Source organism: Dipteris shenzhenensis, chromosome 19, assembly GCF_047967505.1.
Source record: "Dipteris shenzhenensis isolate YYH24624 ecotype China chromosome 19, Dip_SZ_1.0, whole genome shotgun sequence".
Lineage (NCBI taxonomy): Eukaryota > Viridiplantae > Streptophyta > Polypodiopsida > Gleicheniales > Dipteridaceae > Dipteris > Dipteris shenzhenensis.
The window spans coordinates 11,965,110-12,037,198 of NC_141614.1; the positions used below are offsets into that span (position 1 = coordinate 11,965,110).

Below are 72,089 nucleotides of genomic sequence, written 5' to 3' on the forward strand. Positions count from 1 at the left end.
GCTCAAAGGGGTCAGGCATGTTCCTGAGGTGAAGAATAACTTGATTTCCATAGGGTTGTTGGATGACGATGGTTATCATACCACCTTTGGTAATCAGAAGTGGAAAATCAGCAAAGGGGCAATGGCTATAGCCAGAGGTCCTAAACTTGATACTTTGTATTCACTTCATGCAGGACATTGTCCGCATTCCGATGTAAATGCTGCCGAGCTGCCAAAGATTTCATTGTGGCAAAGCCGGCTTGGCCATATGAGTGTTAAGGGAATGGAGCAACTGGCTCATTTTGGTTACTTGTCAAGTCTAAAATTTTCAGATTTAAAGAAATGTGAATTTTGTCTCTACGGTCGTCAAGTACAGATTCCTCATAAGAGGGCATCAAATCAGAAATTACAGCTCTTGGAGCTTGTCCATACCGATGTATGTGAGATGCCTACTGTATCTTTAGGAGGAGCAAAGTACATTTTGTCATTTATAGATGATGCCACCTGCAAAGTGTGGGTTTACACTCTTAAAAGAAAGAGTGATACCTTTACTGCTTTCACTAAATTTATTGCACTGGTCGAAAATGAGACAGGCAAGAAACTGAAAGCTTTGAGGTCTGACAATGGTGGAGAGTATTTGTCCAAAGAGTTCCAGGAATTCTGTGAGACAAAGGGAATTCAAAGGGTGTTATCTACACCGTATGATCCTCCACAGAATGGTACCACTGAGAAAATGTTCAGGACCATTCAAGAAAAGGTCAGATCTATGTTGTCACATGCTGCATTGCCCCACATTTTTTGGTCTGAAGCTGTAAAGACAGCTGTGCACCTTATAAATAGGTCACCGAATAAGAGATTATGTGGTGGTGTGCCTGAAGAGGCATGGACGGGTAAGCCTCTGTCTTACAAACACCTACGGGTCTTTGGTTGTGTCGCGTATGTGCATGTACGCAGGGAAGACAGGACTAAATTGGATCCAAAGTCTCTGAAATGCATTTTCCTAGGGTATGGTGACAAAGGTGAGGGGCTACAGACTATGGGATCCCACAAACGGAAAACTTATACGCAGCAATGATGTCGTGTTTTATGAAACCATCATGTTCAAGGAACCTGTTGTACAACAGGGACCTTTAAAAGTAACTATTGATGATGACAGGCATCATGGGCAACACAGACCGGCTGTAAATCAGCCACAACAGCAGCATAATCAGCCATTAAATGATGCTGCAGCAGGTCCAAATGGACAGCCAGATATGGCAGATGATATCCCAATGGATGTACCACAGTTAGATGATCTTCCTGACATGCAAATGCAGCCAAAACTGGGTAATGAACAGGCTGGACAACCACCTCATGATGATGGTCATCAGGTTAGAAGGTCAACCAGACCGACACGGCAGCCAGACAGATTTATTCCTGGCTTTGATTATCTAATGCTCACTGATTGTGGAGAGCCTTCATGCTACAGAGAGGCTAGGTAGAGGGCAGACAAGGTTCAATGGGATCTTGCCATGAAGTCTGAAATGGACAGTCTTCACAAAAATGGCACTTGGGAATTGGTACCCTTGCCTACTGGTAAGAAAGTACTACCATGCAAATGGGTTTATCGACTTAAAGTCACACCTGGTGAAAAGCCAAGGCATAAAGCCAGACTGGTTGACAAGGGGTTCAAGCAGGAATATGGTGTTGACTTTGATGAGATATTCTCTCCTGTCGTTAAGATGACAACTCTCAGAACTGTATTAGCATTGGTTGCACATGCAAATATGAACTTGGTCCAAATGGATGTCAAGACGGCATTTCTTCATGGTGATTTACATGAACAGATTTTTATGCAGCAGCCAGAAGGTTTTACAGTGAAGGGAAAGGAGAAGCTTGTGTGCAGACTGAAGAAAAGTCTTTATGGTCTTAAGCAGGCACCCAGAGAATGGTATCATAAGTTTGATACATTCATGCGAACCCAAGGTTATAGGAGAAGTGACATTGATCACTGCTTGTATACCAAGAAAGCTTCAGATGGCAGTTTACTGATCCTCATTTTGTATGTGGATGACATGTTAATTGCTGGAAAATCTCATAAAGAGATGAATGCCTTAAAAAAGAGATTGCATCAGACCTTTGATATGAAGGATCTTGGTGATGCCAACCATATACTGGGCATGCGGATACTTCGGGATAGGGAAAAGCGGTTGCTATACTTGTCTCAGAAGGAATACATTGGCAAGGTCTTGCAGAGATTTCACATGGAAGGGGGGAAGAGTATTGGTACTCCATTGCCTCCTTATGTGAAAATCAGTGCTTTGGACAGCCCTCAGACAGATGCCGAGAGGGCTGAGATGTCAAAGATTCCGTATGCATCAGCGTGTGGCAGTCTTATGTATGCTATGGTTGCAACCAGGCCTGATATTGCGTTTGCAGTGGGAGTGGTTGGTAGATACATGGCAAACCCCGGCAAGAAGCATTGGAATGCAGTGAAAGGTGTCATGAGATACCTGAAGGGTACACAAGATTTGTGTATATGTTTCGGCAGTCAAGATGCAAAAGTGCAGGGTTATACAGACTCTGATTATGCCGGTCACCCTGATACTCAGAAGTCTACTACCGGATATGTTTTCACTTTCACTGGAGGTGCAGTGTCGTGGGTATCTAGAATGCAGCAGTGCATTGCTCTGTCTACTACAGAAGCTGAATATATTGCAGCCACTGAGGCATGCAAGGAAGCTATATGGCTATCTTGGCTAGTGGCAGATTTGGGCTACTCTAGTGATACTCCATTGTTGCATTGTGACAGTCAGAGTGCCATACAGTTGGCACGAAATCCTGTTTTTCATGCAAAGACGAAGCACATCGACGTGAAGTATCATTTTATCAGGGAGGTGCTTGAGAACAAGCAACTTCAGCTTGTGAAAGTTCACACTGATGACAATCCAGCAGATTTGTTGACCAAAGGATTGGCTGCTGAGCGGTTTGCACATTGCAGACGGCTAATGGGTATAGGTTAAGGCCAGTCTACTGGTCTTGTACATTATGATGTATATGCTGTTCTTTATTTTCTTTCTCTTGAGGGCACATTGCCTTTAAGTGGGAGGTTGTTGGGGTAAAGGCACTGGCCACCCTATGTAACAGTTTTTAGTCTAGTACTGCTAAGTACACTAAGTATGCATTGTACTTAGTGCCTAGTGGTCCTAGCCTTATCCAAAGATATATATACTACTGTGTGTACTTGGGGAGGTACCACTCATTGTTTATCCCCACCTATTGGTGTCTACTGTGGGTGTGTCTCCTCTCCTCACTCCCAAACTCCTACTCTCTCCCTCTTCTACGTCACCAGTGAGAGGCTTATTGTAACTTTTTGTGTTTATTAACACCATTATAAATATTGTGAGAGTTTTCTTAATATTGTGACTTTTGAAGGTGTTTGTTAACACCATTGTAAATGTTACGAGAGTTTACAACTGTTAAATCTTTTCTTTTAGTGTAACTTATCTATGTCACGTTAAATTTTATAATTTTGAATTCATATCCTTTAAAAATCTCTAAAAAATTGCTTGTTTTTAAGTTTTCATCTGTGCTTTAAAAAGTGGGTTTTTTCTTAAATTTTATCCAAAATCTAGTCCAAAAGTATATGTAAAAATGAATTTGTACATTGACAAGTTCAAAATTAATGAAATAAGTGTTTTATGCTAAGTATGTGTTTTATTGCTAAAGTGGCACTATCTTCACCTTATAAGCTCCTATGGATCCATCCAAGTCTCTGTGGGTCTCATCCATGTCTCTATGAATCCAATCCAATGGTGGAGACTTTTGTTTCTTCAACTTTACTCTAGCGTTCTCTATGAGTAGTATGGCTCTTTTTTGCACTATATTCATCAAAGTAATCCTTTTTCCTTATGGAATTGCTTTGAACTCTTCTAGATGTAAGAAATACTTTATTATTTATGAGCTACGGGTGCTCCATATAGTTTATTATTCTAGGGGCATTGTCTTTAGAGGACCTTGCCTTCCATTGCCACCACTTTTTGTCTCAAACTCTTGTGGTTGAAAGCGAAGTCCCATGATATCAGTCTCCATGTACACAACACTCAATTAAATATCTTGTGCTACTAGGTAATGAGCTAGATGATATTCAGAGCAACATTTCTTGAGCATGCCCAATCTCCTTGTAGCAATTTTGGTCCCTCATTACCATTTTTGGGCCCAAAAATAAAAAAGGACCCAAAAATGATAGTGGATGCACCAAAATGGTCATAAACCAATGTTGGGGGGTCTACAACCTTTTTTGGGTCCCAAAAAACCCAAGCCATTTTTGTTGCCTCATTGCCATTTTGGGACCCACAAAAACAAAAAAAATTGGACCTTAAATTTGTGGTGGAGGCCTTAAAATGGTGTTAGATCCTTTGCCTCCTCACACCTCAAGTTTAAATCCTTCATCCTTGTGATAAAGTCTCTTGATTCCTTGTGTTCCTAGTATATACTATACAATTGCATGACCCAAATCCACTTGGTAACACTGAGGAAAATTCAATTGCAAATGCTACCTTCAACACAAAGAGGGATTTTTTTTCCATTGGGCTAAGCGAGTAGAATCATTGGCTTGTATTTCCATCTAGTTGAAACACAAAGGCTTATATCTTGTTTAGGTCATTGGATCCCCAAAGTTTTTGCACACTTGATCAACTTACTCCATCTATTGAATTGGATTACCCTTACTATTAAATGCATTCAATAGTTTAGATATCTAATGTGCCCTTATTCTAGATGGCACTGCCTCTTGTGTTGCAAAATTAAAAATGGTTTGCCACCCCCTTTTTATAGCTTGTGCTATCTTAAGCACATCTTCCATGATAAGAGGTTGTGGATGTTGTAGGGGAGGTGTTGAGGCATAAAAATCCATGTGAAATATTCTTTATGGATTCTTTAAATCCACATACCCTGCACTTATGTGTATTGTTTTGGAATTCGTGGTGAGATGTATGTCCCTTTGGTTTCCTAATTGAAGTTCAATTGAAGCTTGGGCCCTAGGCCTTGTATGATGGGTGGTTTTGGAGCCTTAGGTGAGACAGATGAATGAAGACTTTTTGTGGAATTTTATTGGGGTAATTCACCATTTTTGGCATGGCCATAGAATGGTTGTCACTTTCTTGGGTTTGAGCTATCACCCTACACTATCCACGAGAATATGAAAAGATGCGCTCTTTGGTGGTAGTGTATTGTATTGGCCATATGTATGGCTATCCTAGGTTTGGTAGGGAGTTTCAACTTGGCTCCCTTGGGTGGTTGTACGAAGGAAGTGGCATAGGGTTCCAATGAAATCCCTATCCATTTGTTGTATTAGTTATGTTTTTGTGTACCTACGATAGGTTTCAAATCCAATTTTCTTGGTCATGGAAGGTTGGCCAAAAAAGAGGTTTCACTTGGTTCCAATCCTAATGTGTTTTGGCCAAATGAAAACTCGTGAAGTAAGGCCTCTTGTCCGCTTGATTAGGATTGACTAATGGCTCTAATGGGGGCATTTATCCTAACTAGCTAATGGGTTTACCATGTTACTATGAGTGCAGGCCTACTGGTTCTCAAACTCCATCTGCTATAGGAGGAAATCTAGCTCATAGTATTGTCTCTAACAGTGGAGTTGGTTAAGGATGGTGGCACAAAAATGTTAATTTCCCCATGGGAGTAGTGTTAATAGAGGGAATGCTTCCCTATTATAAATGTAGGGAGAGGTGATGAGAGAGAGAGAGAGAGAGAGAGAGAGACTCATGAAATTGGGGCAACCATCAACTCAAACATGAAGAGTATGAATTTCATAGATACCATTGCTTGTAACCCATACGCCAATTAAAATGGTGTCATTCCTCTTGTCCTTCCATTTTGAGCTCTGCAAATGTAAAGGTTGAGTAATTCATGCATTGAAAACTATGCCCTTTCCCCTTATCTATACTTTTCTCCATCCCTCTAGCAGTTTTGATCTACACTTTCCTCCATTCCTACACCACAACCTTATCTACATCACTGCCATCATCCCCCCCCCCCCTTACTCCCATTATCCCCCCAAACCCCCCCCCCCCCTTATTGCACCTGTGCAAGAGCCACATACAAGTCATCAGCTCTAGAACAAATCTAGGTACTCATAAATACCACTTAGGAATCTGCTATATTTGTGGGCAATAGTGTTTTCTTCATCTGTGATTATGTCGACCTCACCTTTCCTTAGGCCAGTGACACAGCACATAGAGAATAACTTTTTTCTCTAAAAAATGCGATTTGAGGCTCTTTTCCATAAAAAAACCCTGTATCGTGTTTATTAGCAAAATATGCTAGGTGTGTAAGAATTTGATAAAAAATGCGATTTGGAGCAATTTTCCTGAAGAAACATGAATATCACGTTTTTTAGCAAAGGGTACTGACCTTATTAGTATATATCAGCAAAGAGATTGATGGGTGATGGCTTGATGGTTGTTAGCTTGATGTATCTTGAGCTATAGTGGGTCAGTGTGATAGAGTTGGTGAGGTTGTGGATAACAATTTGATGGGTGTCAGCTTGATGGGTTGAGATAGAGTTGTAGTGGGTTTGGGGGAAGGAGCTAGAGCTGTATTGGTTCAAGGTAATAGAGCTATTGAGGTTGTTTGCTCTTTCCCATGGCTTCCAGAGGAAGAGTAGGGTATTCTCAATATGCAAGGTTCCGAGGCTTTTTGTCACCTACAGATATATCGAGGTTGTCATTTGTAGGGTTAAGGGTGGTAAGCAAACATAGTGCATGCATGTGTAAAAGGAATGTGTATCATCATGGTTGAGGTAATAAAGGCTTTCGCCTTCATTGGAGGTTGAAGGGTTTAGGAGGAGTTCAAGGGTTAGAGGGAGGTTCAAGGTTTAGAAGGAGGTATTAGGGTTTAGAAGGAGGTTCCAGAGTTTAGAAGGAGGTTTCAGAGTTTAGAAGAGGTTCAAGGGTTAGAAGAAGGATCCAAGGTTCAAGGTAGAGTACATGGTGGAGAACTCGTCTCCCTCCTAGATCATGGAGGTTAAGGGTTGAGGAACTAAGGGTTTAGGGGGAGCATAGGGGTGGGAGAGGAAGAAGGTGTAAGAGCATGGGGGAAAGAAGAGAGAGGAAGGAGGAGGAGAAGGGAGGAGGAGGAGGGAGGAGAGGGAAAGAAGAGGGAGGAGGAAGGAGGAGAAGGGAGGAGGAGGGAGGAGGAGGAGGAGGAGGTTTGAGAAGGGAGGAGGAGGGAGGAGGAGAGAAAAAGAAGAGAGAGGAGGGAGGAGGAGGAGGAGAGGGAGAGGATGGGTTGCAAGGTTAGAGGAGAGAGGAGGAGGAGTTGCAAGGTTAGGATATGCTTTTGGATGTGGAGTGCAAGGAAGCATGGACACTTGAGACAATTACTTAGAATACCAAAGTAGAACTCAACACAATGCCCCAAAGAGTGTGGGCTTCATTCCATTATGGGGTATTTATACAAGTTGGAGAGCTTCTCTCTCTACATGTAGAACTTGCATATAGAAGTTACATGTAGGAGTTGCAAGTTGCATGTTGCATGTAAGAGTTGCATGTAGAACATGCATGTAGGAGTTGCATGTAGAACTCGCATGTAGAACATGCATGTAGGAGTTGCATGTAGAACATGCATGTAGGAGTTGCATGTAGAACTCACATGTAGGAGTTGCATGTAGGAATCGTATGTAGAACTTGCATGTAGGACATGCAAGTTGGATTTCTAAGAGGGATTATTCCTAGCCTTATGCAAGAACAAGCATTGCATGTTGAATGTAGGAGTTGCATGTAGAACATGCATGTAGGAGTTGCATGTAGAACTCACATGTAGGAGTTGCATGTAAGAGTTGCATATAGAAGTTGCGTGTAGAACTCGCATGTAGGAGTTGTATGTGGGAATTGTATGTAGAACTTGCATGTAAAACATGCAAGTTGGATTTCTAAGAGGGATTATTCCTAGCCTTATATAAGTACAAGCAGAGCTTTACCGCTACTCTACACACACATTCTGTACTACCTAAGTCCATGTTGCACAGAGACAACATACTCCTGGATCCATTTGATTACCTATCCTCGAGTTATGGCTTATTTTGGTTTCGGAGTTGGGATGCCATGTGCATAACCCAGTAGCTGTTGAGCTTGTGGCATGCGAGTCATTCGTGCTATAATGCTTTTGCACCATACAATTTGTGGTCTATAGTCAGGAAGCTTATCTCCTCTTAAGGAGGGGTAAACCGCTGTGAATTTCAAAGAGGATGTAGATTCTTTTGCCAATTCATCTTGAGTTTTGGCATAGCTTCTTGTCTTACTTGTGAATTCATTGCATGCTTTGAGAGTATGGAATGAAAGTGTGTGATGCTATTATTTATGCAATCTATTATGTGCCTATGCAAAATCGTGTGAGTGCAGTGATGTGTCGATTAGGTAGGGACTAACTATATGCTTATTTGTGGGATTTAATAGGGAAACTAAGACTCAATCATCCCTAATAGAAAATTGATTAGGTCTTCCTGAATGTGCAAAAATGTGCATATGCTAGTGAGTGTGTGTGTAACAATCTAGTGCAAACTATATGTGCGAAAATGTGCATATGCTAGTGAGTGCGCACGTAACAATCTAGTGCAAACTATTGAAGACTTGGATTTCCCAAAACTTCATTATTGTCGGGGATGGCTTGCTTGTTGATGTTGTATTGCTTCAATCGGCTCCCGTTTATGGTTGTGTTAAATTGGACTCTATCCAATGTTTCTAGCAGCATAGCTTGAACTTCAAATTCTTTTAGTGGTCTTGGCATTGCTATGGGGACATTGCCACTTGTGTAATTCTTGAAGTACTTCGACACTTCTTGAAGATCAGCCTTGGCAGCAGGGAGAAGAGGCTAAGCACCATGGAGCTAAGAGCAACTAAAAGAATGAGTTTGGAGCCTCAAGGGAGTAGGTGAGCTTGAACAAAGTCTACAAGAAAACAAACAGAGTGCAACCACCATAGTTGATGGTAGAAGACTTCGCAACAATGGCAAGAAGCTACAAACAAAGCAGTTGGGAGAGCTCATAAGGTACAAGTCAAGAGGTGGTCGAGTGTCGTCACAACCAAAAGAAGTTCGTGTAGCTTTCTTGTAGAAATAGATTTGAAGCAAGAAAGAGCTGTAAGTAGAGGCAGCAGTCGTGCAGGCATAGATTGGTGCATGAGCAATAGTGGCGCCTTGAGAGCATCTCGAGGAGTAGGAGTACAGTTGCCTGAATGATGTGAGTGGAGGAGTAAAGTTGGAGGAAAAGAAGTCACAGAAGAAGGAGAAGAAGGGTGGAGCATTAGCTTGAAGGAGAGGTGAAGGAGCTACTGGCCGAGCTTGATAGAGTTAGGGCAGCTGCTAAGAGGTGAAGAGAAAGAGCTTCCAAGAGATGTGGGGAGATGCATATGCTTGGAGGAGCTTCGAGTTGGAGAGCTAAGAGAAGACACGTAGCATGTAGCCACCTGTTCCAATTTCCAAGGGATCCAAAAAAAAAAAGTTTTCGTATGCTAGAGCCCTGCTAACAAATTGAATACAGCTTTTAATTATTAAGGTACCATAAGGAACATTTGGGGGTACCAAAAGGGACTTTTTGGGATACTCTACAATGTACTTTAGTCCTTGGATGGTATGTTGGGTTACTTTGACTCTATAAGATACTTCAAAAGGTACAATCAGGTACATTCAAGGGGTACCAAGAGGTGATTTGTAGGTTGACACATGGGCCTTTCTAGGTACTATAAGAACTTTTGGGGTACCACAAGGGACTTTTGGTTTTGTGCCGCAAAATTCAAAGTGTGTAGATCTATACTCGTAAAAATCTTGAAGATCTTGCTTCACAACCACGATGTTGACAACGTCGTGATGTTGGCTTGGACCGACTGCTGTGCTGGTTCTTGAAGTTATTTTAATGGTGGCTGAAGTTAGTTTTAAACCAAGGAAAACACTTTTTTTTTTCATATATATCACATCATTTATGCTTGACATGACCCCTTTCATGTCGATATGGTCCTTGAGGGGTCCTCTTTAGGGGCAAGAGCCTTATGTGGTCCATGGCATGTCTATATGGCCCTTGCCCCTAAAGGGGACCCCTTAACAGTCATATCAGCAATTGCGTTTCTAAACTCAGGGGGTGTACTACTAAGAAATCCTAGGTATCATGTGCATTCAAGGGGTTACATCTAAGAAACCCCTCAACTAAAAAATTTCCTCCAATAAAACTACCCCTCTTTACTTAATGAACTAACGGGTTTTTTGCTAAAGTTGAATTACAAAACCCCTCCTGTTATTGTAATCCTGTTAAAATTTTCCCAAAAGCGGAATTAAAATACCCCTCATTTTGAATGCACGTGGTACACTAAATTTTTTGGAGGTGAACCCCTCAAGTATTTAAATAACTTAATTTACATTCTTAGCATGCCAAGTTTAAAACCAGCCCGATGGTTGGAGCAACATGTTGTTATAGTGTAATGAGAGTGCAATTAATAGTTTAAAATAAGTAGTTAAAATTTAATCTTAAACCAAGGAAGATGTATTTCCTTGTGCAACCACCATGCTAGTTCTTGGAGCTATTTTAGTACTTGTGCAATGAATACAACCTACAAATGACTGCTACAAGTAATAACTATTGCCATCAAATGACTACGATGATAGTATTATTTATAGCAAAGTTGAAACAAAGAAGATGAGGATAACAACTTAGCCATTGCTCAACCTCATTAAGCAAAATTTGAACAAAAGATATTACATATAAAGATAGTTTATCACAACTTAGTAATTGTTGAGATCCTCATTGAGAAAAAGTTGAATAAAAGAGATTTTATCCAAAGAGAGTTTTTTCCATAATAGTATTATATTAAAGTTGAAACAAAAGCGATTACTGCAAGGATAACTACTTAGTCATTTCTAAGACCCTCATTGAGCAAAAGTTGAACAAAATAGATTACATCCAGAGAGAATATTCTATAACTCAGTCATTGATGAGAGCCTCATTGAGGCTTGTGGAGAGATAACAATACATATTTGTATTCATAGAGGCCATCTTGCTATGTGTGGATTTTTGGGGAGATGATGGAGGAGACGTGGAGTTTTGATGAGCTGAAGGAGAGGCCAAAGACCGTGCATAATTGCAGGCATAAAAATCGAGAGGTGACAAAAATACAAGAAAACTCTACCATTAAAATCCTTAGCCTTTCATCAATGTATGTAGGGTATCCATAGAATACCACCAAAAAAAGGCCAGATATGTGCATGCCATCCAAGGTGATGACATGGGGATGTTTGGGGAGCCGATGGAGAATATGAAGACTATGCACAAGGATAGGGTCAAAGCACAATAGGATGCGACCAATTGTGGAACTATTTTGAAGGTATTTTGGGGCTTTAATGTGATGCATTGGTGGGTGATATTTTGAATTTCGAGCAAACTCGCACTCTCGCTCGAATTTTTCTCGACGTAATGATTGCCTTACTAACGTAATAATGAGATGCAATCTGTCAAAATATGCTATTCTGAATTTGTAGAGCTCGCCAATGTCACTAAATGAGCAATTATGCCCTCCTTAGTGCAGTCTCGATGCTGCATCTTTGTACATTTTGCTATCCATAGCGTGTCCCGTCATCTATCCACAGCTCACCACCTGTCATCTCCGCCTAGCTCTCCTGCACTTATCTAGATGCATGACCACTGCGTTGGTTCTTAGAGTTTCCTATAGCTACTCCTAATTAAACCAAAAAATATATATTTACAGTAATTCATGTGAGACTCATGTTGGAGTCTCATAATTATTCATTTATTTCGGATCGAGTTTACAACAAGTGGCTAAAACCTCTCCTTCTCCTTTCTACATCGCTCTTCCCTCCTAGAAGACTTGTAATGTCTTATGATGGCTATCGCATTAAGAGGACCAATAGCACATTCTATGGACTTTGACACACCGTGTACTACATCGTAGGACTCTAGTGGACTATGGTGGCGCACACCTTCCACAGACTGCAACATTGTGTAGATGCCTCTGCCCTTTGAAACTCTTCAAAGCATGGCCCAGTCATTTGCAAAGCTTTCTAGTATGTGCACCTTCAATGGAGTAACAACTAAGGAGAAGGGAAGAGACAATGAGGAGATCATGGCAAGAGAGCTCAAGAAAGAGAGAACACGATAAGAGAGCGTACGCGCGTGCGAGAGAGAGAGAGAGAGAGAGAGAGAGAGCAAGATAGAATAGCTTGAGAGCTCGAGAGAGCATGATAAGGACTCAATAAGACGGACACAAAGAAGAGGACTGACTTGAAAGAAATACCTAGGAAAGTGGGAGTAGAATTTAAAAAATTTGACAAAACCAGCTGTAAGTTTAACTACCATTAATCAAGTGCCCAATCACCAAAAGTACCTACTTATTACCAACATCCAAGTCCCCAATAAGCATGACTACCTACTCCAGCTGGGTATGTTTGAATTGTATTTTTAGCACGTAGCACCTCATGTCCCAGACATGGTTTTTGGGGTCCACTTAACACTTCATTAACCTTATAGCATGATATGCATGATGCATATCCAAATGGTTTGACAGTCAAAGTATTTATATGGATTGCCTTCCCTCCTTTCAATACAGCTTGCCTACCCCATGCCTTCATGATCCCGTGAGATGAGATCAAATCTATCATATGGTTGAATGTATTATAGCTACATACATCACAAACTTGGGGGGAGACCAAGAGTATCCCACCACGATGCAGGTCTACCGTGACACTTCCAGAGAGTATCAAAGGCTGGAGTGGCGCCAGACCCTAGAGGACGTATGGGTCTCACACACATTAAGTATCGCCATCCACCACAAATATAGGTCTCATCTCATCAACTAAGGATCAAGGCAAGAGAGCCACTTTCACACCTAGAGAGCAGTGGATTGCAGATTATGCACATTGGCAAAGGAGCACTTCCTATGTACCCACCCCACCTACTATGGGATTTAAAGACTATACCACTTTCTCTTTTAGTAGGCACATGGGTTCGTGCTACTTTCTCAACTGATCCGCTTCCATGACCAAGTCTGCATTTGCTTCCGTTTGATGGAGATAGGATGATATAGAGAGAGAGACGTTACTAGTGTATCAGGCATGCTCAATTGATCACCTATATCATCATTGTCTATTGTATGTCTATCTAAGAATTGATCCTCTAATTCACCCTCTTCAATAATATCCGGTGATACATGATCTCCCTCTTCTTCCCCAATGTTGTGATCTCCAACTTCTGCCATTACAATGTCATTATTTCCACTTTCTTCTCCTGGCCCATACCGTGATCATCTTCTTCCCTAGATCCATAAGCATCAATTGGATTCATCAACAGCATCTTTGTATCCACATCCTTGTCTTCAAATGTCTATTTGCTTGGAGGAGCAATTTGGACCACATTCCACCACCTTGGATCAAAATGATCAAGATGAAAGACCGTCTATGTTCAAGATGCAAATTAAAGGCCATCAATTATGCTTAAGTATATAGATGAACATGTATCAATAATTCTTTGAAAACAAAGGCATGTAGAGGAGGAGATAGCCGACATGAGTGTAGCTTGGATCAGTGGGAAGAGACGGCACGGAGTGGTGGTGGAGCCACCATGCATGATACAAAGGCTAACCAGAGTGCACACCATAGACATTCAACCCATCGCTACTCTACTCAGAGGAGTTGGTTTAACTCGAGGTGTCACTATTGATATGGCCCATCGGATAAAGAGATCACGAAGACCACACCCCCCGCCCATAGTAAGAGATGGCTCGATAGATGTAGATACGGGACATTTTCATGTATCAACAAAGAGCTAGCACCGGATATGTATTTAAAGCACTCGCTTTGTATGTTTGAGATTTGAGATTATTATTAGCTTAGCATTCAACAAGGGCCCTAGCAAGCCCTTTCCCAGAGTGACTTGTATAAGTTACTTTTTTTATTGTACTTTGTCTCATAGGCCCACAAGGCCTTTCAAAGATGTTGATACAACTCTCTCTCTCTCTCTCTCTCTCTCTCCCTCTTGCAGCAAGTGCTTATCTCCAGTGCTCCCTTCAACCACTCAGCTCTTCCTCTCTCCTCCACATCCCAGACACTCAACACTTCCTCTTACATCCACTCCCAACCGGCTTGCAAGAGGAAGACGCCACCACCACACATCAGCTATTCATTTTTCCATTGCTTTCCAAGGTTCCTCCAAATTTTCTTTGAACTTTAGTTGGACTTCATTACATTTCACAGTAGAACCATTTCGATTCACACTTGAGCTTCATTTCATTCAATTCAGTCAATCTAGCTCTCGTCAATTCAGTTTCAATAACTTAAATTCAATTTAGTTTAGTCACTCCAGTTAGCCAATTTAGTTTCAACTCTGTCCATTGACCCCAGGTTGGTTGGGATGAACCCTTGGCCCCAACCTAGAGGTTAGGGCCAACATTGGGGTAGGAAGATTAATGCAGGCCAGCATAGAGCCTACCAAGATAAAGTAGTTTGCTACCTTGCCCTTGTCCAACAAGATTTCTTATTCAACTATTGTTGCAGCTTTTGCCCTGAAGACCATTTCAAATCCACATGAGTGTTTTCATTATCTAGAGCTTAAAGTTTGAGAGCTCAAGATTTGGCTTGCAGCTCTAGATGATGAATGACCCTACATGTTGTGGGTTTAAAATATGGATGCCTTCATCTCAGTGAAGTGAAAGACAGAGATGATATAGTCATATGCCTTAAGAAGGAAATACCACAAGTTGAAATCTGTCAAACTAGCACTCAAGCACAAGTATACTTTAGAGGGAGGGCAGTAAGAGTTAAGATCTGGAGACAAACACGTAAACTAAGGGGTACAAATATTTGGATATCTGAGGAGCACCACTCCGACCCAACTTAAATAAATAAATAGTGAACTTACTAAAGTAAAGGAAGCATGCAAAGAAGGTAAATGGGCGGTTTATTGAGATGAGCAAGCCCTGATTAGGGATTTCAAATCTAAACCCAAAGTCTCTCTCTCTCTCTCTCTCTGCCCCCCCCCCCCCCCCCCCGCCCCCCCCCCTCCCCCAAACTAATCTTCAATATGGTATCAAAGTTTGTGGCGCTCTATCCTTTGTGGAGAGAGTGAAACCATGTGCTTCATCAAGACATAGGCCGTCCTCTCGAGGTAGTCTCTTCATGAATTGAGCTTCTCTTGTAGAGATTCTTTTTCTCTCTACTTTACTTTAAAAAGCTCACAGCAAATCTGACCCCTAGAGCTTGAGATATCTTATTCTCAATGTCAAGTATTTCTTGAGTGATCTTATGAGTTTTTTGTGAGATGTTCATTCTCTTCTACGTATTTGTGAGAAAAGAGGAGACTTTATGTCATGCAGATATTCAATGAGAGAGAAAAAGTGCCTCCAATGCAACCTCCATTTCACTAGCTCAATGGCATCGTTGGAAGTTGAGTGTACTTCTAAGGAGGAAGACTCATTAGAGAAACCCATGTATCATGAGCTCTTGATACCCTTCTCTCCCCTTTTCCTTGTAGCTTAGAGTCTCCCAATTCACAAATATGCAATCTATGGTTCTTATTCTCAAGGGGGTTCTCCATTCACTAGAGGTGATAGTGCATATGTCAAAACCTATGCAATCCGATGCCTTAAGTGTAGCACCTTGAGCCAACTCAACTTACACAAGCCTTAGTGCGATGGCCAAGGAGCTTCCGTCAAACCTACACTAGCATGTAGTCCCTTGTGCAAAAACCGAATAGCCAAGGAGCCGATCCTCAGACCTCCCTTCATCCTTGTGAACTCAAGCATAAGGATACCTCTCCTTGATTCTCCTCCAAATATCTCGTCTCAAGCCTCTAGGCTACCTAGCTCCCTAAATTTGCAACTAGCTATTTCTACAAGGTCAACCACCGCTTTGTACCCACTTACATCTCATCCATGCCACCAAAGACTACACGCGAACTAAAGAATAGTAGGATACTTATAAGAGTATTATACCTATGTATTGCAGCCAGATTCGATCAAGCAAACCGTAAAGTGATGCACCATAGCAACAATCAAGGAAGCAAAAAACACAACATATTGCAATTTCAATCTCATGATAGTCACTCCTAGGGACTAGCTACTATGACATCGCCACTGACGTCATCAGTGCCCAACAATGGGTGTACACCATAGTATAAACATATTCTCTCACACATACAAATCCACACACCGACACATACTGAGCATCCATTTATTCAAAGGTCTTCGTACTGAGTTTCTGTCAGCATTATGGTGAAGGGCAGACTCAGCCATGATGAAGGCTAGCACTAAAGGAGAAGGCTAGTCAAAAAGTAGTCCACAATCTCTTTATTCAAGCTTCAACTGCTTGTGAAGACTGAATGATTTCATTTTAGTCTCTCCCAAATGAGCATCTAAGCAAAAAAAAGCTTAGACAACCAAGCTGATAGGGCAACACACCACTTAAGATAGAAAGAATTATCACAATCCAAAAAAAATTAAATTTGAACTCATTATGAGCTAGCATCCTCCTAGATGGTTACTTTGTACCTAGTACTCTTTGGAATTCCTGGTAAAAGCCGTCTCACTGATGTCTTGACTCAGTCTTGACAAATTTCACCAAGAATTTACAAACTTTTTTTTCACATCCCAATCCAAAGATATAACAACATGTAGTGCATCTCTCTCCTTCCCAAAACCTCTGTCAAAATGTATACATTAACTTTCATAATTACTTGAAAGAGCACTACACAGGTTTGAGCGCCGTGCAACCTGGCAGGATAGTGAGATCTTTGACCTCCAATGGCAAAGCCATTGCAAAAATGACTGAAAATTAGAATAGTCCTGTGACCTGGCATATCTAAAGTAACAGCACTAAAACAATTTCCTCCGTACAAAAACTTGGAGTGATCTCCCATCTATCAGGGAAGCATCACAAAGACCTCGGTCCTTTTCCTTCAAACTGCTTGAAGGATCCAGATCCATGCCAGTACAGATATCATCCAGAGTTTTTGTGTCCAGCGGACTTCTTAAAGGTGGTGAAAAGACTTCTGATGATAATTGGGGCCTTACATAATTTACAGGTGATTGCTTCCTGAGTTTCCTCATTTTGCATGGGTGGAGGAATGATTCCTCAACTGTGTCTGTGTCGTCAATAACAACTACTTCTCTTGTTTGCATCCTTTGGTCTGTCATAGCCATATCTCGTTTTGTGTCACATGCATTTGCATGCTTTGTCATGACTACTTCTGTTGTTTGTCCCCTTTCGTCCATGACCATGTCTCGCATTGTATCCATTCTGTTCGTGACTTCTGTAGAAACTACTTCGTTCATTTGTGTCTCGTTGGCCATAGCCGTGTCTTGCATCATGTCTGAATTGGATTCTTCAATAAAGACTTCTCTTCTGTGTGTCTCTTGTTTTACCATAGTCATGTCTCGCGTCATGTTGATTGCATTTGTTCCTTGAAGAGTGGTTTTTTCTTTACGTACTTTAAAGAAAGATGTAATATTTAGCTGCCGCTCTTTGGCAGATGTATTCTTGGCTATCAGCCTTTTTGTTTTTCTCTTCTTGCTCTTCCGCCTCACATCCTGATGGAATGTGCATACTGCAGTTAGAACAAAATGGTAATAGGGACTATGAAAATTAAATTTGGTAATAATCAAAAGACAGATTCTACTTTAAACAAACCACCTCTTATTACCTGCTCGTGTTCAAAAAGATCTACAAGGCGTGGACAGGCATCCCGGACCAAGGCCATGTCTTCATCTGTGGTGAACAATGTAGTGTTCCCTAGAGTCTCTGTTTGCAAACTTGAAGCCATCTCATCTGTGTCTTGCAGCTTGTCATCATCCAATTTTTTCTCTTGACTACAACTGATACACTTCAGGCCCAGCCAGTCTTCTTGAGCTGCACTGTCTTTTACTTGTCTCCATCTCAACATATAGAAAGGCTTTGAGAAAGAGATTTTGATGCGCTGAATAGAATGGGGGGCATATATACCATTAATAAGCCCTCCGGGTGCCACTGACCCAGATGATGTGGATCGCCTCATGGTTGCTATTTCCATCAAACAAAACCATGAAAGAAGAGGCAAAGCTTTCTGTCTGATATAGACCTTATCCCAATATAGACGATCTTCAAGGAACCTTTCAAGAGCTTCTATTTGAGGTGCTTTCCGTGTCAGAGAAAAAGAATTCTGTATTTCCTCTACAAACAAGAGTTACCCATAGATTTCTCTCAATAGAAACTTTATAAAACCCTCCAATATTGAGATAATAAATGTTTTTTTTAATTAATAAAAAAAGAATAGTAAATGTACTTTACGTTGTCATGTTCAACCTCCCAAACATAACTTCAAAGGAACAATAAGTCCTAATCAGAAAATAGGTAGAATGCATACCCACTAAACTACCATGTTCAGAGTTCATATAGATTTGAACGATCTGTTCATTTGGGAATCCTCTGGTTTCTGATATCTTTTGACAGACTTTAAGCTGCCATCCCTTTTGTTTCATATGCTTCTTTCTGATTTCTCGCTGCAAGAAACCACAATATATGTAGATATCAAGAACATCCCCAAACTCCAATATATCCCTTCAAAAGACTAGCATGTATCTCATCTTACAAATTTTATTATTCATAATTGCAAACAAAGTTAAGAAAGAAAACAGAAACGCACACATGCACGCGTGCACACAGGAAGAAAAATATTGAGAAAGAAAGAAAGAGAGGGTCATCATGTCAAAATTAAACAAAATAAATATGAAATCCCACCACAAAGTCATGACAGCTTGGTTTACGAATCCTCGCTCTATCACATGTGACACACATAGAAACTTACAAGGACCTATATTTGAGACTTTCAGAGATGGACTATGTAGGGGAAAGAACCGAACTAAACAGAAACACAACCTTGGCGTTATTTTGTATGAAAGGAGTCAAGAGCTTGCACTTTTTTTTCATGTCAGAGTATTTGAAGGTTTGAAGATGCTAGTGGTGTACAATTAGCAGCATGCAGGTGCAACTTAAGAGGGTATTAAAGAGAGAAGGCAGCTAGCTGTCAAATGTCTATCAGTTGAAAATTGGCATCAGGCAGGTATACGTCTCCACTGAACAGACTCCTAAAGACTTCCCCTACCTTTCTCCAGCCACTTTTTGGGTCCATTTCTCTGTGTAAGCTTTACAAACTCGACAAGGGGCATCTCAGCTCCACTCTAATTGGCATTTGCTAGCTCTCTTTGGTAGCTACTTCGTCTCATCACCAGTTGAGGGAACTCTAAATGCACTCATATGCGTAATAGCTTGTCACTCATGAGCAAATACTGAATGCCACTAATGCTAGTCTATTTGTGAGCCCTATTGCATGTGACTTGCGCTGGGCCACTTGTGGGCACTACTGCATCATCATTGCTATAGCTAGAATCCCATGAATTTCATTATGGAACTTTCTTGGTCAAAATCACGATAGAGCACTCACAAAACCCCACAAAGTGCAAATGACACGGACACAACACAGTATATCTTGCAGGAGCATATCACAAAGTATGACCACAATTCAACTATTGCAATCTCACGGGCATAGACTTGAGATGGAAAGCTTAGCACTAATAGTAGATCAACACCTCAAGCTTGTATCAAGACAGTCAAAGAACTTTTCTCTTTTCATCCATGCCCATAGCTTAAGAAAAACACCAAGGAACTCATAGACATTACCATCCGAATAGGGCAGTCTCCATGCAGCGTAGTGCTGCTACTGCTACTCTCCCTCCTGCCACTGTGTGCCTCTCAGATGGGACTTCCGTGGCTTGCTTTAGTTGGGGATTGCAAGGACTCAAGGCCCCTTATCGAGTCATCTTGCAACTCATAGATGACTATCCAGCTGTCCCACTCAAAGCTAGGAAACAGCTGGGATTCTCTAAGCACCAAGCATCCAAGATCTGCTCAATGTGTCCAATATCTGGCAGCATTTGCAACCTCAAACTGATGAATCCGTGCCCAATCCCCAGTCCCCACCACCAGGAATCCTTTCGGAAACTATAGACCTACTACCAGCCGTCTCTAGAACTGATTAGCTGCCTTTGGCAGCAACTCGACTCCTTGAAGACTTCATCAACAAAATCTGCAGCAGATTGAGAAGTCCATGCTAGGAGTTGAAGGATGGCAAGGGCAGGGGCAGATCGGGAGTGGGACTACAGAAAGTATTCTGAAGAAAAAATGGAGCTAGGAGTGAATGGGAAGAATAGATATGAGAAACGAAGATGGGGAAAGGAGGAAAAAGTCACTAAGGAGAAGGTGAAGGAGTGGCAGAGGATATCAGAGAGAGTGGGAGGGGGTGAAGCAGTGGGAGACACTATTAGAGAGGAGGAGAAGGGATGCAAAAGGGTTGGAGGGTACAAGGGTAAGCTGGTTGAAAGCATTGTAGGTTGTCTAGCGGGTACAGAAGGTTAGTAGCTGCTGACGTTGCAAGGGAGCCTAGACACAAGGAGATAATGCACATGAGCACAAAAAGTGAACTGTGAACACTAGAGCCCAAAGAGTGTGAGCCTCATTCCACTATTTTCTCTCTCTAACATGTTCCCAAGCATTTCTTATAAAAAATTACTTTTTTCCTCTCTTTCACAAAGTTCTAGAGATGAGTCCTTGAGATTTTCTGAGAGTGCTTTCATCTTTTCTTGCTTCCTCGATGTTCATTATGAGGCCAGTTGACAGATGTCCTACACATTATAAAAGTGGTACTATGCCACTACTCAACACATGCTTGTGCTATCATCTAGTTGTTTGGTCCTTTGCTCACTCCTTAGACGATCTAGTTGTTTGTTCCTTTGCTTGCTCCTTAGACTGATATACAAACTGGATTAATAGTGCCTCTGGCATGCGAGAGGAGGGCAAAGCTGTAATAAAACAAAGATTGTCTTTCTTGTGGGCTTGTGGCTTGTGTTTCTATGTGTTCTTAGCTTGTGTTTCCGGGTGTTTTTAGGGTGTTTTTAGCTTGTGCTCATGCGCCTCTTACATGCGAAGTCCATTGCTTTCAATGCCCTAGAAGAAGGGTTAAGGAGTAGATAAGAACCCTCCCTTGGATATGAGTTTGGTTGGTTGCTTTTAAGCAAAAGAGAAATGGAAAGAGCCATAAACTGTGTGGTTAATTGTGCTACAACTTGGGGCGATTTTGAATTCATCCCTTAGACCTACTCCCCATTGTTTACGTACCTGTATCATGTTTGCTTCGAACACTCATAGTGTAGAATCCCGTAGGATAGAATAGATGCATCTTGCAAGAGGTGTGAGAGCACAATGAAAGAAATATGGTAGTTCTCTATTATGATTGTGAGAGAGAGTACTCTCTCTTATAGAAAGGGGGAGAAGGTAATACCTTCCCTACATAGTGGCAATCAGCCCCTATATCAGTGGGAATCAATCCCTACATCAATGGGATTGCCTTTGTCTTACATCATCACTTAGGTCACACACTAGACACATCATAGCACTTGATGTGCCTTTACAACACACACAAACACACATGTGACTCCCCTAGATGCACACATGCACCATAGAGCAAGCCCTTGATCATACTTATCCCAACATACCCTCCCTCAAGGATTTGCCTCTTGCAGAGTCAAGGATACATCTAGTCTCATAGTTTCTCATGCCATCTCATGGTGGTCAAGGATAAATCTATGGCTAGGATCTCATGCTCGCAAGGGTTCCCAAGGGTGTGAGGTTCACATAAATGGGATAGACAAAACACATATCACATCGTCTACATCATATGGTGACCAAAGGTGATTTACATAACATATTCTTTTTGGAGTACTACTCCAGGCAGAGAACCTCAAAATTTGACCAAGTGTGTGATGATAAACAAAAAAGACAAAGTGCCTAAAAAGCATAGTCTTCATCATGTGGAGACTCATCAAATGAAAGTAGATTGGCAGTTTCTGACTTTGTAGTTTCTTCCTTTTTGGCTTTACAATACTTTTCATGGTGATTGTTTTTGCCACAATGTTTGCATGGATTGATCTTAAAGCAATATTTTGAGAGGTGATTAGTCTTTCCACAATGTTTGCAAGGTGAAAACTTCCCCTTTTGAGTTTTTATGGCATAGGCTGTGTCATTGCCTCTCCGGAGTTCCATGTGCCTTTCTTCTTCTTGAAGAGCAGTAATAAGACCTTCAAGAGTAGGATTAGGAAGATTTTTCAAAGTGGTAACAACATGATCATAATCTTCAGGCATACTTTTGAGCAATACTGCCATTGCATCATCAGTAGTGATTGGAGAGTTGATAGAAGCAAGTTGAGTCATGAGACTCCGCATATAATTGACATGGGCAGCCAAAGGAGTGCCACTAGCCATCTTCAATTCAAAGAAAGCAATCTTAAGTGACAATTTTGAGATGTGAGAGCTAGCACCAAAAATAATGTCAAGCTTAAGCATGGCTTCCAAATGGCAGAAAGAAAAGAAAAGAAAGATGCATGCCCAATCAGAGGAAGAACACATGCCTATGATGGGACATGCAGATCCACATTAGGGTTTGAGAATGCATGTCCCCATGAAGGAGCTGATGCTGATGAACCCCATTGTCGAGCATCCATGATCCCACACGAGGCTAGATTCAGTGACCTTGATATGGCTGTATATAGGCACAATAAAATCCCTGATTAGGGCCAGGAGGATCTGACCCAGGTTGGCATGCATGGCAGGTGTGGTTGGCCAGTAGATCCAGGGGTTGGGCAAGTCATCTGTTGGCCCTGTTGTGTTGTAATTGGGTTTGATTGGAGGTTTGGTCGGCCATCTCAAGACAGGAGAGACTGCCCTCATATTTCTGCTGCCCTTTTGCTGGAGTTATTACTAAATCTGACTGTGTCTCTATATCTAATTGTGTGCACAAGAGAGGAGTGCTGGTGTGATCCGTGGGAACCCATTATTGTTTTGCGGAGGTAGTTAGGTGTATGCTGTCCTATTATCTCTGTATCAGAGCCCAGAGAGCCTACTTCAGGGAGACAAAGGAGATGCCGGCATTGGTGAAAGTGTGTGTGTGTCAAACAAGTCACATGGTGTTACCTTTCAGGTTTGTGGATTGACTTACGTACAATAGGAAGAAAGTAGATTAGAAAAAGGAGGAGCCGCTCAAGGAAGAGGAGTCAAAATCAGATGAGGCAAATACCACGATAATGGTTTCTTAGTTGTACCGGCTGGGGCCACCATAACTCGCCCAGTCACTATTTAAAGTTGGAAAAGGAAGCTGCACAACGGGAGGGGGGGGGGGGGGTGCAGATTTCGTTTCCAGTCTTCTTTCAATTTATATAGAGACTTTGGCAAGAGGCAAGCGTAGGTAGAGGGGCACGTGAGGGGAAACCCCTATGCTGTTTGCACCTACCAACCAAAAACACAGATCTGTTCCAGCCTGCAGGCTGCATTCACTATGCCACTTATACTCATGCAATTACAGTGGGTTCAAAAAATAATAATTTGCTTCAAATATGATAGGATAACATACTTTTATGCAAACTTCACAGGTACACTTGAAACCTTGCAACTTCGGCCTACATCCCTGCTCAATATAAGTAGCTGAACAATCAAATCTACACTGTTCACAACCAAACTTCAAATGGATTGTTTTGGTTCCTAAATGGCCACAATTAGAGCAATGAGGTGCATTTTTAGCAACAGGCTTCCCTAGATTCTCCAGCATTGTCTCAGCCTCCTCCTCTTCCTCAATGTCTATAACGTCACCATCTAAACCATTGATTTCTGGTTTAAACTTAAACTTGCCTTCTCCCCACATTCGCAGCCTGTTAGAAGGTAGTTTTTAAATCAGTACAATGTATCACAAGTTTTTACATCTTGAAAAAAGCTGTAATGGAGGAAAGATAGGGAAAACCTGTCTAAAACCTGATGCTTTGGTACCATTTTAACTAGACGCACAGCATTGTGGCAACCAATTCCGGGAACCCCATGGACATTATAATCACAACCTGCAAGAAGTGCTAATGCAACCAAGTGCTCTCTATGCAGTCCCAATATGGACTGGATATCATCAGTTGTATAAGACTCCACAAGCGGATCCTATATGAAAGAGAGAAATTGTAAGTATTTCATATAATTTTAAAATTTTATCAAATAGACACAACCGGGAATGGCACAGCTTGCATGTTTATTGTGGGAGGAAAAACATCTGAAGGTTTAATGTTTAGTGCTGTTGTGTTGCAATATAATCGAGATTGCCATGGTACCTTAAGATCTGCTTGGAGATTTTTGATGACACATTTCGCACCATAAAGAAAGGCATCGCTGTCAGGTGTTACACAAGCATTTACAAGACCTTGTCTATCTAATTCAGCACATAGGCCTTCTGCTTCATATTTAGCCCTTAATACTGGCAATCCAAGAAGTTTAATCAATTCCTGCATGAGACATACCCAAGCTCTATTCTCATGTATGCCTTCAAAGGTAAACGTCTGTCCACTTGAATGTTTCTGAAAACAAAAATACATGATTTGTTCTAAAGAAGTTTAGGAAAAAAACTCACCACACACTCCTCGATGCTTTCAGTGAAAAGGCTGTTTCGTGCTATATTACAGTCAGTCCCCTCTGCAGGAGTGTTTGCTGGCAAACCTGATATCCGACTGAACCGATCAAGCCGAACTTGCAATTTCAATGGAGGTGGTTCCCCATCTGTGACAAAAACTGGAAATGCTCCTATCTACATTTGCAGTGTAATCAGTTTGCAGCCAAAAACGCAGTCCATACAAATTTTCTCAAACATTCAGATCTTAAGTATCAAATTGCACAACAACAAGTGCCCATTTTATTAACCAACATCCAAGTATCCCAAAGCCGCCCCTGGAAACTTCTTTACATTAGTGAAACTGAACCCTTATGCTCATGGGCAATGGGCGATGGAATACCATGGGGGATAAGAACTGCTTAAGTTACCCCCTTGGCATGTCGTAGTGGGATGAGAAGACTACTGCTAGATGGTAAGACCAAGGAGTCCCTTTTGAGGAGGACCATTAATGCTTAAATGGTAAGAATGATGAAAGCATTAGGAAAGTTTGGTGGCAATATATTGAAAATAAGTATGATCACATCATCCAAACACGAGGTGGAAAAGGTACATATATAGAGTTCTAGGTGTAAGAGAGTTTATAAGGGATAACAAGAGCCCTTAGGTGCACTTGACAGGAACTAGAAGATGAAGTACAGGACAAAGGGCTAAAAGAGAGTAAGGATCATGCAGCAAAGAAAATGGTACTCCACCACTGGAACCCCTTCCACTGATTTTGACAATGCACACTCTCAAAACAAAGATCTACATTATATGATAATTAAATAATTGTTGAGGACACACACAATTGTTGGGGGTTTAAGGCTCGCACATGGCCCTGTCAACCTGCCAAACAGGCTATTTTCCTTTCTTGTACCCGTTTACCCCTAGGCAACAAGGCTGGCCAGGTTTGAAATCATTGAGGCCTACTTAAGCCCCTAGAAAAGGGAATATGTGCTGCTTATGTGGCAGCCAGATCTTGTAAAATGTGCTGCCCACATGCAGCCCGATACATCGTGCCTTCAAGTAGCCCTCTATGCTGCCGTGGCATCCACATTGCTGTCCACGTGGCAGCCTTATCAACCCTATAATATTGCGGGTCTCCTACCCTACAGCAGTCCTCATTTGGCCGCTCACAAGTGGGGAAGTGGTGCTCATATTCTAACACTCTCAATGATGAATTGAGGGCCCACAACTACAAAATCAAAGAGATGTTCTGTCAGCTCCCATGCGAGGATCTTTGGAACAAGTTGAAGGCATTCTCACACCTTCAGGTCTTGCTCGTTGATGATGTGGCACGTGATCACCAAATGCTCCACCCAATCACAAAATGCCAGGTCTTCTAGAATGCTCTACAATGCCCACGATCAATTCAAGGCCACAGTTACCATGAACACAATACCCACCTGATGTCTACTGTCAAACAAAAGTCACAAACTTGCCGAAACCCTGAGAGGACCCCATTAGGTACAACCAAAGAGTCACCATCTTGTGACCATCACTAATGATTAGACCATACTTATACATACAGATCCCCGTCATAAGCTAGGAACAGCCTGGATCTTGCCAATCGGCAAGAACCATGGGTCTCTTCCAAACTTTCGATCATCAAATTATCCATAAACTCTTCCAATAGAGAAATCGGTGGCTGGTCCATCTAGATTCCCTCTACAAAGTGTATGTCCGAAAACCCTGGAACTGCATCTATCAATGTCTACCACCAAGCTCCTGCTACACTCCACTCAAGCTTTAACCCTAAGTCCACTAAGGTCACCTGCAAATTCTCATTTTCTTGTGGTTTCCTATCTCGGACATATAGTCTTCAATTGGGACAACCATCATCATATCCAGCATCCTAGAACTGGGCCTCCATGGACCTGCATTCCCGTATGATGCATCTATCAATAACTTAGCCTCCTTGGAGACTTCATCATGGAACTCCACAGCCACCATGCAGAAGGCACCGAATGCCATGAAGATTCCCCCTCTGACTATTTGAAGGTATGTAACCCTCCGTTCAGCAAGCTTCTTCATACCCTCTCTCAATATCTGACATTGACATATTAGAGAGTTTCATGCCTCACCTGACGTATCAGCCATTTGAATATGTGGAATAACAGAGTCCACCATCATCCCATGATCAGTGCAAGAGCCTAGGCCTCTTTGTTTTCCCATGCTTCGAGCTTGTCTGGATCTACAACCAGGGTAATCCTTCCTGAAGCATCCTTGATTGATGTCCATGGGCATCAGATTCGCCCCCTTTGTGATCTCCCAAAGCTTCCTAGCCTCTAGATGGCAACGCTTTTTCTAGATGGGATATTTTGTCCCATCAAGCTTCCCTGCCTCTCCAAAACTTAGAATCGTCGTAGAAAGCATGGATGTGGAAACAATGGGGGCAGCACCACTTCTAGAATCCTTCAGGGCTAAAACCACCTCCCGAATGCTTTGAACCTTTACCATCATAGCTTCTCAAAAATCACAAACAATTGAAACAGGAAACTTGCTGTAGCAACCAAACAAGGTCAGCACACACCTTACTTGAATTGGGATCGCATTCGAAAGTGGAGGGACTCCTTCCTTCAGAGTGAAAACTAGAGCTGCAATGTTGGCTCTGATACCATGTCAGAGAACAGAGGTAGGAATCACTCGAACCTCAGACATGCAGCGGAATGAAAGAGCTCTATACAATCAGTCAAAGATGATCTCACTGATGCACACCTCACTCCTGAACATAAGCAGCAAAATAGAATAGAGAGAGAGAGAGAGAGAGAGAGAGAGAGAGCTCAGACTTTATTCTTCCACAAGATCTGGGCAAAACAGGCCCAAAGGTGAGCACACAATCATCCAGCAAAGGGGCTGGGAACAAACACTGCTAAGAACTCTCCTGATCAAAAAATACTTCACCATCTAGTATGTTGCCTGCTGCTGAGGCTTCAATCAAAAATGGATAAGTGTGTGGAGGCTAGGGGAGGCTTATATAGCCTCAGAACCAGCCCAAAATAGCCGACTGGCCCTGCTGATCTCCACCGACCAGGTCTTCTACCCTGGTTTAGCCCAGGGTTTGGCCACTGGTGTAGGCGCCTACTGCCAGGTGTATAAACAGGCCCTGTGTCATGTGCACGGATTGGTATCCGACGTGTACTGGTTACACTAGACTAGCTCAGGTAGCCTAGGGAGGCTTAGAGCTAGGCAGGCTTGATTCTCGGGTTGAGTGGCAAGGGTACGAACCAGTTAGAGGTCTTCGCTAATTTTGGCACTTGGGGCCCGAGTCTATATAAGGGGCCCAGAGGTTCAATTCTCAGAGAGCCGATAGGAGCAAGTTTCGTTCCCAGGTGCTAGGTCTGATCCTGGATTGAGTCGCGGACGCGCGCCTGCATAATAGCGTAGCCCAAGGCCCAGCAGCAGATCCCAGGCTTCACAGCGCCACTTGGTGGTATGGGACACCATGCTGGTTTGGATCTGGTTGGGAGTTCGTGCCAGTAGCTCAGCTCGTGGCTCGGAGGGGACATCTCCTGATTCGGGATCACATCCCGTAGATGTCGTGGTTGGGTGGTGAGCAGCCTGCTCAGTTTTCTCACGTTGTGCGTGTTCTTGTGTTTGCTTTTCAGGAGTGTTGGGACGTGTCAGTTGGTATCAGAGCCAACTCCTGAGGTAGGAACTTCTGTTGCGAAAATTTTGGACGATTCTTTCTCCAAGTATGCCCTAATTTCGAAATTCGTGCTACAAGTGTTTGTTTGGTTCATCGGATTCTGGGAAGTGGTTGAGATTTGGGAAAGAAGGAAAGAGAGAGAGAGAGAGAGCAGGGTGATTTCGTTGCAAGAAGTGACAGGTTGAGAGAGAGGAAGAGAGGTGTAGTTAGGAGGAAGAAGTGGGGTCCAGGTAAAGGCGTCAGAAGGGAGTCAGGAGAGAGTGTAGAGTTGGGGCGAACCAAAGGGGGATCCCGCATGTCGGCTGGCTGCTCAGGCGTGGTGATGGCAGGTAGAAGGGGAGCGCAAGAAGGTGCGAAATAGGATAGGGACAAATCGTAATTTGGGTCAGCTGCTTTTCGAGAGGCTTAAAAAAGCACTACCCCTCCATTTTTGGAGGGTGAGCTTTTGGAAAAGCAGGGCTTTACTAAAAGCCTGCTCTCCCACTATAAGTTCGGCCAAATTGCCTTCTCCCATAGCCTGCAGATTGCGCAAAATTCCAGCCCCTCTACACCTTCACGCTCGGGAGCTAGAATACTTGTACGGGCTGCTACAGTCCTTCGTACGGACAGCCAGGAGCGGAGTCCCAGGTTCCAAAATCTGAGCTGAATCGTCAGCTCAGCCCAGCCAGCTTACCTTCTTCATCGACCAGCTTTCCCTTCTTCCATCGCCTCCTTCTTGGCCAGCTTCCACTTCGTATCTACCTCCTAGCTTCCAGGCCACCTGCTTGTTTCTCTTCTCTAGCCTATCTTCTTTTCAGATTAGATTTCAGTCATGGCTGATTCTGTAGACCCTGAGCTTGCGATGGGAGACCAGGATTTGAACTACCATGCGGATGATGACCAGGGTCTCTATGATGATCTGATTACGAAAAAGGCCTTCAGTGAATTCACCACTGCTCTTGATAAAAAGTTTGAGTAGGTTAACACGAATCAAATGGGGTTGACACAGCAACTCCAAGGGATTCAAACTACACTCACAGTTTTGACTAGCACTGTTCAGGCGCTCACGCATGTGGATGCCATGGCTTCAGTGTTAGGTCCGAACATCACTCTAGATCCTTTTCCCGGAGATCAGAAGATATCAAGGAGGTTGTTGACACTTGGTTGCACAAGTGGCAAGTACACTTCCAGTTTCACCCTTATCTAAATGACAAGAAAATACAGCTTGCAGCCGGGTTTATGTCAGGAAAGGCTTTATTGTGGTGGAAGGAACTCCAACCCAAGCTTGCAACATGGAACGAATTCGAAGGCGTCTTCATGAAAGAGTTTTTGAAGAAGGAGGAAGATTACGATATCGTAGGCAAGCTTAAAGCCCTCGATATGTCCAAGCTGAATTTGACTTTTGAGGTTTATCTTCAAAGGTTTCGGGATTTGCAGACCAGAGCTACAAAGATGGATCCAGTGACCTTGTTAGGTTTCCTTGTGGATGGTTTGCCTGACTCGTACAAGTTACAGATCAAGAACAACAAGTGTACCACATTGCAAGAGGCCATGAATTACGCGCATATTTATGATGATACCATGGCCAGTGCAAAGGGAACCATAGTTGCCGACACGGGTGGGAAGAACAAGCGGAAGTTCTTCCAGTCTACCACTGGTACCGGGGAGTCGAAGTCTATAGACAACGCCTCCAAGAAACATTTGACTCAGGCGAAGAATGGTCGTGCCCGTTTCCTTCGTACCTAGAAGCTAAAGAAGGAAGGACGTTGCTTCTTCTGCGAGGAGCGGGGCCACACTAAGAATGATTGTCATAAGCGCAAGAACCAGAAGCAAGCGCCGGGACCGAAGCTCCATCTGGGTACCAAAGCCAAGGGAGCTAATCAAGTTGCGATGACAGTTATTTGGTTCCCATGATCTTTTCCGAGTTTATGGAGAAGTTAGGGACCAAAGAGTTCACATTCTCTTTGACCCGAGCAGCTCTCACAACTTTGTTAATTACAAACTTGTGCAGAAGATGGGGCTGTCCACCATACCTAGCGATCACACCTATGAGGTGCAGCTTCCAACTGGGATATTCGGATTGGATGGAAGGACCATACTCTTTCTTTTTTGGAAAAGGACACCCAATTTTGTATTCAATGTGATAACATTCCCTCTTCTCAGGGACCTATTGTATCTGCGATGCAGCTTCGGAATATATTAAACACTCCTCATTATGATGTCTATCAATGTGTTTTGATTCCGCTTTCTTTATTTGTTATTTCTGTTAATAACAAAAATGATTTAAGTGTGTTTGAACACCGTGAATTGAGAACGTTGTTAGATGATTTCATGGATGTATTCCTTGCTCAACTGCTAGAAGGTTTACCTCCAGAATGGGAGTAGATCATCGCATAGACTTAGTACCTGGGGCTCAACCTATTAGTGTTCCACCTTATAGAATGAGCCAGCTTGAGGAGGATGAGTTAGCTTCACAGCTACAGGATTATTTGCATATGGGCTATATTCGCCCAAGTAAATCACCTTGGGGAGCACCTGTCCTCTTAAGAAAGCAGAAAGATTCTACATGGAGAATGTGTATAGATTATAAACGATTGAATAAAGTGACAATTAAGAATCGATACCCTCTACCTCGTTCCGATGATCTAATAGACCGTTTGGCCGGAGCGAAGTATTTCACTAAGATTGATTTGCGTACGGGTTATCACCAAATCCGTATCTATGCTAAACACATAGATTGAACCGCATTCCGAACTAGGTATGGCCACTACGAGTTTCTTGTATTACCTTTTGGTCTGACCAATGCTCCTGCCACCTTCCAACAAATGATGAACGATTTGTTCTGAGATTTTTTGGACAAATTTCTTGTAGTGTTCTTAGATGACAACTTGGTATATAGCCGAACGCTAGAGGATCACATAGGACACCTCCGGATTGTCTTAGTTATTCTAAGACAGCATAAGCTCTTTGCCAAGATGAGTAGATGTGACTTCTTTATGAAGGAGATCATTTGCTTGGGACACAAGATTTCTTCTGAAGGTATTAGCATTGATCTGGATCGTATCCAGAAGGTTTTAGAATGGCCTATCCCTCAGACTGTGAAACAACTCCGTTCTTTCCTAGGATTTACGGTATTTCTACGGAAGTCTGTGCATGATTATTCACACATCACGGCACCCCTGACAAACATATTGAAAGGTCGTGGACGCAGGTCTACCCAGCCGATCTCTTGGAATGATGCATTGAACAAGGCTTTTGAAACCTTGAAGTTTTCTATCAAGGAAGCACCCGTTCTTGCATTACCCGATCCTACCCGGCCTTATGTTTTAGAGGCCGATGCGAGTGATTTTGCGATTGGGGCAGCTTTATTCCAAGAGGGCAGACCTGTAGCTTTTGAGAGTAAGAAGCTAGACGACACCCAATATCGTTGGCCCACACTAGAAAAAGAACTCTATGCAGTAGTGTATGCCCTGAAGGTTTGGAGACACTACTTGTATGGTTCGAAGTTTCTTGTATTGAACGATCATCAGTCAATCAAGTATGTGTGTGATGGGTCTGAATTGAGGGGACGAAAAGCTAGATGGGCAGAATTAATGCAAGATTTTAATTTTGAAATACGTTATCGCAAGGGTTCGTTGAATAGTGTGGCGGATGCCTTAAATCGAGTCAAGTTTGTAAATGCTATGTCATTTACAGAGATATCCTTAGACCTATTTCAATCCTTGAGAGGGCTTTGCACAACTGATAGTCATTTCAGTTCTTATTGGCATAGAGTCTAGGATGGGAGCTCCATGGTTGACCAAGACTCAGGGATTGTGCCACCTACGATACATGCGACGGGAGGTCAATGGAGACTAGCTCAGGTAGCCTGGGGAGGCTTAGAGCTAGGCAGGCTTGATTCTCGGGTTGAGTGGGCCCTAAGCTGCTCTTGGGACTGTGCGAGGGAAAAATCAGCTGATCTCCGCAGTATCTAGGGTTTTCCAGCCGAGGTGACCTTTCTTCTATGGATTCCGGGTAGAAGAAGGCTTGTCTTTGCCTGGTTTTGCCGTTCCCTGGTTTGTTGCTGGCTAGTTATTGCGTTTGGGTTTCTTTCCTCGCGAAGAAGGGTTGATTTATGCTGTTGGGCAGTGGCCAGGGAGGCTATAGATTGAAGCAACTCGCTGGGAAGAATTTGGTTGTTTGATTGCACCAGAGTTTAGCTGTTGAGGGCTTTGTCTTGTAGTTGTTCAGCCGTGTTTGGCTGGTTGGGCACTTGGATGTGCGATTGCAGGAGTGGTTCAAATAGTGGATGCTATTGGGGTCTCTATTGCATGCTTTGGTTGGCTAAGGATACAGGATTGTCTAGTGACTCGATGTCGTTCACCGTTTGAAGTTGAGCAGGGAATTATAGGGTGGGTTGGACGGGGAGTCTGCGGGCGTTGATTTGCTTGTGGTGCAACTTCCCAAAGATCTTTGTAATCAGCCGCTTGGCTTCAAATGAATGTTAAATAAATACCACAAGGAGCGCCAACGTTTGGGACCAATCGGTGTCCTTGTTTCTAAGTAGGAGTGCTCTAGCTCCCCTGTGATTTGTTTTGTGGTGCATATTTACTTGTCAATTTACTATGTATGCTATAATTAAGTGGATCCTACCAACCTTTACATTGTTGAGGCTGGTTTCAATCCTGCTGAAAACTGAAGCCCCATTTAACTAGTCCAACACGTCATCAATGAGCGGAATTGGGAATCTATTCTTGATGGTCATTTTGTTCAGTGCGCGATAGTCAACGCACATACGAAATGAACCATCTTTCTTCTGTACAACCAGTATAGGGGAGCAAAATGGAGAGGAACTAGGCTGAATCAGCCCCTTGGACAACAAGTCCTACACCTGGGCCATAATTTCTTCGCGCTGAGTTGCACTAACTCTGTATGCGGGCTTATTTGGTGGCTCACGACCAGGAATGATTTCTATGCCATGATCTTTAGGTCTCTCAGGGGGTAGCTCCCCTGCCAAAGTGTCAGAAAAACAATCTTTAAAGTTTATAAGAAACTGAAATTTATCTTTATCTGCCTCACTCATTTCAGCATGCATTTCAACATCTCTTTCTTTTATAAAAAACATATACACTGAAATGCTTTTCCAACTGAAATATTAGATACAATGGGGATAGTCTCCCCTCTATTCCTAGCAACCACACACTGTGTTTTACCCCTATGTACAAATTTAAGCACTCTCTTAGGAAGAGTTAGCTTCATTGCCTTGCCATGAAACCACGGCATACCCAAAACCACGTCATGACATTTTAGTGGGGGAGATGAAGAAGTCTTCATGATGAACATAGTTTTGTACATGAAGACGGAGCTTCCCTATCAGGGGAGTAACTGGCACAGGGTTTCCACAGAACATTTGATCAGCATCCAAAGCCCTGCCCAACTCCTCCGTCTTTATCCCAAGCCTCAAGGCTAAATCCTCTGATATGAAGTTATATGTAGCCCCGAGATCAAATAATATAAGCGCATGTTGATCTCTGAACTTGCCCCAAAATAGCAGCACCTCTCTTAAGTTTTACTCAGCCCAAAATGTCCGGAATTCCTCCTGCCACCGGCTTTTGCTGTCCTGTTGGCTTTCCCTACTCCCTAGAACCCGAAGGTTTCTCGAGGAACTGGACAGCCACATGCCCTTCCTTTCCACACCTGAAATATTACCCCTCTTTGCCAAAAATGGGTATCTGCTCAAGGGAAAACTGGGGTTTACCTTTGAAGGCTTTTGGTACTTGGTTTCCCCTCGGCTTCTAAGGCTGAAACTCCCTCTTTTGAGCCTTGGGAAACTCCTTTTTCTCTGACTCGGGTGTGGCGGGGATGAAGAAGTCATCCTGATCAACATAGTTTTGTACATGAAGACGGAGCTTCCCTATCAGGGGAGTAACTCGCACAGGGTTCCCACAGAACATTTGATCAGCATCCAAAGCCCTGCCCAACTCCTCCGTCTTTATCCCAAGCCTCAAGGCTAAATCCTCTTATATGAAGTTATCTGTAGCCCCGAGATCAAACAATATAAGCGCATGCTGATCTCTGAACTTGCCCCAAGATAGCAGCACCTCTCTTTCCTCTAAGTTTTACTAGGCCCAAAATGTCCGGAATTCCTCCTGCCACAGGCTTTTGCTGTCCTGTTGGCTTTCCCTGCTCCCTAGAACCCGAAGGTTTCTCGAGGAACTGGTCAGCCACATTCCCTTCCTTCCCACACCTGAAATATTTCCCCTCTTTGCCAAAAATGGGTATCTGCTCAAGGGAAAACTGGGGTTTACCCTTGAAGGCTTTTGGTACTTGGTTTCCCCTCGGCTTCTAAGGCTGAAACTCCCTCTTTTGAGCCTTGGGAAACTCCTTTTTCTCTGACTCAAGTGTGGCTGGCTTTTTCTTGTCTTCTATCCTGGCATAAAGAGAAGGCACTGTGGTGGAATCTTGCATATTCATTAAACTCACCCCAATGGCTGCGTGCATGATATCCTAATCTTTGGGGTGAGACCAGACCTGTACTTTCTTACCTGGGTCTTCTTTGAGACCTTCTTGAAGGGAACGATTTGCAAAAATGCATCCCAAAATTTCTGGCTGTAGGCCTCTGCTGTATCTCTAGCATCCATATGCAAGCTGTCCCAGGCGACAAGAACATGGTCATTGAAATTCTTGGGCATAAACTATTTGCAGAAGGCTTTCTCGAAGCCCTTCCACTTCCTTGGAGCACTGCCATCATGCACTAGCCGTTGATGTCAGGTGTAAACTAACCATGCATAGCTGCGAAGACTCAGAAAATCTCTCCGTGCCAAAAGCTGCATCAAACTGTCTAATGAGCTGCATAGCTTTTTCTGTTTGTCCATACTGGCCATTAAAAGTTGTAAACCTGACAGACTTCCCACCTTCTTTAAACTCTTTGGTCTTTGCTTTCATGCATGACTACTTCTTCTTATGCCTTGGCTTCGATGATCCATAAGAAGAAGATGATGATGAGGATGAGGTAGAGATGGAAGAAGAAGAAGGACTTGAAGAGCTATGATGATGCTTAGCTTTTTTCTTCTTGGAGAGTGTACTCCCTTCCTAACTACCTGCTTTCCTCTTTTTGCTGTCCTCATTTCAAGGTTTCTTGCTCTTCCTAGAAACATCATCTGCAGGAAGAGCAGGAACTGTGTCCAGGGATCTCTTTTTGGCTGTCACCTTCTAGGTTGCCCCAATAGAAACTCTCTATTGCTCTTCCTCTGCATGAGGATTTACAAGCTTGCGAAACAATGGATCCCTTCTGGCTTCCATGAGCTGTGCCAGTAAATGTCTGTAACTTGCATCAGTCTTTGACTGCACACTCTGCTGTTGCATAGCTTGATCATTCCTGGCACTGTCTTCATGGGAAGTTATGGCATGAGGATTTACAAGCTTGCGAAACAATGGATCCCTTCTGGCTTCCATGAGCTGTGCCAGTAAATGTCTGTAACTTGCATCAGTCTTTGACTGCACACTCTGCTGTTGCATAGCTTGATCATTCCTGGCACTGTCTTCATGGGAAGTTATGGCATGAGGATTTACAAGCTTGCGAAACAATGGATCCCTTCTGGCTTCCATGAGCTGTGCCAGTAAATGTCTGTAACTTGCATCAGTCTTTGACTGCACACTCTGCTGTTGCATAGCTTGATCATTCCTGGCACTGTCTTCATGGGAAGTTATGGCATGAGGATTTACAAGCTTGCGAAACAATGGATCCCTTCTGGCTTCCATGAGCTGTGCCAGTAAATGTCTGTAACTTGCATCAGTCTTTGACTGCACACTCTGCTGTTGCATAGCTTGATCATTCCTGGCACTGTCTTCATGGGAAGTTATGGCATGAGGATTTACAAGCTTGCGAAACAATGGATCCCTTCTGGCTTCCATGAGCTGTGCCAGTAAATGTCTGTAACTTGCATCAGTCTTTGACTGCACACTCTGCTGTTGCATAGCTTGATCATTCCTGGCACTGTCTTCATGGGAAGTTATGGCATGAGGATTTACAAGCTTGCGAAACAATGGATCCCTTCTGGCTTCCATGAGCTGTGCCAGTAAATGTCTGTAACTTGCATCAGTCTTTGACTGCACACTCTGCTGTTGCATAGCTTGATCATTCCTGGCACTGTCTTCATGGGAAGTTATGGCATCCTGCTGTGAAGCCATTTCTGCAACTTATCTGAGATTTTGCAAGCTCTTGCACTTTTGTGCCTTGGATGGCCCTGTAAGATGGCCCAAAAGCTACAAATCTACTGCTAATTGATGCTGAGAAATGATGACTGTGCAGCGAGGTGTCACAGCCACCTATGCCTGGCACTGATGCACGTGACAAGCCAGTGCCAAAGTCTTATCCACAGCTAACCCTTCTATATTCCATATCTTGATCCTGAGGGTCTGGAGTCCCTAGGCTTTCGTGTTCTCGTTTTTTGTCTCCACTATTACTGCTTGGCCATCTTTGATGAAGGCCAATTTCCCATCTTTGTTAGTTTTTTTTTTTTCAAAACTCAGCCATTCATTGAGAGAATTGGCTTTTGGTAAGGTCTTCATTCACCCCGATTGAGTGCCCCTTCAGGTGTTGTCTGTGTCTTAGGACCTTCATCCGTGCTTCACAAATTTGGAATGTGACTATGATTGTTATGGGCTTTTCTCCTTTTTTCCCAACCCTATATACTCTTTGCTAGGCGGGTTCACTGATGCACATAGTGTTGGAGAAGAAGTCACCGACAGTGTCTCTGACATTCTCTATTTTTTCTCTGCAAGCCCTACTATTCTGGGGATTAAGGGCTCTCTCTTGTCTCCCCCTGTTGTTCCTTGAAAACTCATCCATCAATCGCCTAGTTTGGAGATGATGTGCTGGTTGGTGTCTGCTTTCCCCTCTTTTGTGCCTCGTGTTTTGCGTGTTTTTCCTTCATCTCCCTTAGCATCTATCTCTTGCATTTGATGTTCTAGAGTTCCCACGTTTGTAATGCCTATTCTGGGATTAAGGGCTCTCTCTTGTCTCCCCCTGTTGTTCCTTGTAAACTCATCCATCTTGAAGTCCACCAAATCGCCTAGTTTGGAGATGATGTGCTGGTTGGTGTCTGCTTTCCGCTCTTTTGTGCCTCGTGTTTTGCGTGTTTTTCCTTCATCTTCCTTAGCATCTATCTCTTGCATTTGATGTTCTAGAGTTCCCACGTTTGTAATGCCTTGATCTACTTTCCCTTCTACTGCGTTCAGCCTCTAAAGCATCTCTTCTATTTTTCCTTTGTAGAGCTAGCATTCCTTCCTCGGAGCTCTGTATTTTGTCTTCGGAAATTTGAGTTTTCTTGTTGGAGGTTTAGGACATTTTCCTTTAAATGGAAGATCTCATCCCTTCTTGTTCGATAGACCCTAGCTGGGTTTCTGACCCCTCTACTTTGTACTATTTTCGGGGTAAACATTTCGCTTGTGCCCTCTCGTTCTTGGTCTCTGTCTGTTCCCCTCTAACCTTCTCTGCGAAAGCACACTCAAAACCCAGGCTTGACAATGCATACACATATACCGCCCTTTCACTCCTCTCCTCATTCCCTTTCACTGGTTAATGGAGGATTTATTTCCTTTTTTGGCGACTTTGTGGACATTCCAACAATCCAAGAACATGCACAAACTGAATCGCAAAAAACAGAAAATAGTTGCAAGACACTCAACCACAAGGTTGAATTCCATAAACTCTATCATGCATAGCAAGAACCAGCTAATAAAGACATCCCCGTTGACTACGACAGACGCACGTTCTAACCACAATGTTCATGGAAGCAAACTCAAAAGCACAACTTTATTTTACTCACCTTGGTGACGAGATGGATAGTACGGAAGAACAGCAGCCGAACGTGGGGTTTTCGAATTCTAGCGCCCTTCACCGCTGTTAATAATTGAATGATCCAGTAAGAGAGATCAATCGCCAATTTCTTGCCCCGTAGACAATCCAAATCTTCTTTCCGAGCAACCGGTCTTAGCACGTCCCAAAATCCTCCCCCAACTCCCATCTGAAGGCAGGGGGAGGCTAGAGATAAATTATCACTTCGACGGAAGGCACAACGCTATGGCTCAATGATTACAAGTTCCATCATTTATCATCGTAAATACAAAGCGCCCAATTCGCAAGCGCAGAGCTTAGCTGTCGTGAAACTTAGTTTCACATCCATTGAAGCATGTACTAAATAAATAGCACAATAGCAAATCAAGCGTCACACATAAGCTGCTTCCTTTCTACTCTCTTGTACGTCAATGCAGCAATCCTGAAGGTCCCAATTTTCACCACGTTGCCTCACTCGTATTCACCCACTGCATGTTTTACGCCGCAGCCTCGAGCTCTACAGTTTTCAGTCCCTCCATTGATGGATAATCTGTTGTCTGCAATTTGCAAGATTCCGACATGCCGATTCTTCCTCGATTTTCAAGTCAAATTCGTGTCGTACCGGTGTTTGCCCGCAACTGTGCACGCCCACAGAGAGCTCCAACATTTATGATTCTAACACTGTGTCGAGTATGCACCTATAATGCATAATAACTTCTTTTGTTTTGTTGGCCTAATGCTGAATTTCAAACATTCTTTCCCCACTACTTAAGTCCAGATTTGGACATATTCCAATGCAACTACATGCAACTATAGTCTAACTTAGCGCGCGCTCTACCCTCAGGCAGGTCTTATGAATTATTTATGAGCATTCACCTTGTTACGTTAGGTAGGCCTAAAAGGTAGCCTTACTGATCAAACTCATTTCCAGAAGTGAAATTACTAAGTCCAAAAATTCTTTCCCCACTACTTAAGTCCAGATTTGGATATATTCCAATGCAACTACATGCAACTATAGTCGAACTTAGCGTGCTCTCTCTCTCTCTCTCTCTCTCTCTCTCTCTCTCTCTCTCTGCTTTCCACCCTCAGGAAGGTCTTATGAATGATTTATGAGCATTCACCTTGTTACGTTAGGTAGGCAGCCGTCGTATGAAGACGCCTGTCACAATTGTAGAAGTTGATCTTCATGAAGTATAGTTGTGTGTGAATCTTCTCCTTGCCTCCATGCTATAGTGGAGGTATGAGAATTGAAATTTATGGAGATCATCCTACAACGTGGATAGTCCACACACACACACACATTGCCATTTATGGAGATCATTCTACAAAAGTTATCTATCGATAGCCCACATCCTTTTTACTCTTGCTTTCTCTTTTGCATCCAAAAGCGCTTGCTTTAGGAGTCGGTGCCTTGTGCACTCTTGTTGTGGGATGTGTTTGTACTTTATGGACTGCTTTTTGAAAAAAGGCTTTGCTTAAGCAAGGACTAAGGGTTTGGGTCGCTTTTTCCACTTTCTATGGATAATAATGGGTGTTAAAGAGTTAAGATTATCTAGGGTATAATAAGGCTAGGGGCGGCTTGATAAGATTAGGGGTTGTGAGATGATGTTAGGATGTAGTGAGGCTAGGGGCAGTTTGATAAGCCTACAAGGCCCCCTCTTATCAACCTATCCAGTCCATTATTTTCTCTCCTCCATCAAAACAGATGTCCTGCGGCTACATAGCAACCATTCTCCCTTCGTTGGTCACCTCTTTCTACTTGTGCTTTGTGGTCTTGCTTTCTTGCTTCTTTTGTTTGTTGCGATCACTAGTCATTGTATGCAGAAAGAGATACATATTTTGCAAACTTTCGAACAACTTCCTTGCTCACGAATGCTTCAAGGCTTCTTGGTGGTTTGGCTCCATCTTTTAGATGTTCGATTGTCTTGCCGTGTCTTTCCCTAGATGGATGAAGCCATTCAAAATATCATGCAAGGGATTAAAAAGGTCAATGGTCTTCCATGCTTGTTTAGGTTAAGTGAAGGTCTTTTTCTTGGGTGCCCTAGTCGAAGGTGTATCGTTTGCTTTGTGTGCCCTAGTCGAAGGTGTATCAATTGCTTTGCAAGTCTGTGGATGGTGTACTATCTCAGCATTATCTAGGTTTTGGCTTGTGCGCAACGTCTACATTTCTTTGTTTTGTGCTCAACCAGGTCATGCTATGAACTTGTTCGGAGTAGGTTGCTTAATCCTGGTCCAGGTGTATTCCATGACTTTCTCTCAGTTTGGCTTATGTGTCTTGTTTGTGTCTCTTTGTTTGGTACTCAATTAAAAGTTCATGCATAAGTAAAGCAAATGTTCTCTTTCCTTTGTAATTGGTGCTCTACGAATATGGTGTTTGTTGGTAGAGTTCTTTGCTTGCATGTGAGCCGAAGTTAGAATTAGATTTGTTGGTTCATCATGGATGACATTTATGCATCTGGATTTATTTAAAAAGTGATTGAATTCACTCGTCAATTTGATGACTAAGAGCTGTTAGTCATCGTGGATTTTGGTCCTTTCTTTCTATTCTACAACATAAACTTCTAGAGGCCAATAGTCTTTAGTGGGTTCTAATGTGCCATCTTTCTTATGTAGGGCATACACCTCTCAAGTTCTAGTAGTCTTTTTGCTTGAGTACTAACTAGCATTGCGCAAGGTGTGGTTCAAACTAGTAGGGGGCATTGACCTAGAGCAAGCTACTTCACGTCTATTTGAATTAGTACTTGAGACCAGTTTGAATTAGTCATTCACATTCATGCAATTGTACTTGAGACTCGTTTGAATTAGTACTTGAGACCCATTTGAATTAGTCATTTGTTGATAGAACAAGACCTTTTTAATGTTCCCACAATAATAAATGATGCCGTTATGTTTATGTATCATCTACATCAAGGTTCAGATTTATGTAATTACAAATTAGGCAATAAAAGAAAACCCTTTTTATGTTCCCACAACAAAAAACGATGTACCTTGAAGTTCATTGTATCCTTCATCCATGATCTCTTTTCACAATTTTATTACATTTTAAAGAATGAGTAAAATTATGGACACGAGACACAACAAAGGGTCCATTAGGACCCGATCCTCCCTAAAAATGCCAAGGATGGTGCTTTATTATTGATTTGGTGATGCCAAAATATTTCTGCCTTTCAAGCATTGAAGCCCAACAAATCCATGAGTTGCTTACAAGAGCTCATATAATTTATCATTGTTGTATAGCCTATATGATGTTGTTGTCATTGTTCGATCTTGCATCCAACTTGGTTATCTTCTTTGTTGACTCCGAGTGTTCGCTTGCATCGAGAACATACATGAAAAGAGAGGAATCGTTAATATAGAAATTTAATTGATTTAAAAGATATACTTTTTCCATATTGCAAGTAATAGATATGTATGTATGTACATACATATATGCATACATACATACATACATACATACATACATACATACATACATGCATTTAGTAAATATAGCCACACAATGTGTGGTTGGAGAGGTAGCACGCTTCCTCTTTGAGAGCCATAAAAACCAAGAATGGGCCCCTCCCTCATGGTGCATAAAGAAAAGCAACAATGCCTTTTCTTTTGCAATTTCGTATTGTAGAAACTACAAATTTTGATTACTAGCAAATACACTTGTCATGGGGTTACAACTATTTAGGCTCTAAATAACATCCATGTGCAAAGCGTCCATAAAAATAGCATCCCATAAGGCAATATGGGCCTATCAAGTGGCTTACACTTTGTTTTGTGATTTACAAGGAACTCAATATGGGATTAATGGTATTTGAAGGTTTGTATTGAAGTCTTAATATATTATGCTAGAAACATGAATGGTTTTAGAATCATTGCTAAAGGATTTCATGCTCGCGTTGTGGGAGTCCATGAAAAATGCTTTTCATGCTATTTTCATGCAAGTTCATGGTAGTTCTACAAATCTTCTCATTTCTTTCTTTCTTTTACATGGGTGTAGGTTCAACGATTTGATGCAACCATTGGATCTGTTTTGTGTATGTTGGTGTCTCTTTGCAATACTTCAACTTCAGTGAACTACATCTGACAATCACATGTTGTGATTCTAGATACTAGAAGAGAAGATATGGAACAAATTTAAGTACTTGTGTTGAGCTCTATTGTTTCAATTCCAAGTATCTCACCAAGCTAGGAGCAACTATTGTCTCAAGTTATAGGAGAAGATGTGCAACAACTTTAAATAGTTGTGTGGAGATCTATTATTCTCTTTCCAAGAATCTTACCTAGCTAGGAGGAATGGTTGTCTCCAACTACACAATTCTAGCTACTCAATGAATTGACCACATTGTGTGAGAATGTTGACTCCTAAAGATATCAATATTTTGTAGATCAACCCACTTTCTTCCAATCAATCCCTTTGAATCATAATATATTATTTGCCCTAGCACATTTAATTAGAATTACCCTTGCCAATGTGTGAGGAATCTCAAACACCATTCCAAAGGACTTTAAAAAGAAAGGAAAATACTTCAGAGCTATGGCTAATACACCCTACAATGCATGTTGCCTTTGCAAAAAAAATTTCTACAAGAAAGGCTAAATTGTGATGGCCTTGGTACTATATGTGTACAAAAAATGCACCCAATTTTTCAATGTTGGTATAGTACCAAAGTTGGTTTACAAGTTTCATATTGAAAATGAATAGTCCTATTCAATATATTCAAAATCTTAATCCAATTGAGGCACAATTAGTCTCTATAAGGATACCGTTTGTGCAAATTTGAGAGTTAAATTATGAAGGCCAATATGGACTACATGGAAGTGTCATAAACATAATGGCAAATGTCATAAAAGAACAACAAGCATTGTCACAATTCTTGAGTGATGAAGCATCCATGCTAGTAGGAATCAAACAAAAGTTTGAATCCAAGCATTTCTATACTAACAATCTAATCACTCCCCCTGTGACACCACTTAATAGAGAGTAATCATGCATAGATCGACCACATCATTTTGCTATAATCAAATGAGCAGCCACACATTAAGATTGTTAATGGGCCACTTGATGATGACAACTTATAGTCTAACACATCAATTCACAAATTATACACATTGTAGCAAGTCATTGACCACAATGATTCCATTACACATGTCGTATCATCTAAAGATTATTCACCACTTAGTATATTCAAAGACACATTCTATGAAGAAATGTCACCCCCAACATTGTGCTTTGGTCAAAGATGGAATATACCATGAGCTATGCCATCATGATTACCAAGAAATTGTGAAATGGGATTAATGAATGAAGGTAGAAGATTCATAAGAAACCTAGAGAACGTCTTCCTCAAAAATTGAAATATTAGTCTTGCAGAACTTAGCATTCAATGCTTCTTCAAAGAAATGAAATAATGGTCTTGAAGATCTTATCATCCACTTGGGTGCACCTACAAAATGGGTAATTGCATGGAAAGAAACTTAATGCAAGAGATGTTCAAATGATACAAGAACTAAACAATTGATAAATTTAAGGATAGGACATAAAGACTTTGAACCTTTGTGAAAATCAAGAGACTATAAAGAAAGGTTGAAGAAAATTTATTTGCAATGATATCACTATTGACAAATATGTATTTGTCAATGAATTGAATAATCTCTACATTTAAGGATTGTCTAAGTGTTGGTATAGCTTCAATGCACGTTAAGCGATGGCTGGCTACCTTCGTGTTGGAATTTCTTGACAAAGAAGAAGTAAGTAGTCTTACCTAGCATCATATTGTCCCTTCTTAATTCTTGTTTGACTAATTTAAAGTGATAGACATAATGTCTTGGTTTTGTTATGGATTCTAAACAAAAAGGGTGACAAATGTATGATGTCTTTGGTTCATCTATTGAACAGTTAATATCTATATTTAGCTAAAGTTTGTACACATTCTAGGAGCTTTGCCACCATTTTTTCGTGCATGAGAATGTGACAAAGAATGTAGGGATTCCAAGTTGTCATATAATTGCAAATACGCTTTTCTTCAACTTTTCTTGTAGCCTCTTGATTTTCACAAAACTCTCATATCATTGTTCCAAGTTTTCACTTGAATGGAACACTACATGATGCACAAGTCCATCACCCTTCCACCAGCATCATCGTGGCTATAAAAAAGCCAATAAAACATGTAGATATGGATTTCCAAAGACACCTTCATGGAGAACCTACATCGTACAACCAATTGACAAAGAGGCAGATGTCCATGAGTCAGTACCTTGAAGTGCTAGCAAAAAAAATCTCAAAGTATCTACACGAACTTCAATATGACACAATGATTTCCTTTAATGAATTGTTAGAACTATTGGACACAATAGAAGAAAAGTACATCAAGGCATTGAGATAGTCCATTAGGAAACCATTGATTCTAATGAAAGGAAAACAAAGGACCTTTGTACTAACAACTTCAATCCTAAGCTATCTCCCATATAGGATGCAAACACAAACATACATACATTTGAAATCCACATGTTGTAGTAGCATACTACATTTGAAATCCACATGTTGTAGTAGCATACTACATATCCTACATCACAAAGATAGACACAACAGCAAAAAAGACTACAAAATAAGCATTCAATTGTTGCATGAAAAATAAACTTGGCACCATTCAATGGCTTGGTAACACAAGGATAAATACTCAAAATTGAGTTCACAAGAAGCCGCTTACATTGCATTATCATTGCCGCTTGCAAGCTCCTCAAGGCGATTCCCCTTTATCAATACTAACTTTCAAGAAGATAGAACACTTTTACTAATATGGAAAGAAACCTTGCAATACTTGGTTGATAATGACAATAACATATTCTTTGAAGATATCACATAAAAGTATTGCAACCACTAGAGCATGCTAGAAGGCATTTGTATGGAAAATATACAACTCACTATAAGACAATTAATGTCAAGAAAATGAAGCTTAAAAAGCCATAAATAATATAATTTTCCACAAATTTCTACCCATAGAATTGCATGTTGTATGTCCCATTCAAAGATTTTGAGGAAATCACATTGGCAAAGCACAAAACATGGCATGATGCATACAAAGAAAAAATAGACATCATCATTGAAAATAAAGACAAAAAGCACTAAGACAATAACTCTCATGTATAAGGAAAATGAATCAACACATTCATTTAATGGCATGTCTAATCATTGATGTAGCTATGATATTAGGTTGAATATACTAGGATGCAAAATTTAAGCAAAGAATAACGTATCCATGCACAAGATCTACAAATTCTTGCCATGTGCATATTTGTTAAGGGGCTAACCACCAGCCTCTCAACATGTCATGGGGACTTTGAGGTGTTGCGAAAGAAGATATCACATCCTTCTAACTCTCATTTGAGGGATTACACTTCACAAGGCTAAACTAGGGATGTCACATTTGTAGCTCCTAGATTGCATATCATGAATTACTCCACAAGAAAAGAACATGAGGAAGAGAGAGAGAGAGAGGAGAAGGGAGAGCCTGAGTGTAGTGAATGGGGAAGGAAGTATGTATTCATGCATAATGAATTCCAAAGCCAAAAATTTGGCTTTTATACATGACCCTTGTCCAAGTACTAATTCTAATCTTATTGTCCACTAGCCTCTATTCTCACTCTTTTAGACCAATGTGACCCAATGGCTATTTGTTAGCTAGTCCTAGTGGAGGGAACTAGTTACATAGCTCATATAACCAATGATATTGCATGCCTTTTCTGGCAAAACATGAGATATTACAAGTATTTCTACACATATCAAATCGGTTACATGCCCCCCTCCCTGTTCCCAATCGCGTCCCATGGATCATGCAAAGGTCATGGTTGTTGGAATGTTGTCAATGAATATCATTCCTTTGGTACACTTGTGTGTACCTTCCCTGGCTGCATTTCTTCATAGAGGTATTTGGTGGATCCTTGGTTGTGTAATTCTTGTTGTTAGGATTGATATTCTTTATGGTGATGTGTTGCTTCCAACATCAAATTCCACTATAACTGGCATTACATGGCATGAGCAATTGCAATAGCTAGACATTGGGTGGATGGATTGGAATCAAGTACTTGTGATCTTTTGGAGAAAGAAGAAGAAAAATAAAAATCAAAGGTGTAAGTAATTCGGAAGGTGTTAAATAGGGGTTGATGTAAGATCCTAGTCATGTTAGTGTTAGTGGTATGCTCCTCCTTAAGTCCCATATTTAAATTGAGTGTGAGCTATATTGGATTCTCAATAGACTATGTTTTTCATATGCCATGTTTGTAAGTCCAAAGTTGTGCATGAAATTTTTTCTCGGATTTCTACATGGGGGCTTATTTTTAATCTTATTTTATCGAATACACTTCATTGAGGCTTTTGCCTTGAAGATTCTTTGATTCTATTAAGGTTGTGGCATGATCTAGAGCTCTATTTGCTCGAGTCAAAAAATCTAGATGAGTCTGATAATACACCACACAACTCCTAAAATGAGGACTATGCCTAAAGAGGTTTATAGCATCTTGGATTCTAGGAAATTCCTCTAAATTAAAAGTGATATTACAATGCGAGGCTCAAATTGTTTAGTGGATACTAGTCTTAATCAGTGAAAAGAAAAAGAATACGACAAAATAAAAAGAAGAGAGATTTGGAGTAGCTAACGAATGGTGTTGTTAGTAAATCAATGTGAAAAAAGATTTGAGTATCACAAGCAATTCGCCTAGATCCATTTTGGTGTCATCATATTCTCCCTACAATAGATCTCATCGTTTGGCATTGTTGGTGTAGGATCACTTGTTGTATGTGACCTAGTGCCTTTGTTAATCACATCTTTCTGCATCTTTCACTTCTAGTGACTCACCATAATGAAGTGAGATATGTTCTATGTATCAAATGTGAGTAGAATCGGAATGTCTCAAGATAATTTGTCATTTACATGGGAAGGTTCTTGTGTGACTTCCATTGTGATGGGCATCATTGGCATGACAAGTTCTTGTCTTGCTGCCATGAAGATCGATGCCAAATTCTAACTAAAGAAGGTCTTGTGTAGCTCCTAAAGTAGATTCCATTTTTTTCTTGGTAGGTTCTTGTTTACTGCCTTTTTTTAATAGAAAACTTCTTCTATAACTATTGTTTTCCTTGAAGATGATGCAATAAGCTCAATTGCTATTCAATAGACTTTGGGTCAAAAGGTTCTTGTGTTATTGTCTCTCTTTTCAAGACAAGTTCTTGGGTAACTACATGATAAGAGGGACCTGATGTCCTTTGTGTGTGATCCTCCTATATTGGTGCTTTTCCCTTGTCCTTTCAAGTGGGTTCTTCTGGTCCTATATTTCTCAAAGTAGGTTCTTGTGGCTCTTCTTGCCAATATTGCCTTGAATTTGCATGTGGGTAGACATGGAATTGATGGTTTCCTCTCACTTATCAATGTGTTAATTGTAGAGGCCTTGGCATCCATGCTTTGTTGAACAAATCATCGTTGCTGATTGAAATTGACGGAGTTGATCTTTTTACGCATAGGACCTCAAGGTACCCAAATATAAGCACTTCCAAGGTAATATCCATGGGCCTCTAGTACTATTGTGGGAACCCAATGGTAACATACCTTTCTTGTTGGATGGCATCGTATTGATCTTTGATGTCAAGGTTTGTTTTTTATGATGGGGTCAAGGTTTCTTTGGAATCCAAATATACGACTCAGCTTTAAAGTATCCTTGGGCCTCTAGTAGATCCTTTCAAACCCACATTTTCTAATTGCTCTTCTTGTTTGTCTTTGTTGTTGGTGAAGTGCTTGTAGACGTCAGGTGACGAAAGTAGATGTTGATGACATGGCTTTAATGTTGGTCCAGTTAGTACATCTTGATGATTTGGGTAATTAATAGAGCAATAGTCTAGAAGTGCTACCCATGGTCTTCTAGGTGTGGTTGTCCTTTCATGCCAATGAATTTGGCAATTGGAGACTTGGATCCAATTCCTACCAAGCACTATTTCTACTATTAAGGTACCTCCAAGAGTTCAAAAAAGCTTTACAGGCATAAGGTGATTGTCTACGGATGCAAGCAACATTAATGAACCAACAAAAGTAATTGAGGTAGAATCACATACTTGAAGGAGTACCTAGTTGAGATGTTTTAAAGTCTTGCAAGAGAGGAGGTTGTGACTTGCTTATGTATTTGCCATGACCTATATTTAGCATGTTGCACTTGTTGATTTTAGATATATCCAAAATTGAGATGAAGTTATCAACTACATGTTCAATTTCATTAGGTACTACTGCTCTTATGCTGTAATGGAATTAGGTTGATCATTGTTAAGGTGCATAATCTGTGTTCCTTGTAGTTGGCAGATCTATTGTGGCCAATGCATGCATCCAATCTAGTGAGTCTACCAACTTGGGTATTGGAGAATACAGAGTCTTTTGGACATCTCCCATTGTCCTCTTCCTATATGGTTAAAACGCTTTTACCAATGTCAACCTATTAGTGGTGTCAGATTCAACAATAAATAAATTTCTACTCATGGGATGGGCAGTCCATGTTTTTAAGTCAACTTGAATGATTTGGTTTCCCATGAGTTTCTCCTCTTGGAATACTCAATAAGTTTATACTTGCTGCATTTGAGGCTACCACTAAAGTGTTAAGCCTTCCTCTTGATGGGAAATCTTTGTAAATATGGTCATGTCCACACACATTACACATTGGCACTATTTATCCATTGGTTTATGCAGACTTGTTATGATTATGTGGGAATTCTATAGACAATGATAACATTGTATAGAAGGTCTCCTCATAGTATTATTTGTGTCTTGACATTAGAGTTGCATTGAGGCCTAGATACTGAAATTGATAAATCATCTTGCATTATGTAGTGGCTAGGTCTGAATTGTCCTCATGTAGTGGTCCACATTGCTTGTAATCAATACATTCCACGTATTTACCCTCCTCTATTATCACCTGGTTCATTGGTGTGATCCTAGGTGCTGGTGGTGGCTATGGTCACATGATTGGTGGGGGCAATGACACATCTTATACCATATACATGACTCTTTGTGATTGGGTTACCACTTCATGTGATTGTTGAAGCATTTGGTGGGGCTACCAAGGCAAGATGTTGCCTTGATGGGTATGTGATAAGGTTGGGGGTTCATTAGATAACAACATTGATCCACCTTGCAAAATGTGTACAATAGAGGTTGAGTCAAGGTCACTGTTGTGGATGACATGGGCGGCCAACAATCTAAGAAAATGCTTGAGATTTGACAGCATGGAACTTTGCCAAAGAATTTTGCAACTCAATTTAAAATTACTACTGCAATAGCTAACGTAGATTGACTTGAGGGAAGAAATCCATGAAGGAGCCACGTCTCACAATGGCTTCACTAGTGGGCTAGATAATGTTCCTCTTCAAGAATCTCAAGTCAACAACGTTGATGAATGTATGGCTCCATTTCCACAACCACAAATTGTCTTTAGAGGAGCATCTTCACATTGAGGGGAAAGGTAATTTCCAAGTGGAGTGACATATGGTAGGTGACTCAAAGACTCTCAAGTGTATGTTTAACATAAGAAAAGGGGGCAATTCAAAATCTCCATACATTTACTACAAGGAGTAAATGAAGGAGGAAGCACCTAACTTAGATAGTATTGGCCCTAATTTCAAAGCTATTCTTGATATCTCTTTGTGCAATGTACATATATGCATCATTGCATGCTTTATGTCATATTATTGAAAATTTTGTTTTCCTATATATTGGACTTGCCTAGAATCTTTGTCCTAAGAAGCATAAGAAGGTGGCACTTCAAGCATTGGAAAAAATATTGCCTGACATTGGCCTTCATGGAGGAGATGTCTATAATTCACAGAACTTAAGAAGTCAACAAGTTCAAAGGAAGTCCCTATCAAGACATCTATCTATGGAGTCAAAGGTAGAAGGTTTTTATCACAATCACAAAGAAAAAGAAAACCAAGCATGAAATCAAGATACATTTTGAGAGTGAAGTATGGCCTTTGGAAGCTCATACATAATGCATTCAGAGATCATGATGCAGACATAATTGCACAAAATGTTAAACCAGAAGTATAGAAATCATTAGACAATCTATTCATACTTTGTGACAAGTAGACTTGGAGGAAGAATCATGATCACAATGGATTAGAAGAGGAGTTAAATTGAATTTTGAAAAATCAATGAAATAAGCTTGGATAGCTTGCAATATAACCCACTACATGGTAACCATAATTCATTTGGCATAGTTAAAAAATATCAATGTCGTGCAATCTGGTCCACCCAAGGAATGGAGATGTGTCATTTTACTTCATGAAATGCATTTTCTTGACACAACATTTCAAAAGAGTACAGAAGGCAAACAATCTTAAAGAAGTTTTTCAATGGTTCTATCAAGGTATGGCTAAAAATTAAGAAATGAGTGTCAATATCACAAGTTGAAATAGATTTCAACATGGCCCAAAAAGAAGAAGAAGGAAAATCATGGAAAACTCAACATCTACATAGAAACAGGCAGAGTGGAGGCATTCAAAGACTTTTTGAATCACAAGTGGACAAATAGAGTTTAAAAACTTTGTAGCTTTAATAGGGCAATGTACAAGCTAGTAGAATAAAGCAGTGACTATATGATGGAAGTTTTTCAGACTCAATATGTGTACTTAACAACTAGTATTGGAAAATTTGATACATGTAAGCAATCACTACTATTTTTTCTCTATTTGCTTTATCTATTCTATTTCAACACGTGGACTAGTTTTTCCTAGTTTTTCTTCCACATCTCTACTTCTATATACTTGGCCTTTGGAGTTAAATCTTCATCTCTAATCCCAATAAGATGGTGCTTTCCATAACCATATAGGTAGAGAGAACATTTAATACCATTTTCAAGAGCATATTATGTAGTGTACGAGAGAAAATATGCTACTTTTGAAGCTTATTGTCCAAGGGTAATAACAAAAAATGTCCTAAGTAGAATACTTTTCAATCAAGATATCCTTGGCTTCCAGCAAATTGACCTGATGTGACTACCAAAACACTTTGACAAAAACTTGAAGAAATAAATAGCAACAAGTGCTCCATCATTGTGCAGTTGTCCATGATAAATACATATCTTTATAGAAGGTAACTTCTTGATATAATTTCAAAGGCTAGTTAGTTGACCAAGACACCTCTCTCTACTCCCATGTGACCTCAAAAGAATGCTATCATTTTCAACTAGAAACTATAATGTCAAAACTAATGTTAAACTAATAGCCTAATGTTAAAAGGAAATAATAGACAATGCAACATCAAAATAATATAGTCAAACACAAAATTAGATTACCTGCATGTTCTCATATCCTTTTAAAAGTTTGTCCTTCCAAAGTTCAATGGTTCATTCCAAGATTCTCTTTGCTCTTGTTTTTCCTTGTGGATCATTGTTTGCTTTGTTGTAGCCATTTTTGGTGAAACTTAGGGAATTTTTTGTATATAGGTATCTTGCATGACCCATAACTTATGCATTTCTCAGTGGAATTCGACAAACTTTCTCTTCAAGGTGTAGTACACATTCCAACTTGAACATAAAATCAAAAAATGATGGAATAATGATTTGGAATGAGACCATTAAAGCATTACCAATGCTCTCTTGCATGTGAAGCATGCATCCTGAAGACTATAGGATATAGCAATTTATTTAAAAAAATCAAAACTTTGTTTTGTATATACATGCAGCCAAGTAATCATTTGAAAGTATGATACGTGAGCTTCTCCTCAACCTAAGGACACACCTAAATAAGAACATTAGGTGTGGGTTAATGGGCCTCCATTGTTGTGTTAAAGGGATGAACACCCATTTGAGGGCATGCTCCATAACTTTTTTTTGATTTGTTATAAATCAAAACTGATTGAAAATTTGGAATCCAAACTAGTGGGACTACTGCATGGTGGTCTTAATACATTCATAGTTGTTGATATTGGTATCTAGATTCACCCTAAAATGAAAGAATTAAAAAATGTGCAATTTGTGCATGTGCAAAGATCTTTTAATAAATCCAACACTATTTACAATTTTGAATTGTTTCTTTTTCCATGAACTTGCTTGCAATATGACTCATAAGCATGCCAAAGGTCATTGTATTTCATAATACACAGCATCAAACCTGATAGCGTGCCCTTTGGGCTATTTGTGTTTTGAAGCATTTGAGGCCACATTGGACTTGTTCTGGATATCCAATTCTACTGACGTGTATCGGTGGAGGGGGGAAAATTGGCGGTTGAAAATTTTGCTACTCCCATGAATTTTGAATTTTCACACCTCCCGCCTATCAAATCTTGGAAGATTAAGTACTTGCAACCTGCCCCTGCCCTACAACCCAAATGCACCTTGACGTGACCTTGTGTTGTCTTTGGTTTTGCATTGTTGTCTTTTGGATAAGTTTTCTTCTATTCTTTGCTCGCCTCACAAGCTAGCTTCTCTCTATTTTGGCTTGGCATTGTCATCTTTCACTGATTGTTACCATGGCAACATGCAGTTCTCCATGGCTTGCAAGAGAAGAAGATAGAGGATGTGAGATAGGAAAGCTGAAAGGCTTGGTCAGGGCACAAGGAACACATTGGGGGTCGAGGAAAGAAATGGCACAGTATTGAAATGGAATTGGAAGACACTTTTGCAAAGTTTCCTAAGGGAGAAACAATGAGAAGAAAGACGAATCCTTGCATAGCAGGAGCAGGAAGCAGTTGCAGATGCATGCATTCGATCATTGCATCAAAGCGAAGAACACGAGCTGTGATGTCACAATTAGTGATAGCATTCGAGGAAGCAACATTAGGCCATTCCATGAAGAAAAGAAATATTGCAAATGATGTCAAATATTCTACACTTTGCTATTTATTTGGATCACACTACAAGGAGGGACATTTTTTAGCTTCTTCTAAGTCATCCACTAGTGAAGGACCTTCACACCAATTTTGATAAGGATTCCAAAACTGAGAAGGATACTAAAACCCAATCAACACTCATTTTTGGTTTCTGTAATTCATTGCAAATGGTCAAGGTTCCAAAATCTTCAAAGCACTTGTTTTTGAAAAGGAGTAGCTTGACGATGTTGATGAATGTAGGAATTGCAAGCGAAATTAATGTTCCTATAGCTTCAAGGTTGCTAGATGTACATAAGAGAAATTTATACGTAGCTAGAGATCGTTTGCAAAATGAGGGGGGAAACGATTTTCCTTTGCAGTCGTGTAGAAGGAAGCAACAAAACGTTGTGATTAGAAAGGAGTTTCAAGATATTGTTATTGCATTTTGGACTAAGCAAAGTCAGGTTTCACTTAACAAAGAGGATGTATGTAAGTTTTGAATAGGTAGGAAGAAACACATTCAATATCCCACTCATCTTTTGGATGAATCACATGTATTATTAGCCTTTGGACCTTATTTTCTACTTGGTAACATGTAAAATAGGTTTGATGATAAAATTTTGTGACAATGGTGTGAATGTTTGAACTCATTTAGCTATTATTCAAAGGAGGAATGTGGTATAAATTCTAGCTCAAGTGTTGTATTTCAAGCTTTTGATGATTCTGATCCTTACTTTCATGGGGAATGATGTTCAATAAGGTGAGTATTTGCATTGAGAGGAGATATATAATTTACCTAAAATTGAAATAGAATGGTAGAGTATTGGATGATGTCAAGGGTTGATGAAATGGAAATAGAGCACATAGTAATAACCATATAGCAGTGCTATACTACCACTTAGCACTACTATGTATAGCACATAGTAGTTATAGTAGTGTTATACTATCACTTACCACTACTATGTATTGCACATAGTAAAAAAATGTATAGCACATAGCAGTGTTATATTATCACTTACCACCACTATGTATAGCACATAGCAGTTATAGCCAACTCATCATCTGCCACATGGCACTGACCCCTTGCAGCAGTAGGCACAATTACCCCTCTATAGCAGCCACACTGTGCACTGCATATGCACCCAATTTCGACATCATCACACTACTTCATAGGCACACCTCTTGCTAAGCACAGGCTTTGCATGTGACTCACCCTACCACATCATCACCTTAATTATTCATGCTCTACATGTTCGTCACATCTGCGCACATTTTGGTGCAAGTATTACACACTTTTGGGCCTCGATGACAAATCCACTTCTTGCAGGCACATCAACCTCTACATTAATGCATCTAACCCATGACCTAAAATGAACAAAGAAAAGGAATTATTTGCTACTTTTTCATCGCTCGACAATTGGTCTAGATCTAGTTGAGAGTTTATTAGATCATCCATAGCGGAGAGAACTCCAAAGAAGCCAATCGAAGCCATGCCAAAACATCTTAATAGTTCCTACTCGATGTCAGTCCCTATGCCCACATGCAGTTTCACATCATCACATTTCCTGAAACTTGACGTTCCACAGTTCAGTGAGAAGACTTTAGAGTGTTCAGAGGCATTGATCGACTGATCAGTGTGGGAAGATCACACATGATTTGATTTCACACACACATGCCATCATTGGCTATTTTTCGGCATTGTGCACATAATTTCAAGCCTTGTAAATCCTCTTGGCTATTCCCAACATCATTTGCCACAAGCCTTGTAATAGATTTGATTATATATCACTACTCTATCTTCACCAAGAGTTCATATTTGTAGTTGATTCAAACAGTGATTTCATAGACACTTTGAGTACATTTCTTGCACCATGCCTATGACTAGCAACCTCAATTACAGCTCATGGAAATACCGAATGGAGATGATTCTTGTACTTTAAGACAAATGGGAGTATGTTGATCGGTCTACACCTAGACCATTGGATGATCCAACAGCCAGTAGTAGCTCTACTCCACCTGTTGCCCCCATAGCACAACAACATGATCTATAGTGGGATTAATAGTTACATCAATAGTGTCCGCACCTGTAGCAGACCTTGCTATGGCTTGAGAGTAGGCAAAATAAGACAAGAAAGACAAATATGCATATCATTTGATCAAGCAGAATGTGCAAGATTTTATGCTAGGACAACTCAACATAATTAAGACATCAAAAGAAGCATGGGATATGTTTGTAGCTCTTTAGGATCTAAGAACACTTCCAAGATTCTCACATTGACAAACCAAATCAACTAGAGTTTCTACAATAGCGGTGAAACCGGTCACGCTTACGTACTCAGGATCAAGGATTACAACAATCAACATGCAGCATGGTAGGAGAGACCATGAATCCAACAAAAATGGTTCAAGTCATCCTGAATGGACTAGGAGAGGGATATCAGAATCTAGTCTATAGAATTGCCATTCAATGGCAAATTCCAACGTTGAAAGAACACCAATTAGTTTTACATGGTGAAGAACTCAGGACTCAAGCCATTCATGCATGTAGAGGTCATTCTAATGATCAAGCATTCACAGCTTCAGATAGAAGTAGAGGCACATCTAGAGGTAGAGGTAGATCATTCCAAAAAAGTGGTCATCATCAACAACAAAGTCAGCATCAAAGTCAGAATCAATAGCAGCATCATCCTCAGTAACATCAGCATCAGAATCCAAGAGGAAATCATTCCAATCAAGGAAGATTCCAAGGGTGAGGGAATGCATCCACCAATGTGTCAAACATTCAGTGCAACTACTGTCATAAGTTTGGACACTATGAAAGAGATTGCCACAAGAAGTAATACGACCAAGGCGGTCAATCCAACAGCAATCAAGGGAATTTTTGAGGAAGAGGAAATCATCACAGTCGACATTCAAGTCACAGTCATTATCCTAATGAACCTGAGAACATGTTCTTGTAAGTGAGGATATGCAGAAGATTAAAATAGTGTATGTTAACATTGGTTGCAATTTGAAAGGGGAATTTAGTCATCAAGTCAATCAACCAGATCAAGATCCTTGGTACATCGATAGCGGCGCATCATCTCATATGACAAAGCATCAGGAAATGGTTCATAGAGATGAAACCATTATAACGATAGAAGAGCATTCTCTACACTATAGATAACACACCGAATCTAGTTCAAGGGAAAGGCATTATCCCTATGAACAATTTCACTAGTATGAAAGGATTGGTGAACGATGTACTCTATGTTTCAAAGCTCAGCAAGAACCTCTTGTCTGTTGGTCAAGCGACATAACACAACTATTGATCATATTTGATGGAGATGAATGCACTATCAAAGAAAAATCCAAAGGATATTAGCTAGTAGGTTTCTTTATGACTTACCTATTCACAATAGCATATTAACTACTACTTTCCTTGTAGTATTCCCCATTGTCATTGTATACTAACCTAGATCTACATACATTTAGGGTAGAGATCATTTAGGATCTACTTGTGAACATAGTGGAGGAAAGAGTGGAGGAGATCCTTCCATCAATTCAAAACATTTATTTCATTAATTTTGGACTTGTCAATGTACAAATTCATTTTTACATATACTTTTGGACTAGTTTCTGGATAAATTTAAGAAAAAACCCAATCTTCAAAGCACAATGAAAACATAAAAACAAGCAATTATTTAGAGATTTTAAAAGGAGATTATAAAATTTAACATGACACAGATAAGTTACACCAAAAAATAAAATTCAACAGTTGTAAACTCTCTTAATATTTATAATAGTCTTAACAAACACCTTCAAAAGTTACAGTATTAAGGAAACTCTCACAATATTTATAAAGGTGTTAACAAACATTAAAAGTTACAATAAGCCTCTCACTGGAAGGCATTAATATTTTCTCTTGATATCCTAGATTCAACCCATTCAAGGGCTGATTTCATCTCATCATCATCAATGTAGTTAAAACTATAGAAGAGAACTAAGGAATTATAAATATTCTCCTGTATAGTACTTTCTTGATTCCATATGGCTTGCACTTTTTGGGGTGGAAATCTCCAATAATGAGCCACACACGAAGTAACCTCACTTAGAAAGTCTATTAGCTCTCTCCTATATGAATGTAATCTATCTATTTTGCTAGTAGACCTACTTATTTTTCCTCTGTCCTCCTTCTCTAGGCGCTTTAGAGTAGCAAACTTGTCCTTTTTGTCCTAGGTTAATGGAGCTTGCTGTCTCTTTCTCTGCTCCCTCTTTGCCTCGTTCTTGGAGATCCATTGATTGTTGGTGCTAATGGTGTGCTCCACGGAATCGATGACTTTAAAAAGATCCATGGAGCTTTAAGCTACAGGAATATGGACCATAGGAACAAGAGATAGTGAGGGAGTAAGGCGAGATGGAAGAAGAGTTTGAGAGTAAGTCTATGAGATGAGTGCAAGAATGATAATGGGAGTAGACTCGAGTTCCAAAGTAAGGCTGTGGGCAAGATGGAAGGAGTAAGCTTGAGGAGAGGAGGAAGGTAATGAGAGCAAAGTGGAAGAAGTGTTTTGTTGTAAGGTTGCGGGCAAGATGGAAGGAGTAAGCTTGAGGAGAGGAGGAAGTAAAGAGAGCAAAGTGGAAGAAGTGTTTTGCTGTAAGGCTGCTAGCAAGATGGAAGGAGTAAGCTTGAGGAGAGGAGGAAGGTAATGAGAGCAAAGTGGAAGAAGTGTTTGGCTATAAAGCTGCGGGCGACAGATGTAGAGGACGAACGACTAGAGAGGGATTTATAGAACTGTAGACTCATAACATGAGATAAAAGATTTAGAATAAAGAATTGGGAGAGGTTGAGATGTCGCTAAGATGATGGTTGGAGAATGCTAGACTACTAGATTGTGTGAAGTAACAAATGCAAGATTGTAATGTGAGACATGTGAGATGGTAGATTTTGAGTACATTGAAATCTATAAAATAAAGTGATGGAACACAAGAATGATATAATTATTAGATTCTCATCATGAGATTTTTATTTTATATAATAAGTTAGACTTATAGATGCAAGACCGTAATGCGAGACATGTGAGACGATAGATTTTGAGTACATTGAAATCTATAAAATAAAGTGATGGAACACAAGAATGATATAATTATTAGATTCTCATCATGAGATATTTATTGTATATAATAAGTTAGACTTCGAATAAAGTGAAACTAACTAAATAAATTTAGAGAGGTGAGTTATCAATTGAGTGAAGTAAAAGATGCAAGACCGTAATGTGAGAGAGATATGAGATGATATATTTTGAATACATTTAAATCTATGAAATAAAGTGATTGAAGAAAAGAATAATATTATTATCACACTCCCTTCTTTCGTCCATCCTAGTCCTTCTACAAGCACATTCTTCTTTCATCACTCTTAATTTAGCATCGTCGCAAACATGGAGTCTGGAATCAATGACCTCAAAGAATGGATTGCTGAAAAAGGAGCAAGGAGAGACGCATGAATTTGACAAGACTCTCCACTGACATGGATGGAGAGAGAGGAATTCGATGCATAGAGGCAGGTAGAGAGGGAGGACACTCAAAAGATAGCAGAGAGTGAAAGACTTTTACAATGCATTATAAAATCACGACAAGATCTCATAGACTTCTTAAGCAACCTACGTTATCGGAGCACTCAGTATGGCCGATTTGATGTAGATGCTGAAAGAACAATAAGGGCCTCCCAAACAGATTATAAAGAAACAATCTGTGACTGCTTGAATTTCTTCCTTCATTGTAATCATGTTGAGGATATGGACATGGAGTCTATGGAAGATTGGGTTGCTGAGAAGATAAGAGATACTAATGATGAGATCTTCTAGTGTGGTCTCGGCTTGTGTGGCTTGTAATAGTCGTTAATCTTATTTTGTGTTCTCTGCAACAAGCCTAGTAGGTCTGAGGATATCATATTAGAATTGCTAATACAATTTATTTTTGAGTAGCAAATTCTCATGCAGTGTGGCTCTTATGACTCTATAATGTTATAAACTTTCACCCTATAGCATGATTTGAGTAATCTTATTGTTTTGAGTCACAAATTCTCATCAAGTGTATCCATGATAAATGTCCCTTATGTATCCATGAGAGACTTCCCTTTATGTATTCACATATAATCAAATAATAGTACAACTTGAATAAATATCATCAAGTAAATATCCTATTGTATTGTAACATTTAACATAAGTAAAAAAAACACTATCATTAGTCAACACAAACAAGGTAAAAATATTCAAGGACTCATGTTTCTTTCTATATGCTTTACAATGGAATAGAGTCTGATGAATCCTCTTGAGGCTGTGATGCTCTAAGAGTACATTGAGTCTCTACTTCTTGTGTAGATGGTGTACACTGAGTTTCTACTTCTAGTGCAATCTATAACACTCAATCTCTTCCTCCTTCACAAGATGCAATGTTGTAGATGCACATTCAGTCTCTACTTCTTGTGTGTAGAAAGAATGCATTGAGTCTCTAATTCAAGTGAAGATTGTAATGATTTTGCTATAGACTCATTCTCTGCTTGAGGCTGTGATGCACAAGAAGACTAAATTGTCTCTTGTTTTTCTTTGGCTCCCTCGGGTTCTTCATTGACATCAAGTTGTTTCCCAATAGTAGCACTTAGGTCGTGAACAGTATTAGCCCCATAAAATCTTGTAGCTCGAGCTTTGTATATGCTTCTATTGAGACATGTTCAAAATTTTCATTGAGGAACAACATGAAGCTGTAGGCAACTCTCCACCCACTACTAAAACCATCTTTCTGCTCCATTGCGATACATGTCTGGAAATTTGGTTGGTCTTGATGCTGCTTTGATTTTTCTAATGACAGATACTAACTTGTTTGTAGACCTGTCCATCATGACATATGACAAAGTGAATTTGTGTAGTAAATAGTAAGAGGTCTGTTCATAATAATATGATAAAGAACACTTAGTTGAACACCCCATGAAAGCCTCTAAATGAATTGACAAACCAACAATGGTTGTCATCAAGATCCCATACTATTTGTCTCCAATGTGAGCTACATCACCAATAAAGAAAAAAAGATTTATTGACACAATATTAAGTATTAATTGACACAATATTATAAATAAAAGAGTAAAAGAAAGGTTGAGATGATACTTACTTCTCATAACATGGCATTGGCCAATATGCCCTTGGACGGATTACCAAATTAGAAACAACTAGTTTTTTCCCATTAAGCAAAGCCTAAAAATTCATTTTAGTATAGTCTGTATCTAAGGTCCTGTTGTTGGTGACGATGCTTGCTTTGACCATCGTTAAAGCATGTACAACGTGAGTCCTGAATTCTCATCTATCGCTGTAATTCAAGCGAAGATTTAGATTCTTCATTTTGATAACATTTCTACTACTGAATTTGACTCCATTTCAAGACTTTTTGCATCCTCTTCATGTTCTTCCTCTTCTCTCTTCGCCCTTTCTTTGTAGATGAACAACCTCTTTTTCGAGTACTTGTAGCTATCATAGGACTTGGAACTATAGTTTGTGAAGTACTCACCTTTTGCATTTGACGTCAGGGTTTATTTTTTAGGGGCTCTATCTGAACCGCTCTAGATCACCCTACTTCTTCTTCTATTGCCTCCACTTCAAGTATATTCAAGGGCTGCACTTGTTCTATTATCCCATAAACTTCATGCATTACACCATCTAAGTGAGTCATACCATGAACGAGAGATGCATGTGCATGTCCCATCTCATCTAATGCATGTTGTGTCTTAGCCAATTCAATTCCTATCTCAGATGTAAATCCCTTGTAAGCATCCATGTGTACAAGACCCTCATCCAACGCTACATGTTCTGTCTCAGTTTCACTCTCATTTGTATTACCCTGAACCAAGTCTACATGGCGTGTCTCATCCCTTTCTTTCTCATGTGTGGATTCTTGCAACTTAGGTGTCTCATGTGATGATCCTTGTACTTTAGGTCCCTCTAATGAATTTGAACCTTGTTCAATGGCACCCTGAAAGTATTCAAGGATTATATTTGATTGCATTTTTCTTGCTTCCTCAATGGGAAATTCCTCCCACATATGTTGGAGGATCTCCATTGCAGGAACTAATTCAAGAAATCTAGGTGCTTTTGGAGGTGGCATCACCAAGTGCACTGCTTTTTTCTTTGAAAGAAGAAACAATCTATTGCTCATTCTTGACTTTGTGTAAATCATCATTGTATTGCTGTCTTTTTCAATTTTTATTCCTAGTAAGGTGCCCCCTTGAATCAAATTGCTCTTTGAGAAAGATACATCTGATGCCTACTCATCTTTCTCCAACTCTCTCTTTGTCATCACTCGAATGAGATTTCCTTTGCTCAGTACCAAGGACCATGCTTTCTTTGTGGTGTCAACAACGGTCAAGTTTGTGAAGTTCTTCAGGGCATAAACTATTCCATTGTATTTCAGTGTCATACCATTGACAAATGATGTAGCCTCAAGATCCATCCTATATTAAAGCATAACAAAAATTTTAGGTACAAATCATATAATAATTTTGCATGAAAACTATAATTACTTTGATAAATCAAAAGTACAATGAGTCCCATTGATTCACCTCACGTTTTCATTCTCCCCAATGGTATAAGTGTCAATTTCATGCGTTGGGAATAGCCAAAATGCTTTACAAGGCTTAGATACATGCATAAATGTGAAAAAAAAGGTATTTACAATGAACTCATGGGATAGTGTAAAATGAAATAAAGTACAATTGAATACAAATTTGAAGTCTGTCTGATATAAGTGCAATATGCTCTATCAACTCCCACAAGTGGTATAAATATAATCTACTCTATCCACTCCCATAACTGATGTAACTGTAATCTATTCTATCCACTGATACAACTTCCAATCATCTTGAAAGTTTTAAAACCTTGATCGTTGCTTAAATGGTAGGGTTGTTGTGAGTGTGAAACCACATGTGAACGAATGGAATGACTTTAATTAGGAACTAGTTCGAAAATTTTGAGCATGGCTTTAATTCACTTTTTTTGGGTTCTCTCCTCTAAGGATAAACTAATCTATGCTAATCTTTCTTCCTTTTAGCTCTTGCATTTTGCGGATGCACATGTGAATTGTCATCGAATGCCGTTACTTCTACAAAAGTTCATAAATGTTGAAGACATGTATTCACCTCCTTTGTTTGATCTCATGACTTTGGCATTGAATTCTTGAAATCTGGAAAAGATTTTAGATTTCTCTTTTAGAAAGTAGACCTAACAATATATGTTGTTGTCGTCGATGAAAGTCAAGTAGTAAAGTGAATTGATGCTGTAGGTCTGGGCATAACCCCATACATTTGTATGTATCAAATCAAGAATACCTCTAGCTCAGGAGATTCTTCTACCAAATTTGGTTTGCTTTTGCTTACCGAGGCATCATACTTCACAAACTTTTCCAAGAAATTATAGTTTTAGAATTCCAATTGCCATATTCTTATTTCTAAGCTATGTGAAGCTTTTGAAATTGACATGTCCATATCTCTTGTGCCATATTACAGAAAGCGGCATCTTTTGTAGTTGATCTAACATGCATGCAAATTTGGTACTGTAGCTAGCATTCTGAACAAGCATCCTTCCTTGATTGCTGCTAGCCACACAACAAGTGGCTCCTCTACCCAACCAACACACACGACCAGCCTCTAGCCTTTTGACTGCCTTTTTGCTACCTATCAACGTTCCAAGCATGCTCCTCAACAATGATATAGCAGCTCTCGGTGGCTCAAGCACTTGAACAGCTAAGGCACACAAGGCTCCATCGATAGGAGACCTCTATAAGACTCCCTTCCAGCCTTGTAAAGAACCTCAGTAGCGGCTTCTCCACAATGAATAGGAGCAGATGGCTCCCACGCTCTCAATAGATGCCATGCAATAGAGCACCATGTCCTCAAGGCTTCCTTTGACTCATGCCCAAATTTCTAGCAGCCTTGGCAGACCGTCATGCTTAATGATAGCTCCACACAATGGATGCTGAGAAGACAGCCACAAGTAATCACTAGTAGCTAGCCTCTAATGCTACTCTCCTTCCACATGCTGCTCATGACTCCTAAAGTAGCAATGTGCCTCCTCACATCTCTAGCGCTTGATCTCCGTAGCAGCCTCTCAACAGATAACCCGCACAGCCCTTGGCTCCTTCAACAAGCTCTACGACCACAACCTCAAGCAGTTGCAATGACATCTTATAGAAGAGGTGACCCTAGCAGCTGCTTCTCCAAAGACCTTAGGCTTGAGAGTGCTCTCAATGGAAGCAAGAACGGAACAAGGAGAGAGAGAGAAACAGAGAGCCACACAAGTTTTGGTGGGTGCAGAACCACCCTAATCTTCTTTTTCATTCATTTATATATGTGTTTGAGTATTATACATAACTGGGGTAAAGGCACAGTGACCTTTAACCCCCACAACCTCCCACTTAAAGGACAATGTGCCTTTAAGGGAGAACAACCAGTGAGCATACTATCCAATGCCCATCAATACACGACAATACTCAAACCGCTGACTAGGTAGACTCTTCGTCAGCATATCTGCAGGGTTATCATCTGTATGAACCTTGACAAGCTTTATGCGCTTGTCCTCAAGTACCTCCCTGATGAAATGGTACCTGACCTCAATGTGTTTGTTCTTTGCATGAAAGACCGGATTCCGTGCTAGCTGAATAGCACTCATGGAATCACTATGCAATGTCGGTACACCTGTATGAATCCCCAAATCTCCCACTAGCCGATCAAGCCATATAGCCTCCTTGCAACCCTCTGTGGCTGCAACATACTCAGCCTCTGTGGTAGACAAAGCAATGCACTTCTGTGCACGAGACATCCACGACACTGCACCACCTGCAAAGGTGAACACATAACCAGAAGTGGATCTCCTACTATTCACATGCCCTGCATAGTCTGAATCTGTGTACCCAAGTACACGCATGTCTCCTCTACCAAAGCAGATGCACATCTCCTTGGTACCCTTCATGTACCTCATGATGCACTTAACTGCCTCCCAATGCCTGTTTCTTGGATTAGCCATATACCGGCTAACAACTCCCACTACAAATGCAATGTCTGGTCTAGTAGCTATCATAGCATACATAAGACTCCCAACTGCTGATGCATAAGGAACCTTGGCCATCATGGCCCTTTCCTCATCTGATTTGGGACTATTTGTATGACTCAGTTCCACATATGGACGCAATGGAGTACTCACTGTCTTCCCCCCCTCCATATTGAAACGTTGCAATACTTTTGTAACATACTCTTTTTGTGAAAGCCAAAGGAGTTTCCTACTCTGATCACACGTGATGCACATACCAAGAATATGACCTGCAAATCCCAAATCCTTCATATCAAAGGCCTCATGCAACTTGGCCTTTAATGCATCTAGCTCATAAGTATTCTTGCTAGCCAATAGCATATCATCCACATATAGTGCCAAGATTATCAAGCTATTATCCTTAGCCCTTTTAGTGTAGAGGCAGTGATCAATTTCACTCCTTCTAAAAACCCTGGGACCGAATGAAAGCATCAAACTTCTGATACCATTCTCTAGGTGCTTGCTTAAGACCATAGAGATTCTTCTTCAGCTTGCAAACTAAATGCTCTTTGCCCTTTTCTTCAAAGCCTTCCGGCTGCACCATGTAAATTTCCTCATGCAAATCCCCATGCAAGAAAACTGTCTTGACATCCATCTGCATAAGCTCCATATCCTCTGCTGCCACTAGTCCAAGCATGCATCTAAGTGTGGTCATCTTCACAACCAGAGAGAATATCTCATCAAAGTCCACACCCTCCTCTTGCTTGAACCCTTTAGCGACCAAACGGGCCTTGTACCTAGGCACATCATCACCTGTGACCTTCATCTTGTAGACCCATTTACATGGCAATGCTTTCTTTCCATGTGGCAAAGAAACCAAGTCCCAAGTCTTATTCTTCATAAGTGAACTTATCTCTGATTGCATAGCATACTCCCACTTGCGTTGATCCTCATGCATCATAGCCTCTTTGTAGCAAGAAGGCTCCTCGCAATTAGTAAGCATCACATAGTCTACCCCTGGAATAAACTTATCAGGCGGTCTAGACACTCTAGAAGATCTTCTCAAGGGCATTTCAGCTTGCTGTCCCACCTGCATATCAGCCACATTTGGCTCATCATTTCCACCAACAGATGATCCATCATCTACCCTTGATTGTATACCTGTGGGAGTACTTGGTGGTACCATTTCTTGCACATTTGGTGCATGGACAGTTTGTTGTCTATCAACATATGCACGTGGATTCACATCCTGGAAAGTGATTCTCCTCATTTCCACATCCCTCATGGGTGCCTTATGCATCTTCTTCTCATTGAAGACCACATCATGGCTGCATATGATCTTCTTTGCTTCTGGATCCCAGAGACGATAGCCCATCTCTCCACTTTCACCATAACCCAAAAAGATGCATTTCCTAGACTTAGGATCTAGCTTCTTTCGAAGCTCTTTTGGCACATGTGCATATGCCTCACACCCAAATATACGCAAATGAGAGTAAGAGGGATTCTTGCCACTCCATGCCTCTTCAGGAATACCACCATCCAAACTCTTACTAGGTGATCTATTGATCACATGCACTGTAGTCTTCATTGCCTCAAACCAAAAACCACCAGAAAGACTTGCATTGGAAAGCATGCATTGCAACCTTTCTTGAATGATACGATTCATCTTTTCTGCAACTGGATTTTGCTCTAGAGTATGAGGGGATGTGAGCTCCCTCTTAATCCCACGTGTATCACAAAAATACTGAAAGTCATGAGAGAGATACTCTCCACCATTGTCAGTCCGTAGGCATTTAAGCGTTCTACCTGACTAATGCTCAACCAAGGCCAGCCATTTCTGAAATACCTGGAACACATCACTCTTCCGAGCTATAGCATAAGCCCACACTTTCCTAGTTGCACCATCAATGAATGTCACATAGTATTCAGCCCTGCCTAATGACCGTATAGGCATGGGACCACATACGTCTGAATGCACCAAATCAAGCTTTTCAAACTCTTTCTTTCCCCTTCTTTTATGGGCTGATTTAGTCTGCTTCCCATAGAGACAGTGCTCACAAAATTCAAAATCAGAGAAACTCAAATGCGGTACATAACCCAAACGGCATAAGAGTTTCATTCCATTCTGGCTCATGTGCCCTAACCTGCGATGCCACAAAGAAGTGCTTGGTTGCTCAGTTATTGCAACAACATGATCAAATACCCCTGATACATGTAAGGGATACAAAGTCCCACACTTGGCACCCCTGGCCAAAAGCATAGAGCCCTTCTGAATTTTCCAACTCTGAAAGCCAAAAGTGGTGTGAAAACCAGCATCATCTAGCTGACCCACTGAGATAAGACTCTTGGTTAGCTTAGGCACATGTCTCACATGTTTCAAAACAAATGCAGACCCATTTGCAAAAGAAAACTTTATGTTACCTACTCCCACTATGTCACATGCATAGTCATTTCCAAGATGCACACAACCTGTCTTTCCACTATCATAAGTGGAGAACCATTCCCTATGGGGAGTAACATGGAATGAAGCACCAGAATCCAAAATCCAATCCTGGGAATATGCATCATCTGAAGTGGTAAGCAACTCTGCAGATAAACTAGACATGAAGAGAACGTCATTGTCACTATCATGTGTGACTGCATTGATCTCCTCGATCTTCACTGTTCCTTTGTCCTCCCTTGGACTCTCTTTCTTTTGATTTGCACCCCAATTTGCATTCTTTTTCTTATCGTTTTGCTCTCTTTTCAACTTGTAGCAATCCTTTTTCATATGGCCCTTCTTGCCAAACACTCAATGTTCCGTGCCCTGGATTTGCTACGTGACTTCCCTCTTTCTTGGGACTTCCCCCTGAACTGTGATCTGCCCCTTTACACATTTAAGGCTGCATCCTGCTTGTTGCCATCCATAGACTTCCGTCTAATCTCCTCGGCCAACAAGCTACCCACAACATCATCAAATTTCAGTACTCCACTAGATGTAGAGTTACTGACAGCTGTACGGAAGGTATCCCATGAGGATGGCAATGAACATAAGAGAAATATTGCCTTATTCTTTGCATCAAAATTCATTTTCTGAGCCTAAAGCTGGCTGAAAATAATATTGAATTCATTCAAGTGAGAAGCAATGGAGACCCCTTCCTTCATCTGCAGCTCAAACAACCTCTACATGAGGTAAACTTTATTAGAGGCAGTTTCCTTCTCATAAATGGCACACAGTTTCTTCCACAAATCTTCCGTAGTCTGCTCATTCACTACTGTGAAATAAACTGACTCTGCAAGATGAAGTCTAATAGTAGACTTTGCTAATGCATCCAACTCATTCCAATCATCCTCAGCCATATTTGCAGGCTTAGCTTCAATCCCTGCCAAGGGTTTAATCTGCTTCTTTTGAATAAGCACATCCCTTATTTGTTCTTTCCACAAAGAAAAGTTTGTCCCATCAAACTTTTTAATGCTGAAAAACTCCTTTTCAGACATGGAAGAGGATGCCATGATGCAAATAAAGCAAAATCCCAAATGCTAGTGCCTCAAGAGAGAATGACACCAAATACCAGGTGCACCCAAATGTGTATGCCACAATAGAGTGAAATATCACCAAAACTCAAAGCTCAAAGCATCAAAAGATGCATCTGACTCATGTGCATATACTATGCATCCATATGAGTAAATCTGGCCCAAAAGAAAATGCCAACTGCAATGGCAATCCAAAATGCCAATAAGTGCCAAATGACTCAAGCATAAACACCGTCCATTGGCATATGCATTAATAATATCTCATCCAAGAGAGCATAGCACTATTAGTGCATCACCTTGCAATGTGTCAAAGCTATCCCTCAACATAAAATAGCATCCATGTACAAAGCGTCCATAAAAATAGCATCCCACAAGGCAATTTGGGCCTATCAGTGCATCCAATAAGGACCGCAATGCATCCAAATGGCCTATAAATCATCCACTACAACCCAATGCATATCACGAATCAGCGCACACTACTCAAACTACAACCAGAGTGATCTGCATAAGGTATGCTCAATAAATCATGGTCCCATGATAATGACCGCTACTGAAAATAGAACCTGAGATGCCTCAAAACATGGGCGCCATTGCATAATCGGACTCAGCAAGAAAATCTGCAAATATCTCTCTTCTGCCAGAACTCCAAAATCTCAACCGATGAGTGAGAAATGGGAGTCAACACTTATCCACTGCCATGTGGCATAAATCTAAGGTTTCAAAACCTTAGAATGAAAAATGCATGTAACAGAGAGACGAAATCGAATACACAGAGATCTATAACTCTGAAAATCCTCCACCGAATTGCGTAAGAACTGACAGGTAGGGGTTTTTGGGCGTCCGGAATGCAATGGGACAGACGGTTTTGGAAACCGTGGTCTCAATCACTGGGTCCAACACACGGACTGAAAAATGTTTTTGGAAACAGAGCTATTTGTAAACTCAATCGGAGTGCGAATGATGAGCAACATAGAAGTTTTAGGACCTCCTGAGTCCACCGGAACTGACAGATCTGCAAATGGTTGCTCCAAACTTGAGTTCCAACACCCGGGCAAAAAACGCAGAAACTGACACAGTGAGTCAGAAATCCAATGGAATGATCCCAGATTCAAGAATGAAGGTGTTTCCAAGCTCCTGAAGTAATGTGGACACCAAAAGCAAGCAATAGTTGCTTCTACAAGTCAATACGGAGTCTCTGTCATCGAACGGAACAGGGAAAATCTCAAAAAACGAGTTTTTCTTTGAAAACTCTTAACAGGCTCTCAAAACCACTTCGTAAAGCCAAAGTGACTTTTCCAAAGGTTCCTCCAAGGTCTCTGCACACTCGGATGCAAGTAAAGTCACCCACAAAGGTTCCCACAGAGCTTCTCCTTCCTCCCACAGAGCTGCTGAGCTTCAAGCATTCACGCACGCTCAGCTAGATCACCCGGGCTCTGATATCATTTGAGAGTGCTCTCAATGGAAGCAAGAACGGAACAAGGAGAGAGAGAGAAACAGAGAGCCACACAACTTTTGGTGGGTGCAGAACCACCCTAATCTTCTTTTTCATTCATTTATATATGTGTTTGAGTATTATACATAACTGGGGTAAAGGCACAGTGACCTTTAACCCCCACAAGGCTCACACATTCATACCACCAACATTTAATGCTTAGTTGCTCATAGACTATCCACATAATAAACCAAATCCTGACATATGAAAGATTTACATGACACCCACAATACAAAAAATACTCATGCCACCATATACATATGACCCAGGACAACCATGAAGAACACATGCCATCTCGTCATCAACAGAACACACACTGGATACCGTGCTATGGAGTGTCTGGTGTACCCACACCTTGGGCTCATCATTTTCCACTGAATCCCTGCAAAAAACCATTCATAAGCTCAAATATTTTTTTACATCAGAGTAGATCCTTCTGATAAAAGGGTGCTCATAGATACCAAAATAAAAAATATTTGACTATGTGCAAGGCTAAGTCCCTACACGCAAGCATACAACAAGCGAAAAACCTATTTACAAAGTGGCACCCCTCAATTGTGATTAACAATTTCCATAGTTGTGTGTTGGGCTAAAATGATGAATGACAAACACCTACAACAGCAACAATGGAACTAGATGAAAAAAACACATACTTTAATATGTTTGCAAATTGCTTGCTATGCACTCGTCCAATTATACACTTTTGAAATGCTTCTAAAACAATCTCCTCAATGTCTTGTTGCTCGACAACCGTCTTTTCTGGGGGTTTTTTTAAGCAAAACTACTAGAATTTGACAAGGTTAAGATGGAGTAACTAGGTTGTTTATCACCGTTTCACATTGTAGAATGTTTTAGTAGACCTGAATGGAAGAATTTGATACAAGACGCCATGATTTACACACTTGACTATATTTTTTGGGCGAATCTCCTTGCGCTTTCTCTTATATTCTTCTTCTTTTGATATAAGAAACTAAAGAACTATCCTTGTGTTAAATGATCTTGCAAAAAGAACTTGGCTAACGACAAAGACTTCTTGATTTATGGATTTTATTGTGAATGGGAAAGTAGAAACTGGAGCTAAAATGGGTGCCTAGAATGAAGTATGCCTTTTCGGATGGAGATTGAGCTAGAAAATATGGGTTCATTGATGGCTAAGGTGTATGAAAATGTTCTGCTTCTTCTGCATCCTCTTGCCTCTTGCAAGCCATCCCCTTGACCTCAATATTTTCCAACCTTTCCTTGAATTTCCCTTGCCCCTCCCTCTTGCTCCTTTCAAATTCTTGCATCACTCCTCCATTTTTGTCACTACCACCTCATAGGAAAAACACATTGTGTAGACAATCATGAGAAGAAAGTACATATACTATATATAGCTACCCAAAACATACAAACATCTGATTTTGATAATACTGACAATGTCGTTGAGCCCAAGACACAAGCTAGATTTAATGCCTCAAAAAGGAGATACATCCATGTCAAGTGCTCCAATGTGTGGACTTCTAGAAACTTTTTGTGACCTATGGCTATGGCTTTCGGAGAGATGCTACTTAACAAAAATATTGAATCCCCAATTATAGAATGCTATTATAGCAAAGCTCTAGTACTCAAGAAACTAGCATATCCATCGCCATAGCCTCTACGTACATAAGAGCAGTGGTTTGTTTCGTCGATGGAATCTATGAATTGCGACTTGTCTATTTACATGTAAAGTTTTTGAATAGATTTAAGTGAAAAAACTAAACTAAAGAGCAACCCATAGTATAGAAAGTTCTCTACAACTATTTACATGGAAAGATTTTCAATGGATTCAATTAAAGAAACAAAACGAACTAGCAACCCACACAATGGAATGTGCTCTACAACTATTTACATGTAAATCTTTTCAATGGATTCAATTAAAGAAAAAAAACTAACTAGCAACCTAGAAAACAAAATGTGCTCTATAAAGAAATGAAACTGAATGAAGAAGGGAGACTTCTTAGCCTAGAGAATGATCACATGTATGGCAAAGTGTAATGATGAAAACTTGGAAAAAGCACACAACCTCCTTATTTACATGGATCAATCTAAATATAGAAAGACACATGGTGAAGAGTCAGAAAATAGACCAACACATGGCTCAACCAAAACTTGAGTTTTCAATTGATGGCACTATGCTTCTTGCCTAAAAATATGGACAAGAATCATGATAGAGAGTCTATTAAGACCTGCTCCTCACTACAAATGTCAAGGGTGGTGACATATTACTAAATTGGTGATGTCCAAAGATTTGATTTTGAAGCCCAACAAATACATGAATAAGAAAATGCTCACAAGACCTCACAATTCATCCTTGTTGCATTCTATATAATATTGTTACATGGATTACAACCATATGAATAAAGGTGTTATCATTCTTTGATCTTGCATCCAACTTGTTTGCTCCCTTGCATTGATAAAATGAATCAAAAGAGCGGAATGTTATAGGAATTTACATTGAAAATAGGCACTTTTTAATGAACGAGTAGTTAAGAATATTTATATTGTAATACATAATATAATTATTGTACATCCTATAATTATTATAACCACACATAGTTAAAAATATTTATATTGTAATACATAATATAATCATTATAACCACACATAGTGTAGATGGGGAGGCAATGTGTTTCCTTTCCAAAGAGTTATAATCTGAGGAAAAGGGCCCTTCCCTAGGCATCGAGATTGAGAATATTAGCACTGAGAATATTAGCATCAAGAATAAGTCTCACAAATGGATAAGATGTTGACATATTACCTTACTATAAATAATCATATCCATACCAAAACTCAAAAAATCAATATCTTCATGTAGATCTCTTGACTTTCTGCAAAATTGGAACATTACATTCAAAATAAAAGGCATATTAAAATACCTTTATAAAATATTAATTATAACACGTTAACTCTAGCACACATTCTTCCTAAGTTAGCATGGAATTTACACTTGAAAATCATTGCCAGCGTACTAAAGTAGGTTTAACATCTTTAGATATGAGCAAATTCAAACTACAAAGACCCCAACTTTACGATGCGATAACTTGACCTTCCAAGAATCCAAACCAAATTTAAGGCATGAGAATGTGTAGACACGGAACTTAAATATAAGTAGGGTACCATGGCTCTTACCAGTGGGATATGACACACATGATTGCACTGATTGTTATCATCTTCCTCCTCTTCATATGCATCAATTGCTTCTCTAAAGTCTCATGAGTTTGCCAATGCAACAAGAAAAGG

General features: G+C 40.6%; 1 protein-coding gene across 1 annotated transcript; it reads right to left on the minus strand.

The window, feature by feature from the left end:
* Positions 1 to 16,497: 16,497 nt before the first annotated feature.
* On the minus strand, positions 16,498 to 38,685 carry LOC147890086 (5'-3' exonuclease family protein). Its single transcript, XM_087391111.1, has 8 exons — positions 37,943 to 38,685; positions 24,488 to 24,661; positions 24,192 to 24,362; positions 23,840 to 24,024; positions 23,456 to 23,750; positions 18,362 to 18,497; positions 17,663 to 18,168; positions 16,498 to 17,549 (listed from the first exon to the last, which is right to left on the minus strand). The coding sequence occupies exons 1-8, from the start codon at positions 38,138 to 38,140 to the stop codon at positions 16,836 to 16,838; spliced, it is 2,379 nt and encodes a 792-aa protein (XP_087247237.1). The 5' UTR covers positions 38,141 to 38,685; the 3' UTR covers positions 16,498 to 16,835.
* Positions 38,686 to 72,089: the final 33,404 nt, after the last annotated feature.

Bases quoted from the DNA above. Each gene is read 5' to 3' on its own strand.
- LOC147890086 (XM_087391111.1), bottom strand. From the start codon at position 38,140: ATGGGAGTTGGGGGAGGATTTTGGGACGTGCTAAGACCGGTTGCTCGG. The intron at 18,169-18,361 runs GTATGCATTCTA...TCTTGTTTGTAG, and splicing joins TGAACATGGTAGTTTAGTGG to AGGAAATACAGAATTCTTTT. The intron at 17,550-17,662 runs GTAATAAGAGGT...ACATTCCATCAG, and splicing joins ATCTTTTTGAACACGAGCAG to GATGTGAGGCGGAAGAGCAA.